The sequence below is a fragment of the Ziziphus jujuba genome, chromosome 1, assembly GCF_031755915.1.
Source record: "Ziziphus jujuba cultivar Dongzao chromosome 1, ASM3175591v1".
NCBI classification, from domain to species: Eukaryota; Viridiplantae; Streptophyta; class Magnoliopsida; order Rosales; family Rhamnaceae; genus Ziziphus; species Ziziphus jujuba.
In genome coordinates this window covers 22,750,789-22,821,330 of record NC_083379.1, presented here as the reverse complement: position 1 = coordinate 22,821,330, position 70,542 = coordinate 22,750,789, and the positions used below count along the sequence as shown (strand labels likewise).

Sequence of the window (70,542 nt, the reverse complement as noted above, 5' to 3'; positions counted from 1 at the left end):
ATTGATCATTATAGGTTGCACGCTACTCCTTTTACGAGATATGTTTTACATGGAATAATCGTAGAGAAGACGAATGTAATGTGAAGGAGTATCTTGACCGATGTTTTGCAAATTTGGAAGGGAGTACGGTTTCCCCTAATGCTAAAGTCCAACATTTGCCTAAATCTGTATTGGATCATTAAGTTATTTCGCTCTCCTTTCTGGGTGATAGTTTAATTTATCAATGGCCTAGATTTGGAACTCACTTTCATTTTAAAGCTACTTGGGTGAATGAAACAGTGTGTAGAGAAGTTATTGAATCTTCATGGACTCCCTCTTTTGACGAGACATGTTTGAGAAGTATTTCAAAAAATTTGGCCTCTTATGTTGCAAATCTAAGAAGTAGGATTAAAACAACATTAAAGTCTACTCAGTTGCAAATTTGTTATTTCTTTGTTAGCCACAAAGGAGCTAATGGATGTGTGTGGTGTGTTGGTGATGGCAGCTTGATTAAAATTTATCAGGATTTGTGGATAGCTACTAATACTTCCCTTCTAGTCCTTTCCCCTGGATGTCTTGACTACGATGCATGAGTTGCTGATTTGTTTAACACCTTTAGGAGGATGAGATTTAACTCTAATAAATTCAAATTTTTCTATTGATGAGGCAGAGGCCATATCAGAAATCCCAATTGGGAGGGTAGGCCGGGAGGATAAGCTTAGCTAGCATTATTCACCTTCAGGTTTGTATATTGTCCGGTTAGGCTATTGTATTGCATGTAAAATTGGTGGTGGGCATGGGTTGGAGGTTCTAGTGGGCACGCTAATCAAACTCATTGGCGTAATCTATGAAGATTGAGAATTCCAAATAAAGTGAAGCTATTTCTGTGGATGGTTGTTTCAGAAGCTTTACCTTGTGCAAATCATTTCTTTAAGACATATTACAGAGGATAATATTTGTCCTAATTGTAGATGTGGTGTTGAAACTGAATTGCATGCTTTATGGAATTGTAAATTCACCAAAGGAGTGTGGAAAAAAGTGGACTTTTTGTGTTATTGGAGAAAAGGCAAGTTTGCTTCCTTCAGGGAATTATGCTTTAATGTTTTGGAAACTTTGTCTGAATTCTATAGAGAACATTTTGCCCACTTGTGTTAGGCAATTTGGAATCGGAGAAATGCTGGTCTACATGGTGGTATCATGAAGACTGATAATGCTTTGATAGACAGAGCTGTTGAGTTGTCTAAGGAGCTTAAAATGCCTAATAATATTGAAGCTGATGATCGAATTACTTATTCTAATCAGGTTTGTCCTGTTTTGAACAGATGGCAACCACCATCACTTGGATCCTATAAGATGAATGTTGATGGGATTATTTAAAATTCAAACAATTTTCTAGGAATTTGAGTGAAATTTGGAAAGATCAGGGCACATTCATGGCAGCTTTAGCTAAACCTTTTCATCATATGCAGAGTGTGATGTCTACGGAAGCGTTGGCAATTAAGGAAGCAATCTTTTTCTGTCTTCAGGCTGGTTTTAATGGAGGTGAATTGCTTAGTGACTTCCCTTCATTTGATTAATGATCAGATCACCTACTTGGGAGCAAATTGTTATCTGGTGTCTTAGATTAAGGAGGCTATGAATTCTTAGGGCCTGTTTGTTTCATCGGATAGTACAGGATTGTATCCCAATCAGATGTTTGGTAGCAACAAATGGCGAAGCGGATAATTAACCGCTACAGTGAAATAATCCCCTTCGAGGAGGATTAAACTGACCCGTCTTCCCCCCTGGGTCAGCTTTTTATCCAAAGCTCACTGAAGGTTGTGGTTTCTCTCTCCGGTGTTTCTTGCTGGTGTCTTTCGCCAAACCATTCTCGCCCGACTGTTCGCATCGCTCCGAGTTGAAACCTCGGTGAGTACTGTTTTTCTTCTTCAGTCCGTTCGTTTTCCTTCTTCTCCTCCTCCTCCTTCTTCTTCTTCTCCTTCATCTTCTTAATCTTCTTCTTCGTTTTTAATGTGTTTTCTTTATTTTTGATTTGCAAAAATTAGGGCGTCGTATAATTTTCCATTAAAATGGAACCAGTTTCTCTTTTCTATTTTCTTTTTTGTTTTTTTTTGCCCTTTGATGCTCGTATATAATATGTGCTCACCGAACAACCTCTCCAGACTTGTTGGATTTGCAAACAGGTCCTTCAAATCCTTGAGATTTCCTGGCGAGTCCTTCAATTCTTCATCACCTTCCTCCCTCACTTATGGAATCCATGCCTTTCATTGCCCCGTAAGTCCTTTCTCTCCACATATATATTTTTTTTATTATTGTTTTTTTTCCATTTGGTTCCCAACAAATTTGGAAGGCACAATGCATTCCTTTCTATTTTTTTAATTTCTCGGCAATTACAGGACCCCGTTGTGCAAGAGACTCAGAATCCAGAAGTTGCAGATTCTCCAACCCCAGATGGAAAACGTGGTTCTTCATCAAAAAGCTACATCTGGGTCAATCCCAGTAGCCCCAGAGCTTCACAGCTTCGACGGAAATCTTACGATGCCAGGTATACCAAACTAGTGAGGTTAGCTGAAGCTTTGAATTCTTGTAATTCCACTGAAGATGATGTTGCGAATGTTTTGGAGGATTTAGGTGATAGAATAGTAGAACAAGATGCTGTGGTTGTTCTCAATAATATGGTTAATCCTAAAAATGCATTGCTTGCTCTTAAGTTCTTTCAAAGTAAATTGAAACCTAAGAGGGAAGTAATTCTTTACAACGTAACGTTGAAGGTGTTTAGGAAATGTAAGGACTTGGATAGAGCAGAGAAGCTGTTTGATGAAATGCTTGAGAGAGGTGTTAAACCTGATAATGTTACCTTTTCAACTATGATTAGCTATGCTAGGATGTCATCTTTCCCTGATAAGGCTGTTGAGTGGTTTGAGAAAATGCCCACTTTTGGATGTGATCCAGATGATGTTACCTACTCGGCAATGATTGATGCTTATGGTCGTGCTGGTAATGTTGATATGGCTTTCAGCTTGTATGATCGTGCTAGAACAGAGAAATGGCGCATTGATCCGATGACATTCTCTACTTTGATTAAAATTCATGGGCAGTCAGGGAATTTCGATGGGTGTTTGAATGTCTATGAGGAGATGAAGGCTATAGGGGCCAACATTATTTTTGTACTGTCCACTGTCAGAAAATTTCATATTTGGCATGTAAGAAAAACACCAAAAAACACCATGATTTTCATGTGTCTATATTGTTGCATAATACTCCAAAGAAGCCCTTCCTTTCTTTCATATGCATGCTATATATATATATATATATATATATATATGTATGTATGTATGTATATGTACCTTTCATACCAGTCTTCCAGACAGTGTTGGTGTACTTGAGGCCTGAAACTATGTTGTTGGAGACAGTGAAGGTGAATTTCAGGTGGTACTTACTTGCTTCCTTGAGAGAGAAAAGCCTGCTTTTTGGATTGTTAAGGAATGGAATTGGCAGGACAACATCTTTTCTTCCAAGGCATTGGATTGTTAGGCTCAATATTTTCACCTCTGGATCTTTACTCTCTGCTTCAACAAAATGATGTAGTGGTAAATCAAATATTCCACTTATACTCAAGGTTATAGGTCCTTGATTTGATTTTTGGACAATTAGCCATCAAAAAGATAATCTCATGACTAAAATACCAAAAAAAAATTTAAAAAAATTTAAAAAAATCCAAGTGAGTTAGACATAATCTGACCACTTTAAATTCCCTAGTCAGTCAATTAGAAAGATAAAAACGGAAAATGGATTTTACTTGATTTGTACAATTTTTCTGCAATTGGGTCTCGAGGACAACACAGAAACAATGAAAATTGATTCAAATTTGCAACTATGTGTTTCTTGGAGGAGCTATTAATTATTAGAACAAAACCATATGAAATTAAAATGGTACATTTGGCCTTTACTCACTAGATGAAACTATAGAACTATGCTGTAAAACCATGAAACAAAGAACAGAAAATAAAAAAAAGGAAAACAGAGCTAAGTACCTCCAACAGCAGAGAGATCAACACCTGCAAGAAGTTGTTCCTTCCATTTCCTCAAACTTTCATCATCCTTGAGACAAACAATTACCCAACACATGAAAAGAAGTAAGAAAAGCTCATTCATATACACATATACATACAGACACATACATACAAACACATGATACACATACTTTGTCTTTCTCAAGCTGCTCCTTGATTGAAAACTGGGGACCAAGACGCAAATGGGTCTCAGATTTCAACTTCGAAAGGTCATCCTCATCATCATCTGGGTCATCACCAAAATCATTGTCAAGGCCATCTTCAATGGCAGTTTCACCATTCCTTAGCTGGTCTGCAGGTTCATCACCAGAAGGCTTTTTGAGCTCTTCTTCATTTGTTTGAGAGTTGAAGTTGACTTCCTTGGCTGAAGAGATAGCTCCCACAGTAGCAGACATTGATTTCTATCTATATGAAAGATAAATATATGATTTTTTATTAAATGAAGTGGTGATAAAAGAAAGAAAGAAAGAAACAGAAAAAGATTGAGCCTTGTTGTCTAACACCAAATTTGTGTCAATTAGGTGTCATCAAGACATATTTTTTTTTAATTAAATATAATATTTACAATTTTAATTAAATATAATATATTTGGATTGCTATCAACAAGTGTATTTACTTATTTGTTTTATAAGTAAATTATCCTTGTAAAATCCAATATATTTATATTTATGTAGTACTTGTTATTTGAATTGCTACATCTGAAATCTATATACATATACGTATAATTTGGATATGGATATTCTTATATTATCAACAAGTTCTTAATTACATATACTGTTAATTATTTCTTTATTTGTGAATAATTGTTATTTATGATTTACCATACTAAAATTTTATTTTTATTGGTTTTGAAAACAATATATTTATGTAATTTATGGGTTGAAAAAAATATTTAATTGTCTTATGCATACCATTAAAATATATTTATATTTAATTAATTGTTATTTATGGCATACTTTGTTTTAAGTTAATTTTAAGCTATTTCTAAAGTTATATATTAATATTATTTGTGGGTGTTGTATTTTGTATATTTTGCATGTATATATAAATATATAAATATATAAATGTACAACTTTAATTAGATGTAATAATTTTTTTTTCATATAAATTTAACTTTTAAAATTTTTATTTTTTTAAATTAAAAATATAATCACAAAATAGTCCTATCCAGTCCGATTCGACACCAAACATGGTACAATTAATTCATCATTCAGTTTGGAACTATGCCAAACATAGTACTGCACTAATTATCCTGTCCGATCCTATCCGATCCTGTCCTATCCTATCCGATCCGGATCTATTCGACGTACCAAACGCCCCCTTATGGTACTTTAAGTTGTACTTATCCTTCTAAAGAGGCTATGAATTCTTATGGTAGTTTAAGTTGAACTTATACTTCTAGAGACTCCAAAAGGGCTGCGCATGAAATTGCTAGACATTCACTTTCCGTTCAGTATGCAACTTGGTTGGAAGATGAACCTACATGGCTGACTTCTATTCTTGTTGCTGATTATTGTAATGTGCTTCCTTCTAAATGAAGTTGCAGGTTTTGTTTTTCGAAAAAACCAAAGAAAACAAAAACCAATATATCAAAATCATGGAATATTTCCAGAGCACATTGCCCTTAGAATTTAGCATTAAAGGAAAATAACAAAAGAAACAGAAACCTAAAGGATCCAGAAGAAAAAGAAAATTTTACCAGCAAAATCTTGTATGATAAATCAATAAATAACATTTAAACTACGAGATTTACAATTTTTAGATATTTCTCATATTCGTTCAATAACAATAGGAATATTATTTTTGGTGAAGGTAGTAAGATAAAAACGGAAGCAATCAAGTTCAATAAAGTGACAAATAGACCCAGGAGTTGCATTGACCATAGCACACTCAATAGTCTTTCCCAGTGCTCAAGTTACCCTTTCTCTGGAAGAGGGCATCAACAAACTCATGTCAGCCCAACAATCAATGCCCCCATTGCTCTTTAGGCACTCAATTCCCCACTTGTTTCAACCTTGCAACAAATTTAAAATACATTCTTCGGAGCTTATCTCAATGAACTTTTGAACAGATCTTATATTAGAAAGCAATGAGATAAGCAACCGCTCGGATGGAGCTGAAACAGATGAAAATCTTGTCGTCAATCTTTTAGCAGCTACCAGTACATTGTCATTGAAGGTGTAGACTAGACCCACCCTAAACTTCTAAGCAATTAGTAATTTAGATTTAGGTCCTAGTCTATTCAAACTTAAGATGATATTAATAATAATAGTAATAATAATAGCACTTTTTCATATTAGATATCCCAACACTTCTCACCTAGCGACCTTCCTTGAGTGGTTTCTTCTTTTTTTTTTTTTTTTTTTTTTTTTTTTTTTTTGGGGGGGGGGGGGGGGGGGGTGGTGGTGTAAATTCCTTGTGTTGGGATGAAATGCTTTGATGTCCAGCGTTCCAAACCTAATATGAACTATTCAAAACTAATTTCTTTTATTTGCGGTCTTCCTTTCGGACGTCCAATGTCAACTAGTATTATGCAAAAGACAATTGACCAAAAGGAAAAATTGGAAACAAATTATAGACAACACAAACTACTAGACTGCCATCAATTAATTTGTAAGAAATGATTTCATAAAGACATAAGCTGACTATAAATTCCACTGGAACCATCAATTACTAAAACAGCCCCTAACATTACAGAATGTAGGTGTATGAAGAATTATCTATTATTTTTTCACTAGTACTTCAAATGCATATTAACGCCAAGAAATTAATAAAAATATAAAACAAAAGAATGATTTTTGTTTGGACACAATAATCTAAAGGATAATAGTTAACGAAAATGGGCAAAAAGGAATAGCATAATAGAGTCCACATCACATGGATTGAATTTAAAAAAATAAGAAAAAAATAATGTCACAGCAAAAAAATATTGAAAGGAATTGGGTGCTTACCGAATACACCCATTCAGTATTTTTTGCAAATAATGTTTACTCTCTGTATAAACTACCAAATAGAGTTACTTCTTTTTTCTTTTTTCTTTTTTTTTCATTTTTTTTTTCTTTTCTTTTTTTTTGGGTTGAAACCAAACGGAGTTATTCAGTATAACCGAATTAGTTGTTCAATATTACCGAACATATACATAAGTATTTCATCAAATGTAGAAAGTAAAATACCAATGGGGTTTTGGTGATACCGAACACCTTGGTAGTATTTCATCAATGAGCACAAAAATATTAGGGGTCCCTCCGGTAAATGCATACAGAGGCCCTAATGAAATGGTCCAATTACCAAATCAAAAAATCACCGAAAGGGTCTGGAAAAATCTACATTCCGGCGATGCATGACAAATTTGTAAGATCAAGAGCACATATTTCACAGATTTTGCAAGATTTGTAAAGAAAAGAATTTAGGGGTTACCGTATGAATTTCAGTTGGTATGCTTGTGGGTTCGGCTGGGACCTCCGTTTGTATGCTCGTGCTTTGGGCTTCTCCAACCAAACTTCGAAGCCTTCACCGGTTGATTTGAGGTACTTAGACGGTTCTTGGGCAACGAGTTTTTTTACGTTGGGTTTGTCTTACGGTTGCTTCCTTTGCGTCTTTGCCCACTGATGGAGAGGGAATGACTGCGGCTGGAGCTGGCCAGTGTGGACGATGGGGGGAATATCACTGCGTTCGTGAAAGTTGGGCGATGAAGGGGACGAAAGTGACAGAGGAAATGGAGTTTAAAATCAGGGCTATTCTAAGTGGGACTTATTCAACCATTAAGTGGGCTAGATTTGGGCAATGGGTGAAAAAATAAAAATAAAAAATTGCATTGCCCATAAGCAGAGGAAGAGGATCGATGTTTAAGAACTAAAACAAGTTAAGTATAAATTTGACAGGAGTTGGCAATTTTATTCGTCCTATTCAATTAATTGTCACAATACCAGGGTTCTCCAATCACGATCACTATTTACTCCGATTTTTACATCCGGCAGCATATCATTGTCACAATACCAGCCCACATTATCCACTTACAATAGCAGGGGTACTTCAGGCTCCATTCTTCTTCTGATTTTGTACTGGATTGACTTCCTTTGTGAGCATCCTTGGTGCTATGGCCATGGCCATAAGTTCTTGGAATAGTAGCTTACACGCATAAGGAATGGGAACCTGCAAAGACAACAAATATACTAGTACAATCAGATGCGACCTTCATGAGAGAGACCCGATGTACACCCCAAAAAAAAAATAATAATAAGGGGAGACAAGATAAAGATTACGACCTGAACAATGTCAGTTTTGTTCTTGCAACCTCTGCACTCAAAAGAATTCTTCTTCAGATTTGCAATAGCTGTCAACCCACAACGCCCACAAACATGAACCATAAATGCATCACTTAGGTCAAACAATCTCTCTTTGAGAAAGCAAGCAGCACCATGAGCAATCATGCAGTCACGTTCCATTTCTCCGAAACGGAGACCTCCATTGCGAGATCGTCCCTCAGTAGGTTGCCTCGTCAAGATCTGCACAGGACCACGCCCACGGGAATGGACCTTATCATCTACCATGTGCTTCAATCTTTGGTAATAAGTTGGCCCAAGGAATATCATAGCGGTAAGCCGCTGGCCAGTATGACCATTATACATGGTTTCAATCCCTCGCATTTGATACCCACATTTGTGAAGAGCTTTGCTTACATTATCAACCTATCAAAATAATAATAGTAATAATAATAGCAAAGAATATTCATTTTAGCCCAATCCTAAATAGATTCTCAAATCACTATCATAACAAAAATAAGCATAACATACACAAATCTAAATTTACTAAATCATTCATAAGCCATTGACAAGACAAGTATTGGAAACGTCTGCCAAAAGAAAGAAATTGAAACAAGCATGTAAAATCAACTGGATTTCATCAACTTTCAGCTTGATCCAATACCCACGATCACGAAGTTCAACACTGCACCCAAGTTGCAACTCAACGAGGATATTTGGAGGGGAAAAGGTTATTAGATAAACAAATCCCTACTGATTTCAAAAGAAAACCAAATCCCTACTGATTTCAAAAGAAAACCAAGTGAAAATCCACGAGGTCGAAAATAGAAAACCACAAGAAAGCAAGGGGATTTTCGAGGGACAGTAACATCTCATTACGAACTATTGTCCTTTCATTTCTATAACCATATAATCAACTACTTTGCCCTTAGACTATCTTTGAAGGATTACTTCCATCATCCTCAGCAGGACAAAGTCAGATTACTTGTGTATGTAAAAGGTCACCCCCATCAATTAATGTTCCAGGTTCTGCAGACAAGCTTGCTCCATTAATGGCTAGCTATATAAATCCAGCTAAATGCAATTTGGGAACTAATTTATTCATGAGGCTTAGTTAAAGATTTTAAAATTCCATGGCTAGAAAATATCTATGAGACAAAATGAAACTTACAGTTACGTCTGTAAACGGAGTAGCATCTCCTTCCTTTCCCATATACGCAGCGACCTTCCCCATGATACATTCAATAAGCTGACCAATTGTCATTCGAGAAGGAATAGCATGTGGATTCACAATAATATCAGGGGTGATTCCTTCCACAGTCCATGGCAAGTCTTCTTGTGTATAAGTCATGCCCACTGTCCCCTTCTGACCATGTCGACTACTAAACTTATCACCAATCTGAGGTATTCGAGCAGATCTCACTCTCACTTTCACAAACCTTAACCCATCAGCATTCGTTGTCAGTAGAACCTGGAAAAGAATTTAAGAATTCAGGAAAACAACATGCATGTACCATCAAAAATTATGGTACAAGCAGTATAAGAAATTACAATATTAACAATCAAAAATAGGGACTTCCCAATTACATGAAAATTCATTCATGATACAAAATAAAATAAAAGCTCAAATAATTAGTCAGCACTTGAGCATATACATCTAAACCCCAAACAATAATTTTTTTTCATAAAGCTTACTTGATCCACAATCCCTGCTTCACCGTGTCGTAAACTTATGCTATGGTCACGCCTTGTGTAACGTGAAGCAGCTTGCCCCTGGGCTTCATCCTGAGCAATAGGAGTCGTCTTTCCGATGATAATATCCGCGCCTGAAACACTAGTGCCCTGACATATGAGAATCTAGTCAGACCAATAATTCTTTCATGACTAGCAAGACAACATGATAACACCGATTCACAAATACTTACAGGAGGTGCAAGACCATCATCATCTAATTTATCATAAGAACCATGTCGCATACCCTGTCAAATTAAATCCGGATACAATCTCCTATACATATAAAATCAGCAACGAACATACTTTATTGGAAATGCTGCCCTCACCATGGTATTTGCTCTCTGCGGACGACCAAATTCATCGTTGACTAAGGTCCCCATTTTTTTCTCCTCGTCCCTGTGCCAGAAAATTAATTAACAATGCACCACCACAGAAAATTGGATGAACAAAAAAGAGAACTCAAGGGTTGATACCTGTAAGAGTGGAAGAAAAGAGACCGGAAAAATCCACGATCTATAGATGATTGGTTCATGATGACAGAATCTTCTTGGTTATAGCCAGAATAGCAGGCAATTGCAACAATGGCATTCTAAAGCACAGCACAAGAGGAAACATTACAAAAATTCCATAACGAGGTTAAAGAACAAGTAAAACAAAGTATAGAGCATTACAATGCCTGCTGGAAGTTGCCTAAAATGGAGGTGCTCCATGGCACGAGTTGTAACAAGTGGCTTTTGAGGGTAGTACAAGACGTAGGCCATTGTATCCTGAATGAATTAAATTGACATAACAAACAACCACTATTTTTGCTATCACATTCAACATTAAACCAATACAATATAAAACAAAACATACCATTCGAAACTGATAGTTGGTTACATAAATTCCCATGGCTTGCTTTCCCATAGCCGATTGATACGTATTTCTTTGGGACTAATCACCAGCAAACTTTTAAATAACAATGATGTAATATTAATTTGAACATATAAGGATCACCTGGTTTGAAAACTTACTTGATTATGATCAGGAAATGGTATAATTGAAGCACAGACACCAAGAATTAGTGATGGGTGGATTTCACAATGAGTATAAGTGTCAGAATATGTCTCCTCTTTATTAAGCCTTGCTTGTACAAGATCCTGGTTCAAGTACACAGAAATTAAAAGTCTGTGATTAGTCAATTAAGTGACTCAACATTCTAATGAACTTTGCCCAACCGGACATGTTCTACCCACATTAATGGTCATTGAAATCATAGTCGTCTCCTCTTCTTCAGTGTCAATATATTCTATGAATCCCTTAGATACAAGATCATGCCAACCACCATCTTCAAGGCTCTCCTGTAATGTATAAAGAAGTGCTGCAATGTATAACTATGAAACAAAATATGGTCTACATGTCACATAAAAAATAATAATAATTAGAAAAAAAAGATTCAGCTAGCTAACCCTCTGCTGCAGTGCATGAATATCCTTCTTCTTTATGAGAAGCCTCTGTTTCTCCACGATGAATAATGGACGGCTGCAACGGCCACCATCAGTATATATTCGCAATTCTTTCAAACGAATATCTCTAACAACCCCAACTTCAGCATTAACATCAACCTGTGCAAGTGTAGATGCATTAGCATCTGAACCATAACATAATATTATATTTTGCAAAGAACATCCTTCATAATTAAACAAACTCATGAATGCAAAGCAAGAATCAAATGCATGTATGAAGTTGAATTAACAATGACAGTTATGTGCCTGAATTAACAATCACAATTACATAACTACCAACACAAAGCATCACCAAAGGCACATTTGGTTAATTGAAAAAAAGTGTGCTTCTAAGCGATAGATGTTAGAATTCACAAGGTCAAGTCACCCAGTTTCAACTTGGGATTTTAGGGTAGGCTGATGCAATGGGTCCAATGGGTTCAACCAGTTTATATAGGGGAACGGAGTTTAGGAAGAAGCAGCAGCAAAAATAGAAGGTTGTGTTAATTGATTGATAATAATAACAATAATAGTAATAGTAATAATGAAGAAGCAGCAGCAAAAATAGACGGTTGTGTTAATTAATTGATAACAATAACAATAACAATAACAATAATAATAATAATAATAATAATAATAATAATAACAACCTTAATGATTCTGATTTTATTAGCTAGACAAGTAATGCGATACTACATGTAGAAAAAAGATTGCATCAACTACCAAATAATGTAGAACTGCTATATTAGTTTGCTGTGGCTGTGCCGTATGGCTGGACATGCATTGAGTTGATTAAATTTCTCACCATACCCCTAACCAAGGATCCGAAATTAAAAATCGATAATACTAAGGTGATCAGAAATGTCATCATTTGACAAGTCACTAGTCAAAGTATAAAGCAACAAAGCATATAATTTAAAATAAGGATCCAATTAGTAATGCAAAATGACATTTATTATACAATTAATGAAAGAAGTGGATGAGAAAGTACTCACTCCAGTTAGACGTACTAATAGTACTACTCAAATTAATTTTTAGTCAACATTTTTTCTACTAATTTTCATGAGGCAAAATGTCCAACTAAAATAATAAATAACACTGACCCGTCTCCTCAGACGCCATAATGCTTTCACCAACATATCAGCATCACGATGTATACCAACCCAGCAACCATTAACAAAGATTTTTGTGGATTGGGGAATAACTGCAGGGGAAATTTCCTGCAATAAGACAAATGTAGAACTGCCAAACCAGGGGGGACAAAAAAACATAGAAATGCCGCATCATTTCTTTGAACAAAACTAAGATTAATACCTCTAATCTGAGGAAAACCACCTATCATTTCTTATTGTATTCCTCATTTTCTATCAAAAGAAACAAAAATCTCTGAACAGAACTAAAAGTACACACCTCAAGGCTTTCTGTACCCCATTCTTCTAAAAATTCCAGGATTGGATATGCATCTGACCCTACTGTTATACACACCATCAAGGCAAGATTCTTAACCAGTCCGCACGCCTGACGTAACAAGGAAATTAAGTTTATAAGTTCAATGTAGAGGAAGGTCGCAATCAAGGTATACGTAAGTTTAACTAAAACTCACTTGTCCTTCAGGTGTTTCAGCTGGACACATCATTCCCCATTGTGAATTGTGCAATTGTCGTGGTTTAGCCAATTTTCCTTAAAGAGGAACCAGAAAAGAGCAAATAAAATGACAACAGGCAGTAAAATAGTGACAAGGTTATATCAACAAATAAAACGTTAAGCGAAAAGAAAGTTATCATCATATTGCAAAATGACAATGAATTTGCAATCAAGTCTACTATGACTAAACAAACCCAGCATTGAAATAAGTAATTATACCTTCACGCCCTATTGGAGAATTTATCCTTCGCAAGTGTGACAAGGTGGAGGCATATGTCAAACGGTTTAGCACCTATGCCACGAACAAGCAATAAAAAATTCTATCGTTATTTCTAACAGTAAAACATACATTTGAAACGAAGGATATTCTTTAGCCGTAAGGTTGAAATTGAACTAATGCCAAAAGATTCCTATTACCAATCCAACTAAGCCAATATGCAATCAAGCTCAAACCTGTGACACTCCAGTTCTTGTGCTGGCTGCATTTGCTTGCCCCCAGTTTCCAGTAGCGAGTGAATATTTAAGACCACTGGTAATGGTTTTTGCTTTGATGGCAAATAGCATGTTAACATCCTTTCCTTTGTCAACGCACTGGATCATGCATGAAAGATGTAGGTTCAAACCCAAATAAAATGAGTATAGCATCCTAATGGAATTAATCAAGGTTTGTCTAAAGAACCTTGTGCACGTAACCTCTCATGTCCTTAGTTAATTTTCTGAACAGCTGCATTCATGTCAACCAATGGAAAATAAGTGAATGTTTATCCAAAAAAATGGAAAATAAGTGAACAACGACAACAATAATAATTCATTTCAATGTAGCATTGCAGAAAAATAATAATAATATTATTACAACCAAAAAAAAGGTAAAAAAAACATACACAAAAGCAAAGAAAAACTGAAAGAAAACAGACCATTCTAAATAAGCCCCTGAGTAGTGGTCCAGCAAGGTCCAGCCTTTTTTTGCCATAATGATCCATATCATCTTCTGCCCTCCGACCAAGTGCACATAGTAGAAGCTGGTGAACAATGTATCTAGTAAAACAAAAAATTAATTTATTAACATCACAAAGATCACCATGATGGAAATGAATATCTAAGAGAGAGAAAAACCTACCCAAAATAGTATGCTTTTTTTCTCTTCCAAATTTCTCCAACACCAACATGAGGAAGCATTTCCTTTTCAAGTTTCTCTTTTGCATACCTACCAAGGATGATTTACAGGATAATCACTATGAGCAACATGGAACTTCATGACTAAAATATTTAGAAACTAAAAGAACATCTCATGACAGTACATACATAATTCTCTCATTCTTAGTTTTACCCACTTTTGCTCCTCTTTTTCCAATATAGTCTAATGCTACCTGCAGAAGAAGCGAAAAAAGCCAACCATGTGAACAAAGTTAAGCATTTTTCCAGACTTGAATCCAAGTACATTCAGGAAGCATTGAGGCAGAAAAAGATGAATTACAGCATAAGTAAGCAACAAGCAGTGCAATGAGATGCAAAGACACCTGTTGGTTTTGAATAACAAATGCTTCTTCTAACGAAGGCCCAAGCAACTCCATCATTTGAGTATCAAAAAAGTCGTAACATATATGCTCAAGTATATCTTTATCAGCAACAAACCCCAGAGCCCGGAACACAATAATAATAGGAATTTCAGCTCGAATGTATGGAAGAGTAACACGGATATACTGCCCAGAAGAGCCCTGCAAGAACATATATGAACAAATTCTATATCAAGAACTTCAAGCTCTCCATTATAGAAAACCCAAATGCGAAGAATAGTCCCATTACCCCTTTAGCGCTAGTCCGTGAAAGCATCCGCACAAACATGGTACTTGGCGGTATGTTTTGGGACTTAGCCATAGACCGAACTTCCGCCACATAGGCATACTTATTTGGCTGCTTCTTCTTAAACACATATACATGATTGGTGCTCATCCTCTCTTGAGCAATTAGAAGCTTCTCATTTCCATTAACAATGAAATAGCCACCTTGATCATACAGACACTCCCCAAGCTCAGTTAAATCCTTCTCTGAATTTTGATACAATGTGCAATAACTAGACCGAAGCATTATAGGAACCTGACAGTCATATTAAAAAAATATATATATTTAAAAATAAACAAAAAAGCAGTAGGATGGTCAACGGAGTCAAATTAATCCTTTATCAGTAAGATTTCAAACCACACACCTTTCCTATGAAAACTTTGGGGAAATTCTGAGTCTCAGTGACTTCTTCACCATCATGTCCTTTCTTTATAACTGTATTTGTGACATCCATGTATAAAGGGGCTGAGTATGTTAAATTCCTTAACCTTGCTGTCTTGGGAAACAAGGTTGCTGTTTCTCCATCAGACTCGGTCATCGTGGGCTTACTTAAGTAAGTCTGGCCAAAGTGAATCTTATAGATAGTCTGCAGATTAACCCAAAAACATTAGGAACAGAACTATCAGTTTCTTCTCATTTTACTTGCGAAATAATAAATACTTAGTATTCTGAATATGCTTCATTTGATTAATGGAAAAATTAAGGAAAGGAAAAGATGATTATTACATACATTCAGTAGTCGAGTCTTGGGAACACCACCACTCCAGCACCAAAAATAAAAGGTAGTAATCCAAAACCATGAGATCAACTTTTTTTCAGTTGAGAAACCTCATGACTATATATTAAGGAAATATATAAATTCCAAGCAAAAAATGTAAATACTATATTGATATTGAAATGACTAAATAAGTTTTTCCATCCAACGGAATCTGAAGATGCCAGGCTGGTAAAAGAACATGTGGAAGCTGAGAAACCACTCCACAAATGATTCCATCTTTGCACTTAGGCGAGTTAAAAAATGGCCTAAGGAGCTGAATATACATGTCAAAACGACTCTTAACAATATAATTTTGCTTATAGGTCAGTTTTATCGAAAAAAAATCTTCACAGAAGATTGTGTGGATCAAAAGATTGAGTTTCTCAAATTTATGTTCATGGCCAAACACAATCAGTAAATTGAATCCCTCTAACTAAGCAATCAAAGAATTCAGCTAAAAAATAAAAAAATTCAACACCTAACTATAATTCAAACTCCGCAAGCCTTGAAACCTCCGTTTGGCCCCGAATTTTCTCGAGAAAACGTACCTCTGGAAAATCCTGCTTGCCAACGGGATTAGGGTCAGGATTGGGACGAATCTCGAGGTTAGCAAACTCGTCGACTACTTCCTGCAAGGTATTATGGATGAACTCGTCGAAGGAATCGATCTGCTGACGAACCAAGCCATGCACTTCGAAGTAAGCGGAGATTACGGCCCACGCGTCTTCCTGAGAGATCTCCTCTTCGTCGCCATCGTTGCGTTGCAGGTCGTATTCCTCGTCGACCTCCATTTTTTTGGGAATTGGAATTCGTTAACCTAGAGAGGTGTATGGTTTTCTTCGTTTCCGAGCACAAACCATGTCAGAGCTTTTCTCACAGGGAAAATGTGTTTTGGGCGGGAGTTTCAAATGAAAAAAAAAAAAAAAAAGTGGGACTGTGGCTTTATTTATACTTGGGCTTTGTCTCTCTCTGTAACTGTAATCTTTTTAGTCGGTTATTTGTGAAAAATATTGTTATTTTATTGCTATTTAAATCAAATAAATATTTTTCTTTTTAGAAGAAAAAAATAAATGAATAAATATTTTCGGTTCAGTTCTAAAATTTTCTTTGCTAGAAAGATCGATTCTTTTTTTATGAAAAAAAAAAAAAAGCACTAATTAATTAATCTTTATATGAAATAAATCCAAATTGATGATTTTGTATTGAACTTGTTTGGACCTCATATTTGGCTCACTATTATTGTTGTTATCTCTTAGTAATTATAATGGTAAATTTGTTCATTTATACTTATGGAATAATAAATACTCTGAAGGAATTAAATTAAACGAGCATGCTAGAGTTTAATCAATAATTGATTCAGCATGCAAGAGTTTTAATTTTAAAATATTGACTTATAATCTTTGTTTGATTGAGGAATTGATAATGATTAATGGTCATTTTTTATCAATATTCAAATGAATTTCAAACAAAAAAAGGAAAAATTAATTTATTTGAAAGAACTTTTTTAAATTTTAGAAAATTAGTAATCCAAAAAATAATTACCTCTATCATAAAATTATTAGGAAACTTTGAAGATTCTCTCTGCATCTTTAGTCCTTATTATTTATATAGTCCTATATTTTTGTTATTTACATTTTATGTTATTTGTTATTTTAAACTTGAGTTCTCTCTTCTGTATCTCAATTTTTTTTTCCGTAAAAGGTGGTTATGCATTTTATTTTATTTTAGGGTTTTTGTTTAATTGTTATTTTAGGTAAATTTTATTTAAACCTTTTAATATTATCATAATTAAACTTAAATCTCACGCTTTTGAAAAATAATTATTAATCCATTTTTAGTTTTTTAATCTACGAAAACAAATTCATTTATCAATTTTTATCTATTAATTTAAATAATTAAAGATCAAATGAATGTTAAAATTTTATGATTGAATAATATTGTAAAAATAAATTTTGATTTTTAACTATTAAAATTTATTAGTTAAAATTGACGCATGCAAGATTGATAATTTTTTAAAAATATGAAGTCCAAATGTAATTAAGATAAAATTTAGAGGGATTTAAATGAAATATATATATATTTTTTTTAATACCCCATTTGAACACATTAATGAGCATTTTTAAGGTCTTTCTATGTTATTGTAATCAAAATTACATTTCATATGTAATCATAATTTTAATTGTCGATTTAATGTTTGATTTTAGATTGGCCAAAACACTTCGATATGTTTGGTGGATTTTTTCACCAAATAGAAATTAAATTCAGAATATGTAAAATAAATAGTGGTAATTTCACAAACTTCCTTTGGTTTTTTCTTGAGGAGCACAAACTTCCTTTGTTGTTTGAAACTTTTACGTATTTATCTTTGTATTTTCAATTTTTGCGGAAACTTCTTTTTATAATGTGAATATTTTTTTGCATACTTCACTTTCTTCGTATATATATATATTTTATTGAGAATGAAAGGTAAACTTGGATCAAAATTTTAAGTCCCAAAGCATAATAAATCAAAATAATAAAATGCATCATCTCATTGATAAACTAAACTGAAATTCTTAGATTTTATAATGACAATATTTAAATTAAATCATCTTTAAAATTAAAGTTTTGACCATCTATTTATTACTTTTTAATAAATACATATTATACTATTTTAATTTATTTTCTCATTCTACCCATCAATTCGAGTCTAATTTAAGTTCTATATTTAGAGGGAGAAATCACGAATAATGTAAAATTCAAAGGGAAATTTTTCCTAAAAAAATAAAAATGTAAAGATATGCATGCAAAAATAAATAAATAAATAATCAAACTATAAGGGAAGTTTGTGCAAAAAATGAAAAACAAAAATATGTAACTATACAAAAGTTACAAACTTAGGAAGTTTGTGAATTATCCCAAATTAGAAAGATAAGGATGATTATATAATTTAGTAATTTATATTTAATAAAACAATAATATTAGAGATACCAAATTGTTTATCATATTTTTTTATCAAATAACAAGGCAAAGAAGGTATCAATTTTTTTAAAATTAATACTAGAAATACCATATAGCCTATCAAAATATCTATTCTTAAAAATAGTTTAATGGTAATAACTAATAACCAAGTTCGAATCTCCCATCCGGTATGTGTGTATATATATAAATATATATAAAAATAACAACTACGCATTTGTTATTATTTGATTGATTTATATTTAATTATATTTATCTATTACTTTGAAGAATGATAATTAAAAATTTTTAAAAATTTGTACGATAGACTAAAAAAGTTTGAAAAAAATAATTTTTTTTTCTAGAAAGTAAGAAAAATATTTAAAAACCTGTATAGGACCGAGTATATGATTAAACTTCATTTTTTTTCCAAAAGAATAACAAAAATGTTTCTGAAAATGTTGTTGAAGTAGATAAAAAATCTGGAAAAAAATAATTTTCAGAGAATTTAACATTTTTTTCCCCATCCCTTTTGGGAGCATTTAGCCTCGCATATATATATATATATATATATTAAATATTGAGTGATTAATATATATATTAAATATTGAGTGATTATATATATGATAACTTATCAATTGGTCTATAAAAGATACAGTACTTATGAATTAATATTTGCTTCTTAAAAAAGTCTCATTTTTTGTTTATCTAAAAACACTATGTAAAATGGTACATTGTACAAAGCAAATAACATAAAAGATGTTTGAATAACGACACACCAGTACCAATTGCATCAACATCCACCAAGCAGACTTTTTTTTTTTTTTTTTTTTTTTTTTTGGAAGACAATCCTAAACTAGAAACTGCAACTTTTTCGCCAACTATAAAACTGTAGCTTAAAAATTCCCAAAAATAAAATGTAGCTTAAACAATACAATATGCCTTATTTTTATAGGAAATAGAGATATTATAAAAAATTTAATATCTAGTTGAACAAATCCAACGGCAAAACAAATTATAAGAAATTGAAAAATGAATTAATATACTTGAAAAATGAATTAAGGAGATAGTTTGATTCATTGATTAGTTGGAAAAAATAACCATATTTGAAAGTAAAAATAATGATGAATTAATCCCTATCATAAAATTGATAATTGATAGGTCTCTGAAAGTTCAGATAAATCTTGAATTAGAAGAAGATCCAGATCCCACTTAAAAACATGCGCTTGGATTTCGGATATTTGTTACATGAAGAATACACAAGCAGCAAAACAATTATTCTCATTTTAGATAGCAGTACTGCTACCTCCTAATCTGATTCAGATCCCGCGACCTCAAATTCAAGTTCAGTAACTTATCAATTACCCGAAAAGTAGGTTTTGAACTAATCAGATAATTACAGTAAATACATTTTCATAGTTTCAATCAAGAGGAGAAACAAAATAAGTGATCCAAATAACTTATCATTGGAGAATTTGCACAACCAAGTCCACAATTATAAGCAGAACAAGAAAATCGACGCTTAAGAAAAACAGGTATAAATTAGCGAGGAAGAGGCAATCAATTCGCCCAATTCAGTTTCAAGTTACCAAAATTGGATACTTCTTGACCAGTATGACTCTACAAGACAGGCAGCTAAGTAGCAACCACAAGGTTCTCCAATCCCGATCACCATTTACTCCTGATTGATGAGGGATTAAGGCATATTTTTCTCTAATTTTTACATCTGGCAGCATTTCAATTGTCACAATAGGAGCCGATACCATCCATTTATGCTCCTTATGACTTGTCCTTGTATTAACAACTGCTCCACTTAAGTGCATGAAAAAAGGACCAAAGAGGAAGGCAGAGATACTTCAGGCACCTTTCTTCTTCTGATTTTTCAACGGTTTGACTTCCTTTGTGAGCATCCTTGGTGCTATGGCCATGGCCATAAGTTCTTGGAAGAGTAGCTTACAGGCATAAGGGATGTGAACCTGCAAAGACAATAAATAAATGGGTATACATTAGTCTCACTTAATGAGTACAGGTCGGACCACCCTTTCACGAGAGAGATCTGAAATGCCCCAAAAAAAAAAAAATTAATAAATAAATACAATAATCATCACCTGAACAATGTCAGTTTTGTTCTTACAACCTCTGCACTCGAAAGAATTCTTCTTCAGATTTGCAATAGCTATCAACCCACAACGCTCACAAACATGAACCCTGTATGCATCACTCTGGTCAAACAATCTCTCTTTCAGAAAGTGAGCAGCACCATGGGCAATCATGCAGTCACGTTCCATTTCTCCAAACCGCAGACCTCCATCTCGAGATCGTCCCTCAGCAGGTTGCCTAGTCAGTATCTGCACAGGACCCCGCCCACGGGAATGGATTTTATCATCTACCATGTGCTTCAATCTTTGATAGTAAGTCGGCCCAAGGAATATCATAGCCGTAAGCCGCCGGCCGGTATGACCATTATACATGGTCTCAAACCCTCGCATTTGATACCCACATCTGTGAAGAGCTTTGCTTATGTTGTCAACCTATCAAAAAAATAATAAGAATAGAGAATTTCAATCCTAGATAGATTTCTCAAATCACTATCTTAACATAAATAAGATACACCAATCTCAAATTCCTTAATCATTCATACGCCATTGACAAGACAAGTATTGGTAACATCTGCCAAAAGTTAGAAATTGAAGATTAAATCAAAAAGATTTCTTCAATTTCCTGGTTGCTCCAGTACCCCATAATAGGGGAGATGCAATACTGCTCCCAAGTTGCAATTCAAAGCTGATGTTTAAGTGAAAGTGAGGTAAGGTACCAGATAGATACTAATTTCAAAAGGAAACCAAGTGTAAATCCACGAGGCCAAAAATAGAAAAGCTACAAAGGAAACAAGGGAATTTTCAAGGGACAGTAACATTTCTTTATGAATTATTATGTCCTTTCAATTCTGTAACTATATTATCAACTACTTTACCCTTTAGACTAACCATTAAGGTTTACTTCTGTCATCCTCACCAGGACAAGGAAGTTTGATTACTTGTGTATGTAAAACGGTTACCCCTCAAAAATTTATAATGGCTAGCTGTATGAATCTAGCTAAATGCAGTTTGAGAACAATTCTATTTATGAGGCTCAGAGAAAGATTAAAAATCAATAGCCAGAAAAAATTCCAGAGAGAAAATGAAACTCACAGTTACATCCGTAAATGGAGTAGCATCTCCTTCCTTTCCCATATGTGCGGCAACCTTCCCCATGATACATTCAATAAGCTGACCAATTGTCATTCGAGAAGGAATAGCATGCGGATTCACGATAATATCAGGGGTGATTCCTTCCACAGTCCATGGCATATCTTCTTGTGTATAAGTCATTCCCACTGTCCCTTTCTGACCATGCCGACTACTAAACTTATCACCAATCTGAGGTATTCGAACAGATCTCACCCTTACTTTCACAAACCTCAACCCATCAGCATTTGTTGTCAGTAGAACCTGCAAAAGAATTTAAGATACTCAGGAAAACAACATCAATGTACCACCACCATTCATTAAGGTTTAAGCAGTATAAGAAATTACAATATCAACAATAATAAAATTACAAGGACCATGAACTTCCCAATTTTATGAAATAAAGCATCAAATATAAACAATATAAACAATCAAATAATTAAACATATATATCATCATCCCCACTCCAAACAACAGTTGCTTACTTGATCCACAATCCCTGTTTCACTGTGTCGTAAGCTTATGCTATGGTCACGCCGTGTGTAACGTGAAGCAGCTTGTCCCTGGGCTTCATCCTGAGCGATAGGAGTGGTCTTTCCAATGATAACATCTTCGCCTGAAACCCTAGTACCCTGAAATATGAGAATCTAGTCAGACCAATGATTCTTTCAAGACTAGCAAGACAACAAGATAGCAAGACTAAAACATGATAACACCAGTTCACTAATACTTACAGGGGGGGCAAGACCATCATCATCCAATTTATCATAAGAACCATGTCGCATACCCTGTCAAGTTAACTCAGGATAAATTCTCAGACATAAATAAAATCAGCAAAGAAGATACTTTATTCGAAATGCAGCACTCACCATCGTATTTGCTCTATCCGGACGACCGAAATCCTCTTTGACTAAGGTCCCCATCTTTTTCTCCTCATCCCTGTGTGACAGAGAATTAATAAACAGTGAATCACCACAAAAAATTGGACAAACAAAACAGAAAACTCAAGGGCTAAATATTGATAAAAATAAAATATGATACCTGTAAGAGCGGAAGAAAAGAGACCGGAAAAATCCACGGTCTATAGATGATTGGTTCATGATGACAGAATCTTCTTGGTTATAGCCAGAATAGCAGGCAATTGCAACAATAGCATTCTAAAGCACAGTAAAAAAAGAAAACATTACCCAAATTTCATAATGAGGTTAAAGAATAAGTAAAACTAAGTAGAGAGTATTTACAATGCCTGCCGGAAGTTGCCTGAAATGAAGATGTTCCATGGCTCGAGTGGTAACAAGTGGTTTCTGAGGGTAGTACAAGACGTAGGCCAATGTATCCTGAATGAAGTAAAGATATATAATCAATTACAATTATTTTTATTATTATATTCAACATAAAACCAATACAAAAAAGCATATTCACAAAGATACAAGACAAAGCATACCATTCGAAACTGATAGTTGGTGACATAAATTCCCATGGCTTGCTTTCCCATAGCCGATTGATAGGTATTTCTTGGAGACTAATCACAGAATCAGCAAATTTTTAGATGGACCAATAATTTAATATTAATTTGCACATATAAGAATTGTTGGTTTGAAAACTTACTTGATTATGATCAGGAAATGGTATAATTGAAGCACAGACACCCAAAATTAATGAAGGGTGGATTTCACAATGAGTGTAAGTGTCAGAATATGCTTCCTCTGGATTAATCCTTGCTTGGACAAGATCCTGGTTTAAGTACATAGAAATTAAAGTTCTCTAACGAGGTAATTAACTAACTCAACATCCTAATGAACTTCGACCAACCAGATGTTCAACTCACATTGATGGTCATTGAAATCATAGTTGTCTCCTCTTCTTCCGTGTCAATATATTCTATGAATCCCTTTGATACAAGATCATGCCACCCACCATCTTCAGGGCTCTCCTGAAATTTATAAGGAAGTGTTGCAGTATATAATTATGAAACCCAATATAGACTACATGTCAACGTATAAAAAATTTCAGTTGGCTAACCCTCTGTTGCAGTGCATGAATATCCTTCTTCTTTATGAGAAGCCTTTGTTTCTCCACAATAAATAATGGACGACTGCATCGGCCATAGTCAGTATATATCCGTAATTCTTTTAAGCGAATATCTCTGACAACCCCAACTTCAGTATTAACATCAACCTGTGCAAGTATAGACACATCAGCATCTAAGCAATAAAAGAATATTATTTTATGCAAAGAGTTTCCCACAAAATTAAAAACCTCTGATTAGGAAGCAAGAATCAAACACATTGATGAAATCTGAATTAACAATCAGAACTACATAACTACCAATATAAGTCATTACCAATGGCACAATCTGGTTAATTGGGAAAAAGTGTGCTTTTATAACATAGATGGTAGAATTCACAACGTCAAGTCAACTTTGGATTTTAGAGTAGGCTGATGCAATGGGTCTCAACAGTTCAACTGGTTTATAAAAAGGACCAAGTTTAGGGAGAACCAGTAGCAAAAATAGACAGCTGTTTTAATTAATTGATAATAATAATCATAATAAATAGTCTTAACCATTCAATTTTTATTGGTGAGACAGGGATTGGGAATATCTACTGGAGAAAAGATTTGCATTGACTACCAAGTAACGTAGAATAACTCTACTAGTTAGCTATAGCTGTGGCATATGGCTGGATACGCATTACATTGGTTAAATTTCTTGCCATACCCCTAACCATGCATCCACAATTTAAAAAATTGGTAACATTAAAGTGTTGTGAAGTGTAACCACGTGATAGATCACTATCAAAAGAATAAAGCACCAGAACATGCAAGTTAAAATAAGAATACCATTAGTAATGCTTGAATGATATGTATAATACGCTTGACGAAAGAAGGGGACAAGAAAGTGCATACTTCAAGATGACTTACTAATAGTACTACCCAAATTAATGTTTTGTTCAACATCATTTCTACTAATTCTCATGTGGCAAAATGTCCAACTAAAAATATTAAAACAAATAACACTGACCCGTCGCCTCAAACGCCGTAATGTTTTCACCAACATATCAGGATCACGATGTATACCAACCCAGCAACCATTAACAAAGATTTTTGTAGCTTGGGGAATAACTGCTGGTGAAATTTCCTACAATACAATCAATGTAAAACAGTCAAACCAGAAGAAAAAAATAGAAATACCACATCATTTCTCTGAACAAAACTAAGATATTACCCCTAATCAAAGGAAAACCACTTTCTTTTCCTATTGTATTTGATGATTCCTCATCCTCGTTTTTCTTTTGTAATTTCTTTTCATCAATAAAGTAATCTTTTCTATCAAAAGAAATAAGAGAATCTCCGAACAGAACTAAAAGTACACACCTCAAAATTTTCTGTACCCCATTCTTCTAAAAATTCCAGGATTGGATATGCAGCTGATCCTACTGTTATATACACCATCAAGGCAAGATTCTTAACCAGTCCACATGCCTGACGTAACAAGGAAATTAAGTTCATAAGTACATAAAGAGAGGATCTCAATCAAGGTATGTGTAAGTTTAAATAATAAAACTCACTTGTCCTTCAGGTGTTTCAGCTGGACACATCATTCCCCATTGTGAATTGTGCAACTGTCGTGGTTTCGCAAGTTTCCCTTAGAGAGAAAACTCAATTGTCAAAGAAGAGCAAATAAAATGACAACAAGCAGTAAAATAGTGACACGATTATATCAACAAATAAGACATAACAGAGAACATAGTTATCATCACAAACCCAGTATGACCAAACAAACCCTGCATTGAAATAAGTAATTATACCTTCACGCCCTATGGGAGAATTTAGCCTTCGCAAGTGTGACAAGGTGGAGGCATATGTCAAACGATTTAACACCTATACCACAAAAAACAATAACAAATTGTATCATCATTTCTAACAGGAAAGCATACACTTGGAACAAAGGATATTCTGTAACTGTAAAGTAGAAAATGAGACCAACATGAAAACACCCATATCACCAAACCAACAAAGCCAAGATCCAAACTAGCTCAAACCTGTGACACTCCAGCTCTTGTGCCAGCTGCATTTGCTTGCCCCCAGTTTCCAGTAGCAAGTGAATATTTAAGACCACTGGTAATGGTTTTTGCTTTGATGGCAAATTGCAGGTTAACATCCTTTCCATTGTCAACACACTGGATCATGCATGAAAAATGTAGGTTCAAACCCAAATAAAATGAGTATAGCAAACTAACAGAATTAAATCAAGGTTTGTATAAGGAACCTTCTGCACGTAACCTCTCACATCCCTAGTTAATTTTCTGAACAGCTGCAAATCATATGAACAACCAAAGAAAAATAAGCATACAGCAATAATAATAATTCATTTCATTTAGCATCCATTAACCATTGCAGAAGATAAAAACAAATAAATAAATAAATAAATAAAAGCAAACAAACAAACCTAAAAGCAAAGAAAAACAGAAAAATAAAATAAAATAAAATACCATCCTAAACAAGCCCCCGAGTAGAGGACCAGCAAGGTCCAGCCTTTTGTTGCCATAATGATCCCTATCATCTTCTGCCCTCCGACCAAGTGCACATAGTAGAAGCCGGTGAATAATATACCTAGTAAATGAAAAATATATTTATATCATTAACATCGCCAGATCACCATGATAGGGATGACTATCTACAAGAGAAAAACTCACCCAAAATAGTAAGCTTTTTTTGTCTCACAAAATTCTCCAACACCAACATGAGGAAGCATTTCCTTTTGAAGTATCTCTTTTGCATACCTTCAAGAATGATTACAGGATAATCTATATGAGCAACATGGAACTTCATGACAAACATATTTAGAAACTGAAATATAATTCCATGAGTGTACATACTTAATCCTCTTCTCCTTAGTTACACCCACAGTTGCTCCTCTTTTTCCAATATAATCTAATGCAACCTGCAGAAAAAAGCGAAAACAGCCAACCACGTCAACAAAGCTCTGTGTTCTTCCAGACTTGAATCCAATCATATTCCAGAAACATTGAGGGAGGAAAAAAAAAAAGGAAATTACAGCAAACAAAGCGACAAGCGGTGACAATGAAATTCAAAGACACCTGTTGGTTTTGAATAACAAATGCTTCTTCTAGCGAAGGTCGAAGCAACTCCATCATTTGAGTATCTGTAAAGTCATAACATATATGCTCCAGTATATCTTTATCAGCAACAAACCCAAGAGCCCGGAACACGATAATAATAGGAATTTCAGCTCGAATATATGGAAGAGTAGCACGGATATACTGCCCAGAAGAGCCCTGCATTAACATATATGAACAAATTTTATAGTAAGAACTTAAACTCTTCTTGGAAGCAAACACAAATGCCAAATACAATCCCGTTACCCCTTTAGAACTAGTCCGAGAAAGCATCCGCACAAACATGGTACTTGGTGGTCTGTTTTGGGACTCCGCCATGGACCGAACTTCGGCCACATAGGCATACTTGTTAGGCTGCCTCTTCTTAAATACATATACATGATTGGTGCTCATCTTCTCTTGAGCAATTAGAACCTTCTCACTTCCATTAATAATGAAATACCCACCTTGATCATATGGGCACTCCCCAAGCTCTGTTAAATCCTTCTCAGAATTTTGATACAATGTGCAATAACTAGAACGAAGCATTATAGGAACCTGGCAATCACCAAAAACAAAGCAGTAGGATGGTCAACAGACTCAATTAATCCTTTATCAGTAAGATTTTTAAATCACACACCTTTCCTATGAAAACTTTGGTGAAATCCTGTGTCTCGGTGACTTCTTCACCATCATGTCCTTTCTTTATAACTCTCTTTGTGACATCCACGTACAAAGGGGCCGAGTATGTTAGATTCCTTAACCTTGCAGCCTTGGGAAATAAGGTTGCTGTTTCTCCATCAGACTCAGTCATCATGGGCTTACTCAAGTAAATCTGACCAAAGCTAATCTTATAGATAGTCTGCAGATCAACCCAACAACATAGTTGAGTTTTCTTGTCATTCTACTTCAGAAATAATAAATACTAATATGCTTCATTTGATTGGTGGAAAATGAGGGAAATGAAAAGATAATGAATATACTCTCAGTATTTGGGAACAAGACCAGCACCAGAATAAAGAGGTAGTAATTCAAAATCATGATATCTAACTTTTCTTTCTTTTTCTTTTTTTTTTTTAGTTAAGAAATTTCATGACAATATACGTAGGAAAAACAAATTCTATATACATTTAATCCAAAAACTATATACATCTAAAACTTAAATACCATAATGATACTGAAATGGCTAAATAAGCTTATTTCTTCCAAAATTCCGTGGATGCCAGACTGGTAAAAAAAAAAAAAAAAAAAAAACAGGTAGAAGCTCAGAAACCACTCAACAAATGACTCCATCTATGCGGTTATGACAGTAAAAAATTGGTCTTCGTAGCCGGAGGACAGCATGATTCTAAGGCATGGACCACCTGATATATATGTCAAAAACAACTCTTACTATATAATTTTGCTTAGGTCTCAGGAACTGTGGTTCTAAAGACTCAATCCCCCAAATTTTTATTCATGACCAGACACAATCAGTAAAGCCAATCCCTTTCAGCTGGAGGGAAAAAAAAAAAAAAATTCAAACACCGAGAGCTCCAAATCTTTCCCTTCTAGACATTCCTCATAAACCTAACGATAATTTAAGCTACAAAGCCCTCAGATCCTCCACTTGCCCCACAAAGAAAGCATGTCCAATGCCCCCGATTTTCTCGAGAAAGCGTATACCTCTGCAAAATCCGACTGGTGACCAGGGTTATGCTGAGACTCGGGACGAATCTCGATGTCAGCGGACTCGTCAACAATTTCCTGCATGGTGTTCTGGATGAACTCGTCGAAGGAATCGAGTTGCTGACGGACCAAACCCTTCTCTTCGAAGTATGCGGAGATGACGGCCCATGCGTCCTCCTGGGTGATCTCCTCTTCGTCGTCATCGTTGTATTGCTGGTCATATTCCTGGTCGTCCTCCATTTTAACGGTTAGGGCTTTTGAATTCCGTTAATCTCGCTACTTCTGGTTCTTCGTTTCCGATCAAAAACCCTAGCAGAGCTTTCTCACGGAATGTTTGGAGCGGTTTTGGAAGTGTTTCAAATGGAGGAAAGTGGGACTGTGTCTCTATTTAAGGGCTTTGGCTCTCTGTGTAATCTTTTCCGTCGTCGGTTGTTCGTGAAATATAATGTTATTATATAGCGTTTCAATTAAATATTGTACTTTTGTGTTTCCATATTGTAAATATTGTAAAACTGTACTTTTTGGACTTTCTAATTCATCACCAATTTCAACACAGTGTCCCATTCAATTTTCTTCTGGTTTCAATTTAGGTTTTTCAGTTTTTTTTGTTTTGTTTTTGTTTTCAATGGAGATTCTTAATATGAGTTTTATTTCAATTTCAACATTGCATATTTAGTATTTAATATAAGAAATTTTTCATTTGATTTTAATCTTTTTTTACTTACAGTAAGATATTTATTTCTAGCAAAATTTTCATTGTTTTATCCATATTGAAATTAACATTAAAATTGAGAATTTTTAATAAAAAATAGATTTTAAATTGAAACCAAAATAAAAATTGAGGTATTCAATTGAAATTAAAAACAAACTACAAGACCCAAAGAAATAGTTATAGTTAATCCCAGTAACAATAACAAAGAAGGTAAATTTCACTTTAGCCCTTTTTTATTTTTATTTTTTTTTGGGATAAGATTAACTTTAGACTTTTTATTTTAAAATTTTCCACAATTGTATTTTTATGATTATTTTTTTTTCTCGGTGCTTTAGTAATAAAACTATAAGCAATATTTAAAATATCTAATATTTTTTCAAATTTTTTTTGATATTTTTATTTTTTGAAAGAGTCGAAATAAAATTTAAATTTAAAATAGAAATTGATAGAACTTCCATAATATCCATTGAAATTTATAAATTTCATCAAAATTTCCATTAAAATTTTCGTAAAATATTTACATCAAATTCTTAAATTTGGTTAAAAAATCTATAATTTCCATGAAAATTTATGAAATTTTCAATGAAATTTCAAAAATATCCAGAAAATTTTTAAATTTTTTTTTTTAAAAATTCATAAATATTATTGATATTTAGTAAATTTTTTTTATCAAATTAATTTCATTGATAATTTTTTATCCTTTAATTGCTTTTTAGACATTTAGTGATATAAGCAAAATAGAATGAATTGAATAACATTAATAAGTTCTATTTATTTAATATCGATAAAGTAAAAATACAAAGATTGTAGATTATATTTTTTAACATGGCAAATCTTATTGTCGAAAATATCTGTTTTACAAATGTGGATAAATAGATGATGAAATATATAATGTGAAATAGTAATGGTCGTTTGAAAAATAAAAAAATTCCTGACAATTCACAAGTTTTTTTTTTTTTTTAAAAACATTTTTGAAGAAGTTAGAAGAGGTAGTGTCCAAAAGAAATCACCAAGTCGAAAGTTAGATTAAGTCCATTTACTGGTAAACAATATTACACACATGCAACACAAGATGAAGATCATAAGAGTAGAGATGCAGGTCAAGGATTCAATCCTGTTGGAAAAGACTATATATGTAAAAAGAAATCTATAATAGAGATGTCATAACAAGAAAAAAATTCGATTTCTATGAATTTCGGATCTATAAGGGTTGGAAGTAATTTTCATAACCCTTATTTAATGGATATTTATGAAATATCATCAAATAGCAACTCATGGGTATCATCTTAAACTCAAGCATCAGAGAGTAATAACTATGCACATAGTCAACCAATAAATAAAGATCCATATGGTTGACATATTAATAATTATATGCAAAATTATCAGGGAGATATATCTGTTCATAACTACTTCTTACATATCACATCTCAAAATCAAAATGAGGAAGAAACCGATGATTTTCAACCACTCAGAAATTCTATATGGTATTAAGATGACATTTATGAGCGACAATGTAATTGTAATAATTGTTTTATATATTTTAATTAATAAATAACTTTATCATATATGTATTTTTTTGACATATTTTTGTTAATAATAATTCATCTATGGTCATTAATACTTATTATAAATCAATTCACTAAGAAGAATATAACATCAATTTAATATTTTAGCAAGTTTTATAATTAATTTGATAATTGATGGATTAAATAAACTAATTCTAAAGTTTCAATAAAATTTTCCATTTTTTAAAACAAATTTCCATTATTTTTTATAATTTTTTATCAATATTCGATATTTTCTGATATTTTCATAAAAATTTTCATATGTTAAACTCTCGATATTTCCATCAATATCGATTTTTTAAACCTTGACTATAAGTAAGTTCATATTTGGTTTTAAATGATAGTTTATTTTCATTTTTTACTTAGCTATGTATTCAAATAATCCATTCTTAATTTTTTTGCTTATTTTATACATTCAATAATCCATTTATTATTTTATTTTTACATTTATTTTCAAAATAACAACTATAAATTTACTTTATAATTTTACTTGACATCAATGTTATAAGAAGAACTGTTAGCCAAAAAAATTGTTATGAAAAGAATAAGTATTTCAATAAATTAAAAAGAAAACCATAATTGACATTTGTAAATGGTTATTTTGTAAGTTTGAATAAGATAAAAGATTAAGTATCTGTTTGGTATAACTGATGCAAGCAGAACTTTTATCTGTAGAGCTTTGTATTATAGATCTTTTTTTAAAAAACTTTTATTAAAAATCTAATAGGTATTTGGTTGTAAATAAAAAAACTTAGATTGTTCATATAAGCTAAAAAAAAGTTTTTTTTTTAAAAAAAAAAACTCAAAATTTAAACTCTTCTAAAACAGTTAAAAAAATATTTTTTGGATCAATAAGTGCTTGTTGACTCTTTCTAAACACTCTCATTTTTTAACAAAAGAGTTTTTGACTATCAAGTAAAGGTTTTGGACCAAAAAAAAAAAGGCTTTGTCAAATACAACCTAAAGTTGTCATTTTGAATAAAATATATAAGTTGAATATGGTTTAATTAGTGAAGAATGTTAAAATGGAACAAAATTTAAACATGAAGCTTTGATGCATTTTTTATTTAAAAAAAAAAGCCAAAAAAATGGGAGAGAACAAAATTGTAAATTATCATAATAACAATAATAATAACTTAATTTTTTAAAGAAAATAACTATGAAAACATTTTCAAAAAAAAAATTTGAGAATTATTAGTGGCTCTTTTTTTTTTGTTTTTTTATGGAAAATTGTATATATACTTTTTTTTATAAATTATTTACAACAATTTATCCTCACTTTTATGCCTCAAACCTATTATTTAATGACATACCAACTAAATAACTTTATTTAACCTACTTCTATACCTCTTAAATAATTATTTTAATTAATATAGTATGTTATGGTAAAAATAAGCTCAAGACATGTAGCGAAATCATAATTGTTTACCTTCAAGATGAGTAAATATAATGGTGATGATAGTTAAATAGACCAAGATTTGTTCTTATCTACTAGATCACGAATTGGTCTTGTGTATTTAACCAGAGTTTGATTTCGTCTACTAGATCAAGAATTGGTCTCATCTACAGAAAAATGATTAAATGAAAATGAGAATAATAAATGGAGGATGAAATATGGTCATTAATATCCAATTTGTCATGTATCGTTAGATCTTAAAAAGCTTAGATAAAATTTTATGTTTATACTATGAGAGAATATAGGTCTTAAGAAGAAAAGAAAAAAATGTGATTAAAAAAAAAAAAAAAAAGAAGACCCTTGAGTATAAAAAAATATTTGTTAGAAAAATTACATGAATACTACTAGTAGAAATTATGGCAAAAAACAAAAAGGAAGTACTTTTTTGAATGATAAAACCAAGTACCCAAAAAAAAAAAATTCTTGGAAACATTAGATAAATATTACAAGCAAAAACTTATGACAAAAAAAGAAAGTAATTTTTTTTATATTAATAATAATCTTTTAAATAATATAACATTTGTGCAAATTATGATGTAATTACCCAATACAGGTTAGTATAGCTCTTTAAACCTTTTTTTTCTTCCTGCCATTTTTCGTTTCTTTACCAAATAAAAGATAAAAAGTAATTTTCCATCTTTCATATGATACCAAACAAGATGAGGAAAAATATGAATTTTTTCACCTCTCAAATTTTCCTTCTCTATTCTCTTTTCCATCCTTCCTATTTTTCATTTCTCCTACCAAATAATGGCTTAAAACCAAAAACCATAATCATTATCATCATTGTTTTCTTATTTTCCCCTTGAAGCCAAGAGAGAGAAAATGAGAGAGGGAAAGGATTTGTTTCAAATCTTTGTCATTGTCATCCAATTCTCCTAGCTTGAATTTTTTCAGGTTTTAAGGTGATCTAAGATCAATGGTGTGCTTGTTTTAAACTAGATCTTTGTTTATAATCTTTTGAAATCACTCAACCTGCTGCCTCCATCTCATTGGACTTCTCCAATTTTTGGTTACTTGTAGGCCCAAGCTATACAGTAGACTGTAACTCTAGACCTCTTCCTCACCTTTCTAAGCTTGCATATGGGCTTCATTGAGGATCTAGCAAGTTGCCATTAGAGGATCTTAGAGCTCAAGTGAATTTCTTGCATGCATCATGGGTTGTTGAAAGATTTTAAAGTTTAAAGATGATTCTCTTTGCATGCATTTTGATTTGAAAAGTTTTTAAGATTAATTTCTCTCTTTACCTCTACATGGTGAAGTTTTAATGTAAATGTTGAGAATGAATTGAATATTAAAGAAGTTAAAAATCTTGGATGGGTTTTGAGTGTATATATGACTTTCTACCATGGTGATTTGATCATCCATGCTCATTGACAACATAAAAAGATGGTGATTATGTTTTTTAATTTTTGCATCATTACTATTCGGCTTCCACTCAAAAGGTAAGTTTTAGTAAATCAAGTTTCGTTTTTAGTACCAATACGATGTAGGAAGTTTGAGATAAAATAAGTATAATGTTGCATTGTCTTGCTTTAAATGGAAAGGGAATGTACTTAAGTATGCCTACTGAATGGGGAAATTAATGAAACAAGTTTTGAGGGGTATTTTGGAGACACTTAAATTTAGGAGTGGAGATTTGGGTCATGATACGATAAGACGACTCGTAAATGATACGAAATTAATGAGTTTGGGCTTGATATAAATAAATTCAGATTAATTCATTTGACACAAACATGTTATTTTTTGATTGACTTACTTAATTTGAAATTGGCTTGAATTGACTCATTTAACTAAATGTTTTAACTAACTTGTCAATCCAACCAGATACAATTATAATCCATTTAAATTAAAACTTTAAAATATTAAATCTATCATTAATAAAATTTTAATTAAAAAATTATCACTAAATTACAAACTTATCTAAAGTTGTAGTATTAACTTTTTTATCAATTGAAAAAATATAGAAACAAAATCATTAAAATAATAATTTACTTAAATATAATATGTTTAAATATATTATGGATTTATGGACATCCAAAATAATAATAATAATAATACGCCTAAGAATATTGGAGTTGTAAACAATTAAAAATATAATTTTTGAAGTTTTTTTTATATTATTTCTAAAGAAGTAGTATTAGGTTTATTATGTATATATATATATATATATATGTAACTATCATATAAGATTATCATATTATCATATGTTATGTTAGTGTAATCTGTAAGCAAAATCATATGGTTTTTACCTATATATTTTAATTTAAGAATAACTAAATATTAAATTGTTTTTATTTTATTTGAAATAATTAATTTTAACAAATTAATTTATTTAATTGAGTCTATTTTGTGTAAATAGATCAATTTCTTATAAATGGGTAATATTAATGCAAATTGACCAATTCAATAAATGGGTTGCACATGTTGTATAAGGTTACTTGTTTACTAAATAGGTTGTATACAGATTAAAGGTTTCTGACACTATTAATAAATGGGTCGTATTTAGGTTGAGTAATTTTGCCACAATTAATAAATAGTTGACCTGAACATGATCCTCCAACACAAATTACTATCCCTAGTTAAATAAAAGATGACTAGTTGGCAAAGTTGTTCTTTAAGTTGGTAGAAAGAGATATTTTAATTATATCTACTCTTCAAGCTATTCTATGTTGTGTTAACTATTAAGTTGTCGATTGGTTTATGTAAAGAAATTACATCTTTCATAAATCATTTTTAGTGGTTAAATATGTATAAAACATTTACTAGATGGTCCACATATTATAATATATATTTGGATAATTAATTAAAAGGATAATATTATCAATTAGTTGTCTATGTTCTATCTGATAATAGAGTTTTATTATTATCTATTATTTTTTAATGGTGGAAAATTATAAAGATTGTTACTTTATAAGGTCTTAGGGTCCTAGTTTATAAATTGCTTGTGGTTCCTGTCAAAATCACAAGTAATTTTTCTGAGTGGGAATAGGCTAGAAACTTTGTCAATATATTTGAGAGTTAATTTAATTACTAGGTCAATTATAACTAGAGGAGGTATGTATATTTATTTCTCACTTAATGATCTTACAATTATTAGATCCATGGATCAAAAATGGCAGAGCAATGGTTAAGTCAATTTCAAAAATTTACATAAAACTCTTTTATGGCCAGGATCTATTATAAATGTATATAATATTAATATCAGAAATAGTGAAAGAAATATACCTTTGAAGCTATTAGAAGAAGATCAAAATATCTTCTTTTCACCGGAGACCTTCCTTACCAAACCTCCTACCAATAAACACACGAGTGGCATCAAAGAAGAATCATAGAATTAAGTTTTCACTCTTTATATATTTTATTTTTCTGCCTTTGTTCTCAACATATGAGAAGATAGAAAAATACCCACTACATAGTAGATTTTCGGCTTTGTGCATAACATGGCACACATTAAGCTTCCAACTATAGATGCATAAGTTAGCTCATCTCTTCTTCCTCTTGTGGCGTTTTTGGACATTTTTCTTTAGAAAGATTAATTATTTGGCAATAAGGTAAATACATCTCTTAGAGTTTTGCAGCCCAAATCTAGTTACTACTTTATCAATATAAGAAGCTTGAATTCAAGATATTAAAGATCCGAAACTGAATTGGAGTACATGGACTCCATTTCAAGGTTAATAGCCTCTTGCTATTTCTTTTTATCATGATCCTCCATCGCATTTTAATATGTCAATAGATCATTATCAGAAATGGCAATTAATGCTTCTTTATTTTCTCTGTAACAAATGGGTGCTCTAGTAACTCTCCTATTACGACAAGGTGGTAATGAATCCTAATCTAAAAATGCAGTCTCTTCATTTTGTTGTTCGACAACAGGTTTTTGTTGTTGTTTGATCTCATCAGAAATTAATTAATCTATAACTACTTGCTTAGAGATTATAACTCATCATATAATCGTGTTAAAGAAAAGTGGCATTTATCGATACAAAAACATTTTCTCTTGACGACTATAAGACAAACCTCCTTTTGTTTCTTTTGGATAGCCTATGAATAGTCATAGTTTTGAATGTGGTTCCAGCTTTTTTATTTTTCCTTTTAGTACATATGCTGGACACCCCCAATCTAAATGTGTCGTAAACTAGGTTTATGTTCTTTCCATAATTTAAGAGTATCTTAGGGATAGATTTAGATGGAACTATGTTGAGAATATACATTGTAGATTGTAATGCATATCCCCAAAAAAAAGGTAATGATGAGTAACTAAATATAGATATCACCATGTTTAGTAGTGTTTGATTTCTTCATTCCATAACACCATTTTGTTGTGGTGTTCTAGGTGCTATGAGCTGGGATAAGATTGTATGCTCAACTAGAAAATCCTAGAATTCATTATCAAGGTATTCACCTTTTCGATATGATCAAAAAGTTTTCAATAATTTATCTAATTGTTTTTCAACTTTAGCAAGGAATTCTTTAAACTTTCCAAAAGTCTCAAACTTCCTCTACATTAGGTACACATAACCATACCTTAAGTAATCATCAATAAAAGAGATGAAATATTCATAACCTCCTCTTTCTTGTACATTCATATGACTGCAAACATCTAAATGTACTAGCTCAAGCGGTTATTTAGCTCTTAGATCTTTTGTTTTAAAAGTTTTTTTAGTTATTTTACCTTTTAAACATGATTCACAAACTAGAAGAGTACCAACTTTTAGTTCTGTTAAATGACCATCTTTTACTAGTCTTTCAATTCTTTTTAGGTGTGTATGACCTAGCTTAAAATGTCATAAGTATGTGTCATCATTATGAGAAATCTTTTGTTTTTTATGTTTTGGTTGTTCGACTTTGAACATTTCAGTATTAAGTTGTGAGTTAGACTATGGTCTTATCGTATAGTGCCAGAGTTTTAAATTCCATCACAAATACTTAAACCATTTCTAGAAATAATAACGAAATTACCATTAAAAGAAACATGAAATAATTGTTCAAACAATCTAGAAATAGAAATCAAATTCCTACAAAAATAAGAAATATAATAAACATTATTCAAAACAAGAAATTTATTATTATTAAAATGAAGTCTAACTTCTCCCACTATTTTAGTCGACACCATTGTGTCATTATCCAATCTCATTATAATGTCCCCACAGTAAACTTTTTGAAATGACTAAACATCTGCAAAGAAAATCATACACGGTGAATTGCTTCTAAATCAACTATTCAGATGACAAATCATTTTCAACCAAACAAGATTCTTAGAAACATAAATCAAATTTACCTTTTTTCTTTTGTTTGAGCTCTTCAAGATAGTTTTTATAGTTTCTCTTCTAGTGCTTACCTACACTGCAATGGAAATATTTCCCTTTTGGTTTATTGTCTTTGTCTTTAATATTGTTATTTTTCGTATTCTTTTTGGACTTGCCTCCACTAGCTGACTTAATCTTTTTCCTCCAGTTTGCTTTATTTTATTATTTTTCTTTTTAAAGGAAGATTGAGCATGAGCAACATTTGCTTTAGCAATATTTGCTTAGCATGTTTCCCTTTCGAAATTGATCAAAAATATGAAGCTCATTCAACAACTCAGTTATGTTATATTTCAACTTATTCATAAAACAATTACTTTTAAACTGGAGAAAATTTAGGGATAGAGTTTCCAAAATCATTCTCACTTAGATGGCCTTGTCGATCACCATCCCATTGACTTCGACCTCATTGATGTAATTAACCATCTTAATCACATGCTCTGGACCAAAGTACCACTTTTCATCTTAGCATTCATTGATGCTTTAAGAGTTTCATGGCTCTGTTGTTTAGAAGGTTGAACATATTTTGTAGAGACTCTATAATCTCATATGCTATCTCCATCTTTTCATGTTTAGCTCTCAGCACATCATAGCTTGCTAACAGATAGCACCAAGCTTTGTTGTTGGCTTAAATCCAACAATTATATGCATTTTGAACATTTCGAGGAGCATTGCTGGCAAGTTTAGAGGACATTCCTCTGTGAGACAAACTTATAGTTTTCACAAAGTAATATGATGTTCATATTACTTTTCCACTTGACAAAATTATCATTAGTCAATTTTTCATTAACAAGTATAGTGATGACCGATTGGACATTTTCCTGAAATAAATAAAGAAAAATGCATACATAAATATTATCATATGGAAATTTGGCATAGTAAACGTGATGTATGATGCTAAAACATTACATTAAAGAAATATGTAACCACTATTATCATGATTGTTCAACTCCTAAGTAGAGTTCCACCGTAGGGTTAGTCACATTACTTTTATTGAACAAAGACTTTCTCAATTAATAAATGTCAATTTAAAATATTTCATATTTTCTACATTTATCAACTACTGTTTTATTTAGCCAAGATATAATTAACAAGTTTAACTGTATCTTTATCAATGTAGCCCACCATTTCAGATTCCAAAAACTTAACTCAATAATTCCACGTAGGGTTGGTCAATATTGAAATACATCTTAGTATCCTATCACTAGGAAGAAAACCTTGTTATTAATCTAAATGAACACCTTCCGTATGGAGGACGAAATCAAAGCATCTCAAGACATTTAAATTTCATATTTTTATATTAATGGTGGAGATCACAAGTCATATTGCCATATAACCCGCTCTCACTCAATATTTTTAAATTATGTATTTTATTGATAATAGTCATAGTTAATTACTAAGATTAAAGATGTTAATAAAATCTAATTCAATTAAAAATTAAATAAAATACAATTATTTTCTTAAATATATATATATATATATATATATTTAGATGTGCTACAGAAAGAGCCTGTCAGCACTACATGGAGAGAACCCTTCATGGACATTAATGCCCAGCAGCTCGCCGCAGGCACTATAGCGCTCTCTCGCTTTGCTTTTTTTTTTTTTTTCCTCTCTAATCTTATGTAAGTTTCATTTTCTCCGTAATATGTCATCCTGCATTGCACACAATCATATTTATCTTTTATGAAAAGTCGTAAAACAGGAAATCACATACTTAATATTCCATAAAAAAGTTTTAGATTCTTTAAAGTTTCAATTTAAAGATCAAATGGCCCCATAAACTAATGGTGTCAAAAATGATGAAAATCTTCATTGACTATATAAGGCTTATTGTCCTTGAGATTTGTGTAGACCTGTACAAGTAAGTCACTTTATACATCTATTTTTTCATTTATTAGTGCAGAATACTATATCAGATTCACAATTTCATAATTGTATATGCTACTATAACAGAAATGAGAATGAACAAGTATTTCGAAGGTGCTTCAAGATATCAAGTGCATTCAAATTCTAAGTCACATGTTTGGAAAACAGGCTACTTTAAGTTTCAAGTCCTATTCACCCCTTCCTTGTAGTAGGAGTACAATCTATTTCTTTAGACTAACGTCATTTATCATAAGGTATTGTTGTAAATGGCAAAGATATATGGAGTTTTTGAAAATTGAGGATTTTGTCATGGATGTAAATTGAAATTGAGGTTTGACATTTACAATGTCATCTTCCAAATTAACTGTGACCCTTCAAAAATGCAATATTTAACCATGATGTATAAAATGCAATTTTATGCATGAATCAATAGGAAAAGTTCATGTTTAACAAATAAAAGATATTTAAGAATAATGAACCACATAATCTTGTTCTGACATGATAAATAACTTTCTTCCAACCACCTGAAGGAAGCTCTTTTGATAGCAGATAATCAATACTTTACAAATACTGGGACAATCTTCATATGTCCACCCAAATGCCACCAACCTTTTTATTCTAAACCACCCTGCATAGGTGAAGTAGACTCCTCATGATTCATAATATTCTGCATTTTCTCTATAATATGTGATTCTTTGTATTAGTATGTCTGTTTTTTCTGGTTATTTCTATAAATTATGACAATGTTTTGCACACCCTGGTTTGTGATTCTCATTTGCACAGCCTCAACATCAACATCTAGTATAAATGAAAGTGCTTGGCAACAAAAGTGTTTTTATAATGGTTATATGAAACTACAGATATCTCATTCAGAAAAAAAATCCAAATAGAAAATTTTGAAAATGCTATAATAATAAGGTAAATATACAAAATTATATATTATATTGTGTTATGATGTTAATTGATCAATTATTTATTAACTATATGAATGTTATGCAGGATGGTAAATATTGTGGAAAGTTTGTATGGGATGATGAAATACATCATATACATGGAAACATGAACAAAACGGAGATAGAAATATTGATTAATGAAATGGCTAGTCTAAATAATAATGTAAGGGGGTTGAATTCCAATGTCAAGGGTTTACTATCTTTATAGAAAAGCAGCAGCATTAGAGGAAAAGCAACTATGACTGGGGATTACTAAGTGTCATTGTTATAACTACAATATCAATTTGTTATTTTTATAAGAATATGTAAATTTATTAGAAATGATATGTAATGACTTGCACTTGAAAGTAGGTTTGACAATTATTAGAGGAGTTTGAAGCAATATTTTCTTTTTTTTTTTTTTTTTTTTTGCTTATTAGACAAATTTGATGTTTTGAGCAATTGTATCATGCATAAACTTTAATGTTTTGAGCAATTGTACCATGCATAAAATAATAAATACACATCTAAAAATGTGTTCCCCCATTAAAAGGTATTTAAATGTATGAGTGTATTCCCTGGTCAAATGGAAACTATAATATCAGTAATTCCCTCAAGAAATAAACGAGCTAGCTAATTCACCACACATTACACACAGTTCTCATACAACAAGCTTCCAAATTCAGACTGATATTCACAATCTCCTATCAATCTCCACGATCAACAGCTTTCATGATATGACAACTATAATCTTTTAGCACCATGTATATTTGATCCTATAAAAAAAAAAATAACATTACAAGGATTCAAGATTATGAAAAATTAATAAAAAGTTTATGTGCATTCATATGTTTTGAGTATAAGAAATTACCAGTATGAGAAGTTAAATCATTATCTTAACTTGACGAATTGGAAATGATGTCTTGATCATACATTGTGGATCTATATGATAAAAAAATAAAAATATATATTATAAAGTTTCAAAATTATATGAACAAAATTATCTTATATATATAAAATTAATACTAATAAACATGATCTTTTTTACTTAATATATATTTCTAACAGAGAATCCCATTTAAAATTATATGAAAATTAACAGTTGATTGTATCTACCTTTCTTGCAACTGAGGACAATTCCTTTTATCGTGTTGTTATCCACGAAGTCCACATCCTCGACAAAGTCATAATTTGAAACTGACATCTTTTTTGGAGTTTGAAATCTTTTCTCACATCCTTTTGATCTCACATGTGATGGATTATTAATACTTCGAAGCTCTTTTGTACTTTTTGTCCATCTCATAAGAATGTATTTGCTTGGCAAAAACATGACTTGTTTAATTCGAAAGTAGGCTAATATATGTCTACATGGAATTCTTATGAAAGTCAAATAGCCTACAACTACATGACACAAAATTTGAAAGTTTATTATATCTAAGTTGTCTATTTCTTTATGAACAACTTCCACCAGCCTTCTGCACAATATAAAGTATAGACTCATCAACCTCAAATGTGCAACTTAAGAAATACGCAGAACTTTCAAATAACTCATCTTGAAAAATTATAAAATTTCTCTTTTTGTATATTTTCACCATTTGAGACCCATGGGGCACATAGTTTTCAACTTTGGTTGCTCATTCACATCAATATGATCTGCAACTAACTTATCATGTTTTTGATGATTAACAGCTCTATTAAAGCATACAATAAAGTCCATCAATGAATTTTTGTTTGAGAAGCATCTTTTGAAAAATCCATGTGAACTTTCTGCTCTTTGACTGCTCAACATTCCTTCATTGAAAATATAATTAAAATAAACAGGAACCCACTTGTTGCGGATTTCATATATTTGGCACAACCATGTATTATCTTCTACATGAATATTCTTCAATAACTCTGCCCAACTAGTTTTAAACTCTTCAATAGTCTTAGGGTTAAAAATGATATTTTTGAACAAATGATAGTTATCTCGATAAACTGTTGTATTTATTTTTTCTGAAAATTTATTCAAAATATCCCAGATATAGTATTGATGACAAGTTGATGGAAGAACTTGAGCAACAGCCTTAGTTATTGTAGGATCTTGATCTGTAATAATCACCTGAGGTGCATCCCCTGGTATTGCATCCAACAATTGATTTAATAACCAAATAAAAGATTTGGTTTTTTCACCACTCAACAAAGCACATTTAAAAATGATAGTTTGACCATGATGGTTTACTTCTGACAATGGAGCAAATATCATATCGTATTTATTCCTGTTGTAAGTTATGTCAAATACTACTACATTACCAAAGAAATGATATGATCTTCTTGCAAAAAGATCTGTCCAGAAGCATCTAACAAACTTGCTTTCTTCATCGAGTTCAAATTTAAAATAAAAGGCTGGATTTTTTTCTTCCTTGGAAGAAAAAAAATTCAATTTACAATTCTACATCATTATCTTTTTGATCATCTCTCACCCTCTGTCCATAGTTTCTTATATTTTTCTCAACACATTTAATATTTTAAGGACCGCTAGATTCTATTTCCAGCACCTTTATTTGTTGACACATTGGAATATTTGTTTCTGATAACTGTTGGCTCAAAACTCTTTTTGCAGTTGATACAACTCTATGAGATCGTAACAAGTATACCTTAGTTGGAGTAGCAAGTGCATGGTTATGCTCTTCTACAAAATGACTAACAATCCAATTTGGTCTTGTTTACCTCTTAACCATTGTCATCTTAGCTTTGTAGCCAACTCGAACTAATCCTCGATTCCTTTCACATGATCTTTGGACTGTATGTTTTCTTTCTTCTAATAATGTTCATTTGTCTCTCCTTCCTTAAAACACACAAATTGTTTTCATATTAGCTCATTTCTTCCTTTTTTTTTTTTTTCTCTTACTAGTAATCATTCTTGTACTAAATCCACATTCTCTTGCATATGTATTGTAAAATTGAAAAGCCTCTTCAATTGTTTAAAATTCTTGTTTAACCTTTGGCTTGTTTTGCTCTACAATTTGTGGAGTGTACAATTGAGTTCCAGTCTCATCTGACATGTTGCTGCAAGCAAATTAAATATTTCAATTAATTACTAAATGAATTAAATTTAGAAGCAGACACATCAATCTATCAGTATAGCCTTGCATATCACTTGACTATTGCAAAGAGGACAAAAAGTTTCTTGGTAAATATTCTTTTCAAATGTCTTCATGTCTCATCTATTTATGTATTTTCCCCAAGCATACAGGCATATCAAAACACTTCGACAACTTATAGTAACACAAAATGGAGAACAAACAAACAAACAAACATTTGTGAGCAAGCGAAATGTCGTTTATCTGCTGTTTCCTTCATTGGAAATTTAGCTAAGTCATTCACATAACTCTATATTTATTCAGAAAATACAATGGCAGAAAAATCCAAGCAATTCAAAGCAATCAAAACAACTAGTAAAGATTTGGTATTCATGAAAATTTTTATTCTCTAACCTTTACATGCGTGCAAGAAAAAAAATGAATTCCTTAACCATTAAACAAGTTCCTTAATCACACAGAAGATTTCGAATGGTTTGGGAAAAATGAAAAAATAAACAAAGTGGCAGTGGTGAGTGAATGATGTTATATGATACATGTCACTTTCCTCTAATAGTGTTTATTTGTAACTACATTGACCATACACGACAATTTAATTTATTTTTTATATAAATTTATTTTTTTATATTAAATTTTTAATTTTAAAAGTCATAATACAATTAAATACATCTAATTATCAATCTTCATTTCAGCAATAAATTGTTATATAGCAAAACCTTTTTCCATCTACAAGTGCACGTCACCTTATTAGTGGTTTTACTTTTTTTCATTTCATCCTTTACTTCTTTAAAGTAGATGACAAGTTCTATGGTTTATCAATAATGCAGCCTAATGAGGAAAAGTCAAAGTCTTAAATTATTCATGACATAAACATAAGCCATACTAAAAAGAGAGCAAATATTATATATTGTTTTCATATTCACTTCAATGCAGGATCACATATTATAGAGAAAATGCAGAGAAAAAAGGAAACTTACATAAGATTAGAGAGAAAAAAGTGGAGCGAGAGAGCACTATAGTGCCTGCAGCGAGTTGCTGAGGGGCAGAGAAGGAAAAGAGGTGGGTGAGTTGCTGGGCGACAAAGCTGGTTTAGGGATTTTAGGAAAGAAAAGAGGACGATCGCATATTACAGAGAAAATGCAAAGGGAAAAGGAAACTTACATAAGAATAGAGAGAAAAAAGTAGAGTGAGAGAGCGCTATAGTGCCTACGGCGAGCTGCTGGGTGGCAGAGAAGGAAAAGTGGTGGGTGAGCTACTGGGCGGCAGAGCTGGTTTCAGGATTTTAGGAAAGAAAAGAGGATGAGCCTGCATTTTTTTTTCAAAAAGGGAAGGAAGAGAGGAAATGCAAACGCACCGTTTTTTTCAGTGGGCTGTGTTTTTTTTTTTTAATTTTTTTTTTTTGGAAATGGGTGCCAAAACATAATGCACCGTTTCATTTAAACAGACATTAATGTTCGTGAAAGGTTCTCTCCATGTGGTCCAGACATGCTCTCTTTGTAGCACCTTTGTATATCCATAATAAATTTGAAGTACCAAAAGGCTTAAACCCCATTGCCTTGCATCCCCTCCTACAAGAAAGGGGGCACCTTGACTTATGCTTTTATCTTTTAAAATATTATTTATTTGATAACAAAGTTATGTGTGGTTTAAGTGTTTATCCAAATATTTAATCTTTTTATGTTGGAAAGTGTTAAGAAACTTTACCTTTCTAAAGCAAATCTTACAGGAATATTTGTTTTGAAGATTTATGTTTGGTTCGGTTTGTAAAAGGGAGCCAGAAACGATCTCATGTTTTATGGAAGTGTAAACGGACCAAATCAATTTGGCTAGGGTGTTTTGATGGTATTAATGAGGTGGTTTTCTAATATATAGGACCAAGCTAAATTAATAACTTTCAATGGTGGTTGTCTTGCTTTGGCAGCTTATATATGTTTGGATATATGGAAAAAGTAAAAATAAATTGGTGCATGAAAGAATTCAACTTCATAAGATGATTCTACGCATGCCATTAATTCCTCTTGTGGGCAATGGATAGAGTATCAAAATAAAGGAGATCGAATATTCCAATTACTCAACAATAAAGTTTTTTTTTTTTGGTAATGTACTCAACAATAAAGTTGGTTTTGTAAGCAACATGAGGTTTCAATCTTGGCAAGCTCCTATGGATGGTTAGATAAAATTCTCCTAGTGATTTAAAGGAGGTCAAGTGTAGGTTGTGTATCTAGAAATTCTATGGGAGTTGGGAGTTGGGATTTGGGAGGTTCTATTTGTTGAATGTGTGAAGTTAGATCCTGTGATTTAAGTGGCTTATGCCTTAAAGCTAAATGCTTGACTTTATTATATGCGTGCATTTAGACGTTAGACATAGGGTGGAAAAATGTTAATTTTGAAAGTTGACTTCAAGAAACATATAAGTGTTTTCACTTCACAGGACACTACTTTCCCATCGACCCTAACTACGCTAATTGATAATATTCAAGTTTATTTATAGTTTCTTGGGTGAAGTACGTTTCAAAAGAGGTTAATAAGGCAGCTGATTGGGTTGCTCTAGCAATTCAAAATAAGGAATTATTGCGGAAGTAACTTACTTCAAGATTTTAATGTTATTCTATTTTCAAATTCAAACTTTATGCAATTTAATTTTGTTATCAACAAGAACCACCTTATTCTAAACTAGTAGTGACCCCAAACTATATTTTAAGGGGTACCATTAGTTATTTTTCTTTCTATAATAAAATGGATAAATTAGAAACAATCTTTTTTAATTCAAACTATTTAAAATTTATCCTCCTAAATGTTCAGAAATATTTCTCCATAAGTATTTAAATTTAACATACATTGTCAATGACGATAATATATACTATGTTACATAAACTATAAATTAAAATTAATTATAATATAGGATCTGTTAACATAAATTCACAAAGAATTCATTAAAAAATTATGTTAAAAAAGAACATTCTACTCCAGGGAAAAAAAAGCAATGAAAAATTCTAATTTTATTAGCAATTAATTAACTCGTCAAATTATTTTTTGACATATTGAATTAAAATTGGAAAGAGAATTAACAAAAAAAAATTGTAGCAAAACAATAATGGATTAACTATTAAATCTATTTCTATTAGAAACTATCATATTAAACTAAATTAACGTTAACAGTTTCACCTAAAGAAATTTAAAATTATATATTACTTTGGATTTATTTGCTAATTTTAAGCCATACTTAAAATATAAATAAAAAATTTAACTAAAATAATGAAATACAAACAAAATAAGTAGAAAATACAAACACTAATATTGTTAAATGCTAGAGACATCACTTTTAATAGTGGGAGTTTTAATTTATTTTTTTCAAAAGCTATGAACTATTAGATTGGACAAGAAACTTAAAAAAAAAAAAAAACAATTTAGCTAAAAACAAAACTAAAAAAATTAATTAAAAAAAAGGAAAAGAAAAAGAAACAGAGCAAATAATTTTTTTTTTTTTTAAAACCACGTGAGATTGGAAAACAAAAGCTAGCAGGGGCAAATTTTAAGGGAAAATAAAAAGATGGCCTTTGAACTATCTATTTTTATATACTTCTTCTATAAAATTTTATCACGTGATAAAAAAATAATTGATATGATTTAATATTTTGATTTATTTATTTATTCATACCACATTTTAAAAAGTTTGTGAAAAAATAATATAGAAATTGATGTCTTGAATTACTTAATTTTATCTCCATAATTTACAATTAAAAATAGAGCAAAATTGTGAATACAAAAATATAATAAAAAATTAAAGTGAAATTTTTGAGGGGGAAGGCACGTGGGCCCTATCTAGATCCGCCCATCTTCTAAACATAAAAAAAGAAAGAGATTATCCTAAAGTTTAGGACAATAAATCTTATTCAATATTAAGACAAAAAAAAATTCTTAGTAAATATTCTTTGGATTATAATTTTATTTATAATTGATTTATGGCTCAAAAAATAATTTATTACTGATTTTATTTTAGGCTAAAATGGTAAAGTAAATGGTATATATTGTTATTTATTTTCCCCAAGTTTAGTACAACTATAAAATAACTCCTCTATGGAAATTAATAAATTGAGTCCTGATGTATAATTGCTAACAGTTGTATTTCAACGAAGATTCAAAAAACATTAGAACACAGTCCCCAAAAAAAAAAAAAAAAAAATAATAATAATAATGAAAAAAAAGATACTGTAACTTAATTAATTATTATCTTTTACAAGACACATCTCATAAAATGCAAATGAAAAAAAATACGAAGTGGCACACATGCATGAGATCACATAAATTGGATGTGGTGCATGAAATACGAATCACATAATCAACGTGTAATCAGTTTTGCTATAATTTTATATTTTGGTTACAAACTCTCCTCTTTCCTCTGCCATTTAAAACGTACTTCTATTCTTCCATAACAACGATAACAATTAAATTAAATTTAATTAAATCCACATGGTAAAAAGGGGCAAGGACCGTACAGATTCAGGTTGGTAGTTGGCCAGACCATTGGGATCTTCAGTCATAAAAATAAAATCATTCAAAATGGATTTTCCTCTAAGGTGGAGAATAAGAGGCATAAACTAACCATGTAATCAGCTTCAAATGCTAACACATCTCAATAGGAAATTAAAAAAAGAAAAAAAGAAAAAAAAAGAAATACCGTCCCTTTTATGGTTTTCCACGCGTTGCATCTTAGAGGGCAAAGAATGTTGATCCACTTTCTAGGTTACCAAACCATTTTTTTTTGCTCAAGACATGGGGAAAAAAAAGGAAGCCAGTGCCCAACCACCTATCTATCTTCCTAACACTATACACCTTTCAGTATTATTCTACACCTTTTCTCTTCTTAGGTTGAAAAATGTCAAATATCCCACATTTAAAACTTGGAAAGGGCCATCCATTTCCTTTTTCACTTTTAACTCAATATTGAAATTAAAACCACCTAGCTGGTCCACCATGACTAAGAGGAACATCTTCACCCTTTTGCTAAGGCTCCTAGCCTTTGGTTTAGCTCTGGCAGCAACTATTGTCATGGTTACAAGCCATGACTCTGCCAACGTCTTGAACTTAACATTCAAAGCCAAATACAGCAACACACCCGCTTTCATGTAAGTTTTTAATCCATCTATCATAGTCTCTGTAATCTTCATTACACTTTATATGTTTATTGAGGATTTGCTTCCGCTTATTTTTCTTTTTATGGGTTTAATCCATGGTTTCGAAGGTACTTTGTGATTGTGGAAGCCATTGCGTGCGGATACAGCCTTGTAGCACTGTTTCTTTCTTGTAAGAGTTTGCTTTGGCGTTTGGTTGTTATCCTAGATGTGGTAATGAAGAAACAATTCCATGGTTCCTTTTTTTTTTTTTTTTTTAACCCCCCCCTCCCCCCCCCCCCCCCCCCCCCCCCAATAGAGAAGCTCTTTCTCATATAATTTTACTTGGGAAGTAAGAATAAAGGGATTGCTATTTTTGATATGTAAATATTCAGGTTGTAACAGTGCTCCTCGGTTCGAGCATTTCAGCTGCGTTGGCCATAGGTCAAGTAGGAAAGAAAGGGAATAGCCATGCTGGTTGGCTGCCTATCTGTGGACAAGTACCCAAGTTTTGCGACCATGTCACCGGAGCTCTCGTTGCCGGTTTTGTTGCAGCAATATTGTATTTGGTTCTCCTTCTTCATACTATTTATACTGCTCTCAACCCTCTCTTTGTTGAGAAACCATAGACAGCTTTTCTCTTACTGGCATACAATTAGTTTTGTCATTTTTTTTTTTTTTTCTACTTTCTTTTGTCTTTTTTTTCTAGTCTCTATTTACTTGGTGAAAATTAAGCTGGTTAATGTAATATGTTTGTGTCTAAATTTGAATTATGTTTTTACATAATTTACAATATCTCAGTTTTGAAAGGCAGCCCCATGTCTTTGACTAATCATAAACGCCATTTGAAAAATTATAATCCAGAAAGACATCCAAGTTTATTGCGGATCAAAGTCTCTTCTTATGAATGAGTCGTTCAATTTTATCAGTCTTATAATTCGTCAACTTAATTCCACTTAAAAACTGATCCAATAAGATAATATCAAACTTATAGTCAGTCAATAGAAAGAAAATTGCCCTTACAGTTGCTAGCGCAATGTCAATCTTTACTTTAATATGATGTCCAAAGTTTAACTTAATATGATGTCCTAAGTTCGTGCCTAACATCCTCAACCTTCCAATCTAAAATATGTCCATAAGAAAATTTCCAAAAGCTGAAGCTTAACGCTCACTCTTGTTGTTAAGTTACCACAAACGCCAGAAATTCAAACTACAAATAAATGAACTCAACTTTCTATTTTAAGTTAGCACACACCTACACTAACAATCATCATTTTGTGAAAAGAAATAACGAAATGTAATAAGGCGAGAAAAGGCATAGAAAGGGATGTCACTGAAAAATGAAACCTTTTTCAATTTGCATATATAAAGATGATAAACTTCCTACAATTATTACTAGCAATCAGGTACATAGTTACTTTTTACCAAAAAATATCAAGTACATGGTTATTCAAACGTTCCATAAATGACTGCTACGGTTGAAAGTTACATGCAAGGAGGTATTCTGATCTTCAAGTGCACCACCGTCTACTTCCAATGCTGTGTTTGATCCCTGAAACAAAAGATAGAGATCTGTTTCTGGTGGCTGCTCATGCGATTAGACCCTGTTTTAATTTCCAAGGAAAATAGCTAACAGTGCATAGCTATTCTGGACCAATCTTTAGTTGAGGCAGGGTAATTAGTTCCCTCTTACACTATAAGTTTCCTGATATCCAGCCCACCATCTTGGTAAGGGTGCCTTTCATATATGTACCTAAAGGAGCTCAGGAAACTTCTGGACGTCCAGTTCGACCTAAATGACTTGAAGACAGCCATAAATTTCATATGAATGTGTCAGTATGATCTGCGATGAAATAATGTGGGCACGCCCCACAGAGATTGGCTTCACATGCAACTGGAAAGCTGACTGCCTTTGGACAGTTAATCTTTCTTTTCAAGGAACATTGTTCAAAAACTTGTTAAACTAACTAGTCACCAGTAATCCAAACACGAACATTTGCCATCTTTGAAATGATGAAACCGAAGCCTATCCCTAACCATGATTTCCCTGGCAGTGACAACTGAGATGTACTTTATCGCAGAATGGCAGTCCTCACAAATTCTAAGATTCTTCACAATCCTTAGAGCCATACCATGACTGGTTTTCAACAACCCAAATGCTATTGCAAGCTTCTCACTGTGGTATCTAAGGGCATATTCCCTCTCTTCTTCTTCCAATTCATGCATCACCGATTCAGGTGCTGGAATGTAACCTGCTTCCCTACACAGCCTCATCAATTCATCCAAATATTCATATATTTCATTTGTCTCTGAGTGGGACTTGTCACCCATGCTAAACAAGTGGGTTTTCCGATCAACTTCTATTGTGCTATACCCAACTTGCTTCTTCAAGCGTCTCTGGATCATCATGTTTCTAACTGTTTCCACTCTATCCATCCGACCTGCCAGTGCATATATATTTGAAAGCATCACATAATATCCAGGATTATCAGGTTCAACTGCAAGAAGATGCTCGGCAACTTCTACTCCAAGGTTGAAATTCTTATGCATCTTGCAAGCACCAAGCATGGCAGTCCAAACTGCTGGAGCTGGTTCCCTGTTTATAATTCCTTTGAGGAATTGGTAAGCATCGTCAAGAAGTCCAGCACGGCCAAGCATATCGACCATGCAAACATGATGTTCCACTCCTGGAACTAAGCCATACTCTTGGCTCATGCTTGTATATGCATGGCGCCCCTCCTGCACTAGCCCAGAGTGAGAGCAGGCAGACAAAACTGCAACAAATGTGATGTCGTTGGGGCAAGGACCCAGTGCCTTCATCTGATGAAAAAGTTCCATAGCTTCACTACCATAACCATGCATTCCATAACCGGAAATCATTGCCGTCCAAGCAATTACATTCCGTTCATTCATTGAATCAAAAACTTCTCTTGCTTTGCTCACATTTCCACATCTAGCATACATGTTGATCAATGAAGTGCCTAGCACTACGTTTAGGTAGAAACAATTATTCAGAACATAATCATGCACCCAACAGCCAAGACCAAGAGCTCCCAATTGAGAACAGGCTGATAAAACACTCACAAACGTTGTCGAGTCAGGATCAACACCATGTTTCCGCATTTGGTAAAACAATCCAATCGCTTCTCTTAAACGCCCATTTTGCTCGTAACCCGAAATCATCGAATTCCAAGCCACAACCGTTTTCTCCAGCATATTATCAAACAACTTCCGGGCAACACCCAATTCTCCAGATTTTGAATAGAGAGGAACCAGAGAGGCCTGAACGAAGGAATCCGAGCCATACCCACAAACTAATGCATGTGAGTGAACGCACCTACCAAGTTTCAGAGTCGAAAGATCAGCACAGGCCTTGATCACGGAAGTGAAGGTGTAAGTCGACGGCCAAATGCCAGAACGAAGCATGCGGTGATAGAAGGAGACAGTGTCGAGAGGGAAGCCAGAAGTCAATGAGGCTTTGAAGAGGGAATTGAAAAGGAAGGAGTCAGGGCTCGGAACAGAGAACAAGAGCCTTCTAGCGTAGACGATTGAACCAGCGATGCAAGCCAAAGTGAGCAGCTTCGTTAGGAGGGCCCGGCTGCGGTGGGAGCCAGAGACGACGAGGTGAGCGTGGACTTGTTCAAGTGGTCGTAGACGCGGCCCGGCTCGCAGAAGAGCTTGATAGGCTGGAGAGTGCAAGGGCGACTCTGTTATTTCTTGTTCGAGTTGTTTGGCTTCCATGAAAACTTGCCATGGAACATGGCAAACTGCGGAAGTTGGCTGCAGTCTAAGATTTTATGTTTTTGAAGTTAATTTGGGATTTTAAGTTGGGGACTCGGAATTCGGAAATGGGTCGTATTTTATTTTATATTTAGATTTTAATTCTCAATATTTAATTGGGTCAATCCACAACACAACTCGGGGCCTACAATATGAACCCGACCCGACCCGTCCTTCTGGGACTCCATGGGGATCACTTTCTTATACAAGGCTTCCTCAGCCGCCAGAAAACCCTAGTAGCTTACTTCGCTCTGGTAATTCTCTCTTTCTCTATCTACATGTTCCGTCTTCTCGTTTCATTTCCCTGCTGTTTTAAGTTTTCAGATCTAGAGTTTTCCGTTTGTTCGGAAAAAAAAAAAAGACGTAGGAGAAGGCGAAGTAAAGTTTTAGTTTCTAGATCCCAAATTGTTATTATTATTCTTTTTTCAATCGTCCTTCGTTTTTTTTTTTTTTTTTTTTCCGTACCCAAATGGGATTAAAATCCGGTTTTCAGTTTTTCATTGCTTTTGATATTACGAGCTAGATGGAGTAATGTGTTGCTTTTGATGGTTTGTTCATTGTTTGATTTGATAGGTTGGAATACGTGAAGTGGGTCACTGGAAAGGCTAAGTTTCAACCATGAGGTATATAAAATTTATGTCTGATGAATACTGTTTGTACTTTCTCTACTTGTTGATTAGGACTGTTACGGATGCAGTAAGGTTATTGCTTCATACTTCTCCCTTTTGTTTTATTTTATATTTCAGTTTCCATCTCATTGGTTAGAGATTTTGTTATTACTCTATATTTTAGAGCCTTGAAGTTTCGTGGCTGTTTTTATTTTTATTTTATTATCATTATTTTTTAATCTTTTCTTAGTATATGCTTTCTGTGATGCAGTATTTTGATTGTTACAAAAAAGCTAGAACTATATATACCAGTAAAATATTTATAATGGCTAGTTCTCCCAATAATCGCTTTTTAGAGGGTTTAGAAATTAAAGGTGAAAAATAATTCTTTGGCACATTTATATTCTGATCACATTTATGTTCCAGTCTTTTTTTTTTTTGGGGTCAATTTTAGCTGTGTCATAAGTTCCTCAAGTTTAGTGGATTTCAGCTACATTTTTTAACTTCTTAAACAATGAAGCTTCTTCAGCATCTCATGAAGAGCTTTTCTTTTGGGGTTTATATACTATTTTCTAAATCTGTGTGCATTCTTCTGTCTAGAAAATATGAGTGTTCATGTTTTGGGTTGTTATCGAGGATGAGATTAATTTAAACCAAGATATCATGAAGGTGCAGCGTGCACTGCACTGGTGAAACTACACAAAAAGCATTTCCATGGTGCTGTGACAGTCTTGTTTTCTGCAGATATGTTTTTCTTATATCTTTATATTTTCGATGCTAGGAAAGAAGGATGACAGGAATGGTGTTTGGTTCTCATTGGCTTGTTAATATAAGATGTTAATTATTGTACACATGCCATTATTCAGTTGGAGATGCTTGCCATGTAAAGTGCCAAGCTGTATGCACATTGTGTATTGAACAAGTTCTCCTTTTGCATTAGTTTTGATTTTGCTTTTATGTCTGTTGAAATGGGTAATTTTCCCTGGTAATGGTTAATATAGTGTGCTATTTTGTTTTTGGGAAGTCTTTTACATATTCAGTTCTTCAGAATGGATAGATTTTGCTTGTTATGTATGGTTAAAGCATTTAAACTCAAATCATGGTTGGTTAACTTGTTATGCTTTCTTGGCTTTTATTCGTTGTTGCCCTGCTAAATTAGATGGTTAGGGTCCAGTCTATCCCCTATTTCCTTCATTGGCTTCTTTTAGATGATAGTTATTTGATATGTTGTAGGATTATGCATTTCTGTTTAATCCAGAAATGGCTAACTTGCTAATATAGTTGTATGGCATATATGCTGGATGTTATTGCGTGATACTCTCTGGGATGTCTCACTATTTTCCGTTCGTTTTTGCAGTAAGCTTCAGAGTGATGCACTCAGAGAGGCTATTTCTACCATCACTACCGAGTCAAAGGAGAAAAAAAGAAACTTTACTGAGACTGTTGAACTCCAGATTGGACTGAAAAATTATGATCCCCAAAAGGATAAGCGGTTCAGTGGTTCTGTAAAGTTGCCGCACATTCCTAGGCCCAAGATGAAGGTTTGTATGCTTGGAGATGCTCAGCATGTTGAGGAGGTAATATTGCTATTCCAGTTTTGTTAAAAAATAATGATATCAAAATTGTAGTTTCCTTGATTTCATTTGGAATCATGGTCCCCTCTTTTCTGTGATCCAAAATCCACTTTTGTAATTTTCTCTGTAAAAGTAAGGTTCCCTTGATGGTTTTAATAGAATTTCCACTCAGCTTTCACTTTCTAAAGTTTCATGTATGTAATTTGTTCATCAAAATGTTTCAGGCTGAGAAAATAGGTCTGGACTATATGGATGTTGAAGCTTTAAAGAAGCTCAACAAAAACAAGAAGCTAGTAAAGAAACTAGCAAAGAAATACCATGCTTTCTTAGCATCTGAAGCTGTAATTAAGCAGATTCCCCGTCTTTTGGGCCCTGGTCTCAACAAGGCAGGTGGGTGTATACTTGGTTTAAATTCTGTTATTGATGTCATTTTAAATTTTAGGAAACATATTTTATTATATATATTCATTTAGTTATTGTTTTAGGCTAGTGTTTTTATTTTATTTTTTATTTTTTTTTATACGTCAACTTCTCAGAAAAAGGCACTGATGTAAACAATATAAAAATAAGGTTTTTGAAACTTATACCCAATTTTAGGTGCTTTGTCTTGATTAATGCTAAATGTTTGGATGCAAGAATTTTTCATGATTTCGGTTACAAGCATGATATTCTACTCATATATGTTTTCTTAAAATGGCTTTATCTTTTATTTTTTTATTGGAGCTTTGTTTGATACTTCAGCATGTATCATACATGCTTTTTCATTTCTTCAGCATTAACAAGTTCCTATTTATTTGCAAAATAGGGAAATTCCCCACCCTTGTTACTCATCAAGAGTCCCTGGAGTCCAAAGTTAATGAGACGAAGGCAATGGTTAAGTTCCAATTGAAAAAGGTTCTTTGCATGGGAGTTGCAGTAGGAAATCTTTCCATGGAGGAGAAGCAGATATTCCAGAATGTGCAAATGAGCGTTAATTTCCTCGTTTCACTTCTGAAAAAGAACTGGCAGAATGTAAGTTGAAGCTGTGATATCTGCTTTGTTTAGATTACTAATTGTGAAATTGGTTGTGCCCATTTGTCATTTTCTTTTGCTGCTGCGTAGCTTTAGTATATTATTGTCAACCAATTATCTACTCTTAATCGCCGTCATATTTTAAAGTAACTTTGTTTTGAGCTTATTTTTCTAAAATTGAAGTGTGTTAGTATTGTTCCTGTCGAATGCAATAGTTGTGTGCTGTATATAGCATTTTAAAGAAGGCGAACGTGTTAGAAGAATATTTATCCTTTTTTGAAAAATACAAAAGTTTATTTGAAAGCTGACTTTTACAAAGTAGTATTTTCAGAATTAGAAAATAAGTTGTTTAAAATTCACTTGACCAATCAAAACTGTGTTTGAGCTGGCTGCAGCTTTATTTAAATTTTTTGAATGATTTTGCTCTATCAAGAGACAACCTAATGGTATATAATTTTGTTTTTGTGAAATCAGGTCAGGTGCTTATACTTGAAGACTACCATGGGGAAGCCACAACGTATATTTTAAGCGTTATGTTTTAATTTTATCTTTGTAGACCCAGTTGGGAAGGTTTTGTAGGGAAGCTTTGTTATTTACCGAAAGTGTTTTATTGTCATACAACACTAGGTATCTTTGCTGTTGGTTAGCCTTTTTTACTCTTGTTGGTCTTAATGCTTATTGATTATTATTTGACCGGACTACACTTACTTTTTTTTTTTTTTTTTTTTTTTTTTTGTTTGTGGTTTTCTCCTCCTCATGTTGGAGAGCAACAAGTTTTACCTGCTCTAGGAATGACCATTAATAATCTATTATTAGATTGATTTGCAAAGCAGACTGAACATTAGTTTTGCACTTAAAAAGACAGATTAGTTATTTTATGAAAGGGGCTGAAAAAGGCTTTTGTGATTTCTAAGATTAATTATATTATGAGAGGGGCTGAAAAGGCTCTTGTGATTTCTAACAAATTAAAAAACTTTGAAATTAAACGAGGTTTTTATATATTTATGCATTTTTATTATGATAGTAAAATAATTTAGGTTTCAATTTATTAAGTGTTTGGTAAATTTTTATTTTAAAATTACAAAGTAAGAATTTGAAGGAAAAGACCTAACTTACCCTTATTTTTGAAAGCTATCACTTAAACGTACAGCTATTGGTCTCAAGAGTAAGGTTCGCACTCTTTTATCATCTGTGAATGTGATGCTCGGGTAGTCAGGTTTTCAGTCCCAACAATCCTACATAAAAGCTACCCCTTAAGGTTTTGTCCTTTGTCTTGGACCTTTATGCTTATTTTGACTCAATCTCTTTCGTTTGGATTCCTAGATTAGCCAATAATTTGGCTCATCTTCTGTGTAAATGGGGCTCAGACATGTCTTGTACATGAGATAAAATCAGGATTCTGATCCATCTTTTTCTACATAATCTTTCTATAAACATTTTGATATATGTAACGAAAATAATAATAAAAAATTTAAAATATTAAATTATATTAATTACTTTAAAATTATATCAATTCATTTTTACGTGCCTACAAGTTCTTTTAGGCCTAAACTTCTTCCTAAACTCCTCATTCAATTGCTGAGATTTTAACGCGGGAAATTGAACTGCCACCATTTTTGGATTCTAGCTTTTGAGGCTTTCTTTTTGTTATTTTTATTTTTGTTTTTATTTATTTATTTATTTTTGGCAAATAGTTCCGCATGAGCGCATGTTTATTGGTTATTTTGCTAAAATATATCTATAATGTTTTATATTCATTCAGTTCAAACTAGACAGCCTTCTGCACTCTAGTGTAATGCAGTTGTGGAATGCAACATTATATACCAAGTAGCTGCCTTTCTATGTGGTGTAGGTATCATGTAATACGCCACTTAAAATTCTCTCTTTTCTACATGGTAACAACACAAACATGAAAATGGAATGCAATATTGTTCACCAAAAAACAGGAGCTACCATTCGCAACCAAAAAAAAAAAAAAAAAAACAGGAGCTACTCAACTTCAAAGTTGATACATTTAGACTGAATGTAAAATGGTTATTGCTCAATTTGTGAGCTCGTCCTCTCATTCCCAACTGCGACTGCGGAAAGAGTTCGTATTTGATGGGTCGAGTGTCCTTGTAGCAATAGCAGTGGAGGGTAGGAAGGGTATGCTGTTTGCACATCAAAGTATCAGTATTGATAGACATGATCACTGTACATGTGGGCAGTCATGTTCAGAGATTGAAGCATTGCTTCTCCTCTTTTGTTGAAATTGAATACAGAAATTCCACCGTTGTTTACATCAATAGCACGGAACCTGAAGCATAAAAACATGATCAGAATCTTATAGATTTCTCACTAATATATGATTACATCATTTTATTGGCAACAAGACAGGTATGAGTCAAATCACATCAAACCTTTAACAAGAAGGGTATCTAGTGTATAATTTCACTGCAAACAGTTAAAATTGGCGAATTATGATATTATGCATTATTTGGGAGGGGATACTATTGTCTCCAAGCAAGATGGGATATGACATTAAAATGGTTCTCATTCTTTGGGCCAAAATCTCACATCGTTTACACAAAGCCTCATGTTACTTGAAATTTCTCACTCAATAGGCCAAACTCTTTTTCATATCCTTTACATTAAGCATAATAAAGCATCATTTCTTGTCGAAAAAAAATATTTTTATTTTGGCGAAAATTAATTGGAAATAAACACCAGATAATTCACAAAAGCACCCACCATAACTGCCCCGCAAAAACAGCTTGTGTTATTTTCACAGAATTTGCTGAAAACAACTTTAATACCTCTCAGGGCCAAGCCCTAAAGCTGTGCAGATCAATGCCCTCAAGATTGATTTGTGAGTAATAACTAAGAAATGCTCCCCCTGTAAATCAGAAAGATATTTTACATGCCACTGAAATTAATTTGCCACAGATGGAGTAGAGATAGATGTTGCTTAACACCAAAAAGAAAATTAAAGGAATTGTTAGCAGCATAGCCGCATTGACATGTCAAATCACAGCAATCTGCCATCAGTAAGCTAGTTCTGCTAAAATTCATGGGAAAGAACATGCCATCCGGCAGGACCAGCTACAGGCTACGCTAGGCACAGGCAGAATGGACAGATCCAAGCCACTAGCATGGGACCAACCCAGTTCTATAGCAGCACCTCAGCCATCCAGTATGGCTAGTGCTAGACATCTTTAACTCCATGGTAGGCAGTTAATGTATGATATAAGTGGCAAGGCAACTCGGCTACCACATCAGTTTTGAGAAAACATTTAAATCTTTACTACTAAAAAAGACAAAATAAATAAAAATTTCCTTCCTACATATATAGCCAGACAGCATTGGAAATATCTTACAGGTGTGAGTAAGATTTCCCTCCAAGCCTCTCTTGCTGTTCCCCAAAGATTTAGTAAAGGGAAAATTCCATTCACTTTAAAATTAGCTGGATCCTCTCTCCATGTTGTGTACTCCTTTGGATATCTCTGCTTGGCATCCACTGCCTCCAAATTCTGAATGCGATTTAGTAGGCTACCATAATGCAGTAACAGACCACATAACATAATTGACAAGGTTTTACTATTATTATTATTTATTTATTTATTTATTTATTTTTGGGTAAATAACATAATTATAAAGAAACACAAGGAGACAGACCATTTTTCATGCCTTCAAGGTAATATAAATGGGCCTCCTTCAGTGAATCAAGGAAAATGAGTGGCTGTTCCCTCCCTTGCCATATAATTTCAGCAGTGGACTGCATTAAAACACCTGCAATTGAAATATGATAGGAAACCTGATAATAGCATTGAGTATCAAAACACATTTTTCATACCTTGGCACGAGATATTGGACTTGAGAAACACTGATCAAAGTATATATTTGCTAAGGCTTCTTTGCATCTCTCAGCTTGCTCCACTCCAGTTTCTGTTAGGAAAGACAGGTTTGAGCTTCCCTGTGTGCATCCAAACGGTAGCTAGATCAGTAGATAAGCAACTCAAACATATCTCGGAGAAAAAAAAAAAAAAAATACAAACTTTGAACTAAATATTTGCAGTAGTACAATTAACTTTTTAGAAGAAAGGAATTATAACTTTTTGCAGATTTTACTTTTCATATGCTTTTGGAAACCTAGAAGCACATGTCAAAGTTGGTTCAAACCAGAGTTAGGTTTTTAAATCAAGACAGAGTAAACTTACTTCTACATGAAAAAAATTCAAATCTAGCTTGTTCAATACTGATGAAAGGGTGGTGCAAAAATTTTAATACACATATGATGGCAGTATAAATTTACATAGAAACATATAAAACTACACTTCCAAAAGGAGTAACAGACTTCATTTCCTACCTGAAAGGAAAGAAAATACAATTAACTAAAGCAGGAGGCTGCATACCTGAACTCTACTTTCCACATTCCATGAGCTAAGACCATGCCGTATAAGGGTTACTTTCTTTGATGAAGAGATCGACTTATGGGTAAGAGGTAATGTTGCTTTATTGAAATCAAATGCACTGCCCGTCAAAGGAGCTTCATTCTCAAGTTTCTCTGTCATAAAAGCAATTATTTGAATCCAAATTCAACTGGGAACTAGTATATTCAAGGACATCATGAACACTTTGGATAAACCCACTGAGCAACCCCCCCCCCCCCCCCCCCACACACACACACAAAAAAAAAAACACACACACACACACAGAGTCTTATAGAAATTCACGAACTTCAAATTGTTGTCAAGCTGCTTCATTACAAAAAATAAAGATTTAAATGAACGAAGAAGAATTGAACCATCTTTTCCATTAAAAAAAAAAAAAAAAAAAAGCTAATATTGCATCACTTCACTGCACAACAACACCACATATAAATACATACAAATTTTCAAGGCAATGCACCAAGAAGAAGAAGAAGAAGAAGAAGAAGAAAAGTTTATCTCAATTTTCCCAAAAAAAAATCTCCATTGTGAAAAGAAGAATTTGAACGTTTTTTCCCAGAGAGAGAGAGAGACAGAGAGACAGAGAGACAGAGAGAGTGAAAAAAAAAAAAAAATGAAAAAAGAAAAAAAAGAAGAAGCTAATATTGATTAGCAAAACCAAAAAGTAGTTCAACTTTATGTACCTACAAATAAATGACCCATGCACACCAACACCACCGATTATTCCATTTACTTATAAGTTTTTCACTCTCTCTCACGAGATATAAATCAAGCATATTAGATTATCTTATGAAATATCCCTACACACAGAGTAGCTATTTTTCATTGCAAGTTTACAAATAGAGAACACTATGGACACTTACTAGAAAGAAAAACAGGACTTCATATTTTTAAAAACTTCTAATTCTTCCACCAGGACATTATCAATTTCAGCTATTTCAATAATTTAACAATTCCATTCAAATGCATAATTTGCATCCCTGATGTTTCTTTTCGTAAAATTTATCAAATTAGCTAGGGACTGAATGCATTTTAGGTTCAAGAAGCAACCTGCCATTCACACAGGAACCCTCTTGTTAAACTTCCGCTACTTTCACGCAAAACCCACCAAACCAAATTTCTCCCTAAGAAGAATTTCAAATTGGATGTAGTCTCCCCCACCAAAAAGAAAAAAGAAAAAGAAAAAGAAAATATAATATCTTTTGGTAGGGCATATAATCACACATCAGAGTATAGTAAAGAAAGCAAGACAAATTCTGGAACCATCATTCTGCCAAAAACAATCCCATCTTTGAATTCACATTCCACATTAAAGTTACCTTTCTATTCATTCGTTGTTTTGGTACATTGGGTGAGGATAGAAAGTGCAAAAAATACTAGAGAAGATAAATAATTAGAGACTTCATAAAAATTGACAAAAACCTACCAGAGGTTAGAGGCACATCTGGGCTAGAATTTGAGCACTGAATTCTAACTGCACGTAAGGAAAGAGCCTGGAACTCGGGAGGTTTCCTGGAGTAATCTATGGAGGTCGAACATGAAGGTGTTGTCAGGGTAAGAATTCCATAACCCATATTCTAGGTTGCTGGTTTTGGTTAGAGTGATGCGTGTGTCACTGGTTCAGATTCTAGTGGATTTGGTTGTCTCAACGAGAATTAGTAGCTTGTGGTGATTGTCTCATGTGTATTGTGATAGATGATCTTGGCCGTTGGATGCAGGTAATAGTGTTGTCTGATCGGACAATATGTGATTCCTCTGGCTGATTATAATTTGGATACAAATACTAAAAGTGTTGGCGCTGTTTGGATGGCTCCGATAGCTTTGCAGAAAAATGAATTGTAGTCCCGTTATCTTCAAGTTTTTACCAAATGATGCCTATTCAGGAAGTTAAAAATAGATATACATATATTTATATATATATATATATATATATATATTAATGTTTTTTTTTCCCAATCAACATTAAGGTAATTTATCACATGCAAATTTTTTTTTTGATATTTCTATTTATTTAATATGTTTTGATTTAGAAAAAAATAAAAATACCACTTCCATTTATTGAAAAAAAAAAGAAAAAAAAAAAGAAAAACAAAGAAAAGGCCAAAAGGCCTACTGCTTCTGATTTAGTAAAGTTCAAAATATTCTCCTATACTTTAGCATAATAACTTCTCTTTTAAAAAAGAGTTGCATTTAATAAAGAATTGCATTTAATAGACCGTTTAATAAATTAAAAATTATGAACTATATATTGCATGTTACCTTAAGATCCAAATCATCATACAGCGAACTCACTTGAAGTGAGCTGACATATTAGCAAAGCAAGAAAGTTCCATGATTGACGAGTTTACATGTTCTACTGTTTAAATTAGTTGAATTGAAGGGATTAGATAAAATAGTGACATCACCTACGGAAACGGTAATCTTCTTTGGAAAAATACAAAACTCAACAGGACACTCCCGGCCATATCAAGGTCAGCACATAAAAAATCCTTGCTCTAAGAAATATATCTTTTTAAGAATGCAAATAAATAAACAACATACCAATAGAGATGTTTATATAAGTCTTTCTCAAAATAAGGTACACTATTCTTTATGATGAGGATTCGTCTATATCCGTACAACCGATTACCTATTAGGGTGTTAATCCAGTACAAATGAAGATGAATCAATCACGAAGACACAAGCTAAAAAATTTAAGGACAACCTGGTCAGCTTTATACAATGTGTGATTCAAACTCAAGAGGACATGACAATATCCGAAGATTCAAAGCTTGTTTTATGCATCCAACTTATAAAGGCGGAAATGGATCTGGTAAGCTGTTTTGGTGCTTCTATGGACTCCGGGCAGCAATGAATAAATTTGTTGGTTTATGAACATGATTGAGCACTCCAAGGGACCATGAAATCATGCCAAACATAAGCAAAAGCATTTAAATCCAACATTTGCCCATGACGTTTCATGTTGGCCGAAAATCATCAATTTGGCATTGACTTTGACTTCTTTTATTGATCAAGCAAGTTTTACTTAATTCGTGATTCATATGAATCATTAAAGCACATAAAGTCCAAGGGAAGCTCAACCAAAGACATGGGAAGTTAATTGAATTAATTAAAACTTTTCCTTATGTCATCTGCTACAAGAAAGGTAAGAAAAATGTGGTTACCGTTGCATTATCCCGAAGATATGTATTATTTTCTACCTTATATGCCATATTGCTTGAATTTGAACAATTGAAAGAACTTCATGAGCATGATAGTGATTTTGGTGAAATATTCCAAAATTGTGCTAAGTATGGTTATAATAAATTTTATATTTTTGAGAGATATTTATTTAGGAAAAATCAACTTTGTGTATCTAATTGTACATTAAGGAGTTACTAGTTAGGGAAGGTCATGGTAGGAGTTTAATGGGTCATTTTAGAGTTATAAAAACTTTATCCTTACTGTAAGAATATTTTTATGGGCCTGATATGAAGAGAAATGTGGAAAGAATATGTGAAAAATGCTTAAAATATTGAAAATCCAAGTTTAGATTGAAACCGCATGGATTGTACCTACTTTTGCTGATTCCATCACATCCTTGAGTTGATTTGTCTATGGATTTTGTTCTTAGTTTACCTCAGTCTAGGAATGGAAAAGATTCAATTTTTGTAGTTGCTGATAGATTTTATAAGATGACATATTTTATTGCATGTAATAAAATTGATGATGATATGAACCTATATCGACTCGTGCCTAAACCCATATTATATTAGCCCCGATCTCAATTAAGTTCAAGTTCTTATGGGAAAACTTTAACCCCTAACTAACCTGTGATTAGAAACCTTGGTATAATGAAGATGCCACAATAGGTTATGAAAGTTCTATTGATAAGTTAAAACTAAAACACTCACTCTCTAATAGTGTTTTAGGTGTTCAAAGAGAACAAAGATAATTTTATCTCATAATATTGAAGGTGCATTCTCATTGAAAAATAACCCTTAAATAGGTTAAAGTTACAAAGTAATAAATCTTAGAAAACTAAGACAAAACTGGCCATGCATGCTAGATTCCTAATGTGGCCGAATTTTGTATTCCTTTTCTAATCTAATTTTGATTAATTAATTAATTTATTTTGAATTAGAAATTAATTAAGTTACAAATGAAATAATAAAATACTAACTTTTCTAAGTTGATTTTTCCAACAAATAAACAAATAAAAACCAAAGAAAAGACTAATTTTCCAAAACAAAAAGTCAAAGTCAAATTAGGAAACTAGTTGACTATCTTTCAAACTAAGCCATCTTTGACCAATAAATGACCAATTTAAGCTCCAAATGAGATCCCATGTGCTATGTAGGATGCCAAATAGGACTATCATTGAGTCCCACATGTTTCCCTTGATTGGAACAAAGAGAAAATGCCAACTCAGTAAAATAGAGTAAAGCTAGCAACAAAATCTAGCAAAACCAACCAACTTTCCCCCTATGCGCACAAGCCCTTTTCGATTGCTTTTGATTCTGCCTTGTCTTGATTCTATGACCTCTTATTGATATTTATTGATTCCATAAAGTGTTGGGACCATTTCTTGCTGCCTGAAGGCCACATTTGTACTAAAACAGCTTTTCGGGTTCATAACGGCTCCCATAACTTGGATGTTTAAAACAGACTTTGTATCTTTGGGTATGGACAATCCCTTTTAAGAATTGATAAATCCCTGAATAAAGGCAGCCAGTTTTTCCTTAAATCTCTTAGCTTTAGCCTTAGTAATTGATCCGGTCTTCATCCAAAATGGATCAGCACCCTAGCGGGTTATTGGTTGTGCGGGTTCGAACGGATTTTCATCAGATGATGCATCTAATGTGGGTAATTTATTCTTTAAGGAAATAGTAAGACTACATGGAATGTCTAGGACTATTGTTTTGGATAGGGATGCTAACTTTTTAAGTTACTTTTGGAAAATTTTATGCGCTAAATTAGGAACTAACTTTCATTTTGAACTACTTGTCATCCACACACTGATGGACAAACTGAAGTAGTAAATAAGATTTTGTTTGCATTTTTAAAGGCTTTAATTAGTAGAAATTTAAGAACATGGGAGAAATGTTCGCCACATGTTGAATTTGTTTATAATAGGTCAATGCATTCAGCTACTAAATATGCTCCATTAGAATTGTTTATGGTTTTAATCCTTTGACTCTATTAGATTTAACACATACCTTTAAGTGAACGTGCTAATCAAGATGGAAAACAAAAAACTGATTTTATAAAGCAAATTCATGAGAAGGTAAAAGCAAACATTGAGAGGAGGACAGAATAATATGTAAAGAATACTAATCAAGGTCGAATAAAGGTTGTATTTGAATATCGAGATTGGGTTTGGTTGCACCTAAGGAATGAGAGGTTCCCAAAACAATGAAAGTCAAAACTAATGCCTCGACGGGATGGACCTTTTCAAGTTTTGGAAATGATTAATGAAAATGCTTACAAACTTGACTTAGCAGGTGAGTATAATGTGAGTGCTACATTTAATGTTACTGAATTATCTCCATTTACTACAGGTGATGACTTTGATTTGAGGGTAAATCCTTTTCAAAAGAAGGGGAATGATGAGAATCCGCCGTACCCATACAACCAACTACCCATTGGGGTGCTGATCCTGTACAAATAAAGACGAGGCCAATTACAAGGGCACAAGTTAAAAGATTCAAGGACAACTGGTTAGCTTCATACAAGGTATGATTCAAACTCAAGAGGGCATGACAATACCCAAAGATCCAAAGCCCATCTTATGCATCCAAGTTATGAAGGTACAAATGGACCAAATAAGCTGTTTTGGTACTTCTATGGGCTCCGGGCAGCAAGGAATAATTTTTTGATTTATGAATGTGATTAAGCACTCTAAAGGACCATGAAATCATGCCATGATAAAAGCAAAGTCATTCAAATCCAACATTTGCGCATGAAGCTTCATGTTGGTCGAAAATCATCAATTTGGCGTTGACTTTGACCTTTTTTGTTGATCAAGCAAGTTTGACTTATTTCAATCAAGGGCAATGTATGAGAATCAATATTAATCCTATTTGGCATCCTACATGGCATATTGGAGCTGATTTGGAGTCTAAACTAGCTGGTGATTAGACAAAGATAGCTTAGTTATAAAACTAGTCAACTAGTTTCCTAATTTGAACCTTGACTTTTCGTTTTAGGAAATAGGATTTAATTTTGGCTTTTATTTATTTATTTGCTGGAAAAATTACTTTAGAAAAGTTATAATTTTATTATTTTGGTTGTAAAATTAATTATTTTCTATTTTAAAATAAAAGAATTAATTAATCCAATTTAGTTTAGAAAAGTTGTGAATTTCGACCACACTTTGTATCCTAATCCAAGTTGGCCGAAATTACTATAGTTGATTTGAGGTTTTAATTTTGTAACTTTAGCCTATTTAAGGGCTTATTTTTCAATGAGAAGGAGCTTAGATTATTATTCAGAAATTTATTTATGAGAAAGAATTCTCTTTGTTTTCTTTGAACACCTAAAACATTTAATATAAATTAAGTGTTTTAGTTTGACTTATCAATAGGACATCTATCACCTATTGTGGCATCTTCATCATATACCAAGGTTTCTAATCACAAGTTGATTATGGGTTAAGGTGACCATTAGAATCTGAACTTAATTTTTGATTCGGGCTAATATAATACGGGTTTAGGAGCAAATCAACCTAAGTTCGTATCACTTTAATATTTTAATTGCAACATACTTCCTAAAATACATAACTAACTTAAGCATTAGAGAAGCCTTATTTGATACCCCTTTGGTGTCTTTTAAGGCCTTCCTTGCCTTCCTTGCATGTTTGTTATGACGAAGGATTTGAGTAAAAGAGAAATGCAAACGGAATAATGGTGGCAAAAATTCAAGTGTTAAAATTGGTACTGTTTGTGGAACGAGATATGTAATTGTTGTTTCAAAACTCAAATAATTTGTTTTCGTTGATCAAGCCATAGAGTCCACCATCATGAATCATTGTTGATTAACAAAATACCTTCTTCACCTTGAATCACTTATGCTAGGAGGTTCATGGCTCCATTACATATGGGAAGCATTCTTAAGGACGTTTTGTTCTTCAAATTCTTCCTAGACTTCACTTTCAACCACGTACAATATGTGAAAACTCAACTAGTTTCCTAATTTGATTTTAACTTTTTGTTTTAGGAAATTAGTCTTTTATTTGGTTTCTATTTATTTATTTGCTGGAAAAAACATAGGAAAGTTATTATTTTATTATTTTCATTGTAAATTAATTAATTCCTAATTCAAAATAAAGGAATTAATTAATCAAAATTAGAATAAAGAAAGGAATGGAATTTCAGCCACATTAGGAAATTGACATTGTGTGGCCATTTTTCTCCTAGATTTTTAGGATTTATTGCTTCGTGACTTTAACCTATTTAAGGGTTATTTTTCAATGAGAATGCACCTTTAATATTATTCAGAAAATTAATTGTGAGATAGAATTCTCTTTGTTATCTTTGAACACCTAAAATACCATTAAAGAGAGAGCGTTTTAGTTTTGACTTATCAATATGACTTCCATAAACTATTGTGGCATCTTCATTATACCAAGGTGATGAGAATCCGCCCGTGCTTGCACAATCGACCACCCACTGGGGTGCTGATCTAATATAGATGAAGATCAGGCCAATCACTAGAGAAAAAGCCAAGAGATTTAAATACAACCTGGTTGGATTCATACAAGGAGTTATCAATTCTCAAAAGGATTTATCCATACCCGACGATACAAAGCCGGTTTTAAGCATCCAAGTGGTGGAGGTCGATACGAACCCGGATAGCTATTTTAGTGCAAATAAGGACTCTGGGCAGTAGGGAATGGACCCAACACTTTGTGGATTCATTGAATATCATTAAAAGGTTATGGAATCAAGCCAAGGCAGAATCAAAAGCAACCACAATGGGCATTTGAGTTTAGAGGGAATAGTTGGCCGGTTTTGCTGTATTTGTTGCTGGCTTTATTGTATTTTGTTGATTTGACATTTTCTCTTTGTTCCAAGCAAGGGCAACATGTGGGACTAATAAATAGTCCTATTTGGCTTCCTACATGGCATTTGGGAGCTGATTTGAAGCCTTTACAAGCTAAAATTTGGTCAAGGTTAGCTTAATGGTCAAACTAGTCAATTAGTTTCCTAATTTGATTTTGACTTTTTGTTTTAGGAAATTAGTCTTTTATTTGGTTTCTATTTATTTACTTTCTAGACAAATCAACTTAGAAAAGTCGTTATTATTATTTTCATTGTAAATTAATTAATTCCTAATTCAAATAATGGAATTAATTAATTAAAATTAGAATTAGAAAAGGAATGGAATTTCGACCACATTAGGAAATTGACATTGTATGGTCGATTTTCTCTTAGTTGTTTAGCGTTTATTACTTTGTGAATTTAACCTATTTAAGGGTTACTTTTCAATGAGAATGCATCTTTAGAAAATTAATTTGAGATAGAATTCTCTTTGTTCTCTTTGAACAACTAAAACACCATTAGAGAATGAGTGTTTTAGTTTTGACTTATCAACGGGACATCCATCACCTATTGTGGCATATTCTTTATACCGAGTTTTCTAATCAAAAGTTGGTTAGGGGTTAAGCTCTTTTCATCCGAACTTAAACTTAATTGAGATATTGGCTAAGATAATACGGGTTTTGGCACGAGTCGACCTAGGTTCTTATCATTTTGGTATCAGAGTCGAATTTTTTTTTAGGTTTGATCTATGTTATTTGCTTTATTTTGTTTTGTGTTAATCTACAATTTTAGCAATATGTTAAGGTTACTTCTATCATCATACACATTCTGCATATTAAAATAAAAAAAATAAAATTATATATAGTAAATTTGGTTTCCTTGTCTTACCGTATTTTTGCTTCCTAGTTTGTTGGTTGTTTTCATCTTTGTTCTTAATAATTTAGTTTATTGTTGATTTTTCTTTGCTATTTTGACATTAATTATTTGCATTCATACATTCAAAAAAAAAAAAAAAAGAGAGAGTTTTGAAAGTATATTGCATAAAAACCTAAGATTGTGCAACTGTTTTTCTTTTTGTTAGAGAATTAGGATTGTTGAATTTGGCATTGAAGTTTGCTAATTGTATTATTTTTGGTACTACTGGGATTTGTGTTAGCCTTATTCTATTTATGATAAAAAAAAAAGAAAACAAATAAAGGCATTTACGGCAACAAATATAAATTTACAAAATTTGCAGGTTTGAACTTTGGTGGCCATAGGTTAGTAGAATTTTGGTGATTGGAGTTGCAATTTTTTTGTTGTTGATTTTCTACTGGATTGATTTTATATTTTGTGAGTAAAAAAAAAAAAAAAAGGAAAACAGATACGAAAAGAAAAAAAAAAAAGCCAAAAAGCCGAATATTTAAAAAACAGAAAAACTGCACAAAAGGCCGGATTGATGAAGTTTGAAGTTTGAAATTTGTTTGTTGGAAATTTGGGATATTTGGAGTTGCTGGAATTTTATATTGCTGCTGGAAATTTGTATTCTTGAGTGCTAAAATTATTTGGATTAAAATTAGTTAAAGGATTTGATATAAAAACTTGAATTACAAAGAATAAAAACCAACAACTATCCTATATTTTTGTTCATTTTGATTCTTCTTAGTGTTTGACTTTCTTTCTTTATATTTATTCCTTGAATTATTACTTCATTAATATTCTGTGCAGCTTTTAATTCATTCCCAAATTTTGCCTATTGATTTACCTTGTTTTTGTTTAGAAAAACCGAGAATAGGTATATTCATTCTGTTCGGTATTTGTTTGATTTAGTTGCTCTTTTGTTGATAAGTTTAAATTAAGGTACACTTGTGATCTGGCTGCTGTTTAAGTGTGTTTTAATTAGAACTTTGAATAAAATTCTTGAAGAGGAAAAAGGCAAGAGTGTGTGAGCTTAGAAGAGGGTCAAAAGCCGAAACTAGTATGTAAACACGAGTGTTGAGACCTTGTTTAAGTGAAACACATAAGGGAGTGATTTTGGTAAGGTTCTTTTTTATTTTTGTGTTATTCATAGTAACATGACAGATTCAAGGGTGAGAAGAGGAGATGCACCATTAAGAATTAATGAAGAGAAATCCATAGGATTCAAGGGTGATTCCCAGACACAAGGAGTGGAGGTGAGCACATGGATATGATGGCGGTCTTGGAGCAATTACAGCAGATGAATGCTCATTTTGATCATATAGACTAAAGGATAGATAGGTTAGAGACCTCATAAGATGGACTGAATTTGAGGCAAGAATTCCATGGAGACATAGGTTAAGGTCGAGGAGGCCGAGGACGACCTAGAGAGGAATTCAGGGAAGGTAATTTTGGAGAAAATTTAA

The 70,542-nt window shown here is 32.7% G+C and overlaps 7 protein-coding genes across 9 annotated transcripts; 2 read left to right on the top strand and 5 right to left on the bottom strand.

Annotated features, from left to right (window-relative positions):
• Positions 1–3,030: 3,030 nt before the first annotated feature.
• LOC107424093 (rho GDP-dissociation inhibitor 1-like) lies at positions 3,031–7,607 on the bottom strand. The gene is made up of 5 exons (XM_016033793.4): positions 7,470–7,607; positions 4,184–4,457; positions 4,014–4,080; positions 3,327–3,545; positions 3,031–3,156 (listed from the first exon to the last, which is right to left on the bottom strand). Exons 2-5 carry the CDS (start codon positions 4,445–4,447, stop codon positions 3,107–3,109), a joined length of 600 nt encoding a protein of 199 aa, XP_015889279.3. The 5' UTR covers positions 4,448–4,457; positions 7,470–7,607; the 3' UTR covers positions 3,031–3,106.
• A 459-nt stretch (positions 7,608–8,066) lies between these two features.
• LOC107424327 (DNA-directed RNA polymerase II subunit RPB2-like) lies at positions 8,067–16,666 on the bottom strand. Its single transcript, XM_060813611.1, has 25 exons — positions 16,321–16,666; positions 15,380–15,601; positions 14,980–15,270; positions 14,694–14,891; positions 14,479–14,543; positions 14,294–14,380; positions 14,091–14,211; positions 13,856–13,900; positions 13,630–13,767; positions 13,396–13,468; positions 13,136–13,212; positions 12,943–13,050; positions 12,636–12,752; positions 11,497–11,652; positions 11,284–11,388; positions 11,062–11,187; positions 10,904–10,981; positions 10,720–10,815; positions 10,522–10,637; positions 10,375–10,444; positions 10,240–10,293; positions 10,010–10,156; positions 9,486–9,785; positions 8,318–8,740; positions 8,067–8,204 (listed from the first exon to the last, which is right to left on the bottom strand). The coding sequence occupies exons 1-25, from the start codon at positions 16,561–16,563 to the stop codon at positions 8,085–8,087; spliced, it is 3,576 nt and encodes a 1,191-aa protein (XP_060669594.1). The 5' UTR covers positions 16,564–16,666; the 3' UTR covers positions 8,067–8,084.
• Positions 16,667–20,143: 3,477 nt separating this feature from the next.
• On the bottom strand, positions 20,144–29,167 carry LOC107424625 (DNA-directed RNA polymerase II subunit RPB2). Its single transcript, XM_016034474.4, has 25 exons — positions 28,722–29,167; positions 27,697–27,918; positions 27,324–27,614; positions 27,039–27,236; positions 26,817–26,881; positions 26,634–26,720; positions 26,430–26,550; positions 26,207–26,251; positions 25,980–26,117; positions 25,746–25,818; positions 25,506–25,582; positions 25,312–25,419; positions 24,959–25,075; positions 23,959–24,114; positions 23,765–23,869; positions 23,545–23,670; positions 23,381–23,458; positions 23,178–23,273; positions 22,978–23,093; positions 22,806–22,875; positions 22,671–22,724; positions 22,422–22,568; positions 21,901–22,200; positions 20,818–21,240; positions 20,144–20,685 (listed from the first exon to the last, which is right to left on the bottom strand). The coding sequence occupies exons 1-25, from the start codon at positions 28,962–28,964 to the stop codon at positions 20,566–20,568; spliced, it is 3,576 nt and encodes a 1,191-aa protein (XP_015889960.1). The 5' UTR covers positions 28,965–29,167; the 3' UTR covers positions 20,144–20,565.
• An 18,853-nt stretch (positions 29,168–48,020) lies between these two features.
• Positions 48,021–49,958, top strand: LOC107424598 (CASP-like protein 1C1). 2 transcript variants are annotated; one of them, XM_048476569.2, is made up of 3 exons: positions 48,021–48,773; positions 48,890–48,989; positions 49,154–49,958. In XM_048476569.2, exons 1-3 carry the CDS (start codon positions 48,421–48,423, stop codon positions 49,385–49,387), a joined length of 687 nt encoding a protein of 228 aa, XP_048332526.2. In that variant the 5' UTR covers positions 48,021–48,420; the 3' UTR covers positions 49,388–49,958. The 2 variants fall into 2 exon arrangements, with proteins under 2 accessions (XP_048332526.2, XP_015889932.3); XM_016034446.4 differs by having other exon boundaries at positions 48,042–48,773; positions 48,890–48,992.
• A 128-nt stretch (positions 49,959–50,086) lies between these two features.
• Positions 50,087–52,678, bottom strand: LOC107424589 (pentatricopeptide repeat-containing protein At2g33760). The gene is given in 2 exon segments (XM_016034438.4): positions 50,087–52,475; positions 52,477–52,678. Coding segments are annotated over 2 exon segments (1,782 nt in total). The 5' UTR covers positions 52,513–52,678; the 3' UTR covers positions 50,087–50,729.
• A 22-nt stretch (positions 52,679–52,700) lies between these two features.
• Positions 52,701–56,432, top strand: LOC107424608 (large ribosomal subunit protein uL1). Its single transcript, XM_016034457.4, has 6 exons — positions 52,701–52,792; positions 53,112–53,161; positions 54,504–54,723; positions 54,945–55,110; positions 55,526–55,731; positions 56,206–56,432. The coding sequence occupies exons 2-6, from the start codon at positions 53,157–53,159 to the stop codon at positions 56,257–56,259; spliced, it is 651 nt and encodes a 216-aa protein (XP_015889943.1). The 5' UTR covers positions 52,701–52,792; positions 53,112–53,156; the 3' UTR covers positions 56,260–56,432.
• Positions 56,433–57,567: 1,135 nt separating this feature from the next.
• On the bottom strand, positions 57,568–61,987 carry LOC107424207 (probable 2-carboxy-D-arabinitol-1-phosphatase). Of its 2 annotated transcripts, none has more exons than XR_007238818.2 (7): positions 61,585–61,987; positions 60,123–60,274; positions 59,564–59,683; positions 59,386–59,485; positions 59,088–59,227; positions 58,462–58,606; positions 57,568–58,027 (listed from the first exon to the last, which is right to left on the bottom strand). XR_007238818.2 is itself a non-coding variant. In XM_048467125.2 (7 exons), the coding sequence occupies exons 1-7, from the start codon at positions 61,730–61,732 to the stop codon at positions 57,901–57,903; spliced, it is 867 nt and encodes a 288-aa protein (XP_048323082.1). In that variant the 5' UTR covers positions 61,733–61,979; the 3' UTR covers positions 57,568–57,900. The 2 variants fall into 2 exon arrangements, 1 of the variants encoding a protein (XP_048323082.1); XM_048467125.2 differs by having other exon boundaries at positions 58,527–58,606; positions 61,585–61,979.
• Between the last annotated feature and the right edge of the window lie 8,555 nt (positions 61,988–70,542).

What these genes read in the sequence shown, in the direction of transcription:
- LOC107424327 (XM_060813611.1), bottom strand. Translation starts at nt 16,563, where the DNA reads ATGGAGGTCGACGAGGAATACGACCTGCAACGCAACGATGGCGACGAA. An exon ending in CAAGAACTGGAGTGTCACAG is followed by an intron (nt 13,469 to 13,629) that starts GTTTGAGCTTGA and finishes TTCGTGGCATAG; the next exon opens with GTGCTAAACCGTTTGACATA. An exon ending in GGCAACTTCCAGCAGGCATT is followed by an intron (nt 10,638 to 10,719) that starts GTAATGCTCTAT and finishes GCTGTGCTTTAG; the next exon opens with AATGCCATTGTTGCAATTGC.
- LOC107424625 (XM_016034474.4), bottom strand. Translation starts at nt 28,964, where the DNA reads ATGGAGGACGACCAGGAATATGACCAGCAATACAACGATGACGACGAA. An exon ending in TTGTTATTCAAAACCAACAG is followed by an intron (nt 26,882 to 27,038) that starts GTGTCTTTGAAT and finishes TTTTTTCTGCAG; the next exon opens with GTTGCATTAGATTATATTGG. An exon ending in CTTTTCTTCCGCTCTTACAG is followed by an intron (nt 22,876 to 22,977) that starts GTATCATATTTT and finishes TCTGTCACACAG; the next exon opens with GGATGAGGAGAAAAAGATGG.
- LOC107424608 (XM_016034457.4), top strand. An exon ending in ATGCTCAGCATGTTGAGGAG is followed by an intron (nt 54,724 to 54,944) that starts GTAATATTGCTA and finishes AAAATGTTTCAG; the next exon opens with GCTGAGAAAATAGGTCTGGA. An exon ending in CCCTGGTCTCAACAAGGCAG is followed by an intron (nt 55,111 to 55,525) that starts GTGGGTGTATAC and finishes TTTGCAAAATAG; the next exon opens with GGAAATTCCCCACCCTTGTT.
- LOC107424093 (XM_016033793.4), bottom strand. Translation starts at nt 4,447, where the DNA reads ATGTCTGCTACTGTGGGAGCTATCTCTTCAGCCAAGGAAGTCAACTTC. An exon ending in TGATCTCTCTGCTGTTGGAG is followed by an intron (nt 3,546 to 4,013) that starts GTACTTAGCTCT and finishes TTGTTGAAGCAG; the next exon opens with AGAGTAAAGATCCAGAGGTG. An exon ending in CTGGAAGACTGGTATGAAAG is followed by an intron (nt 3,157 to 3,326) that starts GTACATATACAT and finishes ATTTTCTGACAG; the next exon opens with TGGACAGTACAAAAATAATG.
- LOC107424207 (XM_048467125.2), bottom strand. Translation starts at nt 61,732, where the DNA reads ATGGGTTATGGAATTCTTACCCTGACAACACCTTCATGTTCGACCTCC. An exon ending in AGATGTGCCTCTAACCTCTG is followed by an intron (nt 60,275 to 61,584) that starts GTAGGTTTTTGT and finishes CTTTTATGACAG; the next exon opens with AGAAACTTGAGAATGAAGCT. An exon ending in TTAGGGCTTGGCCCTGAGAG is followed by an intron (nt 58,028 to 58,526) that starts GTATTAAAGTTG and finishes TTTATGCTTCAG; the next exon opens with GTTCCGTGCTATTGATGTAA.
- LOC107424598 (XM_016034446.4), top strand. Translation starts at nt 48,421, where the DNA reads ATGGGGAAAAAAAAGGAAGCCAGTGCCCAACCACCTATCTATCTTCCT. An exon ending in AGCAACACACCCGCTTTCAT is followed by an intron (nt 48,774 to 48,889) that starts GTAAGTTTTTAA and finishes ATGGTTTCGAAG; the next exon opens with GTACTTTGTGATTGTGGAAG. An exon ending in TGGTTGTTATCCTAGATGTG is followed by an intron (nt 48,993 to 49,153) that starts GTAATGAAGAAA and finishes GTAAATATTCAG; the next exon opens with GTTGTAACAGTGCTCCTCGG.